Below are 69,387 nucleotides of genomic sequence, written 5' to 3' on the forward strand. Positions count from 1 at the left end.
GAAATATATTAATAATTTTTTATTAAATCTTTTTTTATTTATATAAATCTTAAACATTTTAAACAGATTTTATTTCCATATTAAATTTTAAACAGTTTGTTAATCGAAATTACACCGTCTCTAATTTTATTTATAATCCGTATTTATTTTTATTTATAAAAATTTATATATAAATTTATATAAATTTATTTTAAATTCTGTCTTAATTTTATTTTCAAATATTATATTTTCTTAAAGTGAAACAGATTAATAATTTCATATCAAATTTATTTCTGATTTATATAAATCTGAAAACAGATTTTATATCTGTTAAAAAATATTGTCATTAATCTTAATTTTTTTGTTAAATTTTAAATGAATTTGGAACAGAAATTATATGATTTTAAATTCTATTTATAATTTGTATTTACTTTTATTTATAAAAATTTATTTATAATTTTTTTTGTCTCAAATTCATTTCAAATTACATCTCAATTTTTTAAAAATATTATATTTTATTAAAGTCAAACAAATTAGTAATTATGTAGTAAATCCATCTCTACTTTATCTAAATCTAAAAAACTTTTAATTCGGTTTCAAAAAAAATTTCTGAACCCCTATTTTATTTATTGTAGTGAACATATCAAAACTATGATAAAATAATTTCTAGTCCTTATTTTTTTTTTTTTTGTTGTTTCTGATTATTTAGTTATAGAAATAAATGGTTGTGAATCAAAATGGTATAACGCATTATTTAGAAAAAGTTCTAAACATGATCCTAAAATATCTGAATCCATATGTAGATATGTATCAAGAAAATATAAAGAATATGTAGATATGTATCAAGAAAATACAATGAAAAAAGACATCTCACTTCTTTGGATTATGAAATCTTAGCAGTTATTTATTGTCTTTATTCTTTTATGTTATTTATCTGTTAAGGTAGAAATTACTATAAGAACACATTGTGAAGCAATTGTCCTTTACAATCAGCCGACTAAGGGAACCAAAAAAAGGATTATGTTCAAAAAGATGAATTAAGTTTGCTGATACAATTATCAACAGAGTATTAAAAATAAATTGAAACATATAAAAGACACTAATGATTCTCTAGCTAATAATTTATCTAGACTTTTGTACTAATAATATGATGCTTTGCACACAGGAAGCAGAAATAAAAGTAAGAACTTATGACTATCAAACTATGAAGTTCTTCGAAAAGAAGATACTTTCCAATTTGATCTTAGATCATAGCTGGATCACACATTAAGTGATATCTGATAGACAATGTTTGAAACATCCTTAATTGAGAATTTCTAACTACAAATTATCCATTATAAATGTAGTTTCTAACTGTTTCTTAACCACGGTTCAGAAACCAATTGAAAAGAAGTTTTTGTACCATACTATTTCCTTAGTCTATTCCAACTGGGATGAAATAAAACCGCTATTCTAGACCAAAAAAAAAATCCTTCTTATAGAGGTTTTTACTCATTAGATGAAGCTCTTGAAGTTGTCAGAACAATATTAGACCATAATTTCTTCATCAGCACTTATTTAAAGATAAGAAAATTCATCCAGAAATGACTTATTATATGGTAGCCGATGAATATATGTCTATGGTAACAGTTCTTCCAAAAAGGGTTGTAATCCTTAAAAAAAAACTTTGATGACATATTACTTACTCTAGCTAAAAAGACACCACAAATGCCAATGGATAATCAATCACTTAAAATCCTTCAAGTAAAAGTTGGAAAAATTTTAGGGGGCGTTTGGTTCTTTCTTAGGAATAGAAATCGGAATAGGAATCATAGTATTATAAAATGCGAATGGATATGAGTATGAATATCAGGGAGGGTTTGGTTCTTTCCTAGGTATAGGAATCGGAATGAGAATCATAATATTGTGGAATGAAAATTGATATGAATATGGATATCACTTTTAAAATTAATGTTTGGTTAGTTAAATATTTTCTATCTAAATAAATTAAAATTTCTTTTTTTACCCTTAAAGGAAAATAAGAGAAAAAATTAGATATGAGAGAAAAATATGATGAGAGAGAATGATGAGAAAGAAAATACGATGGGAAATAATGAAGAGAAAGAAAACCTGATTAGAAAAAATGAGGAAAGAGAGTGTGATGGAAGAGAGATTGAGAGAGTGTGTGATGAGAGAGATTGAGGAGAAAGAGTGTGATGAGAAAGATTGAGGAGAGAGTGTGTGATGAGAGAGATAGTGTGATGAGAGAGAAAGTATGATGAGAGAGAGAGTATGATGAGAGATAAAGTGTGATGAGCAAAAAATGAAAGCGAATGTGGCAAAAGGCGAAACCCTCGCCCTCAGGGCCCCCGCCGCACCCTGCCCAGGGTCATCACGAGGGAGGTAAATCACGGTAGCTCGGTGGCAAGTACGCAGTGGGCCGAGACTTTTTTGCACAGGGATAGGGAATAAATCCCCGTTGCCCTGCGGACTCGAACCCATGTTCTCAGTGGCAAACTTCCACGCCTTTACCAGCCGAGATAACCCCGTGGGGCAAAATATGATGAGAGAGAAAGCATGATGAGAGAGAAAGTGTGTTGAGAAAAAAATGAGAGAGTATGATGGGAAAGATTGAAGAGAGAGAAAGTGTGATGAGATAAAAAGCATAATGAGAGAGAAAGTGTGATGAGATAGAAAGCATGATGAGAGAGAAAGTGTGATGAGAAGAAAGAGAAAAAAGTGTGATGTGAGAGATTGAGGAGAGAGAAAGAATAATGAGAGGGAAAGTGTAATGAGAAAAAAAAAAAAAAAAGTGTGATGAAAGATATTAAGGAGAGAGAAAGTGTAATGAAAAAAAGGAAAGAAAGTGTGATGAGAGAGATTAAGGAGAGAGAAAGTGAGTGATAAAATGAGGAGAGAGAAAATATGATGGGAGATAATAAGGAGAGAGAAAATGATATGAAAGAAAAATTAAATAAATATATTTTGATATTTGATATTAAGGGGAAAATTTTAGTTTTGGGTCAAGGGTATTTTTGGAATAAGGGAATATTTTGATTGTTGAAAATAGAGTAATGACTCATTGAAGGGGGAGACACGAGAATTAATTATTACCCAATTATAAGGATTCATGCCCTTATTTGTATTTCCATTCTTATAATCCAAACATCAATAATAACAATCAATGATTGTTATTCTCATTCTTCACTCTTATTCCCTAAACCAAACACCCCTTTAGAAAACATATTTTCTAGACAGAAGAATCTACTAGAGTATATTTTAACTTATATTCGAACTCTTGAAGAAAATTATACTTTTCAAAAATTAGTAGAATAATGTGAAGCTCTTAAATGGTTTCATGATAATCCTACTCCTACTATTCATATTATCTATACAGAAGAATGTAACTATTAATTAAAATTCACAAAGAATTTTTCTCAATATGTTACTTTAGACCCATTATGATTGTAAAAAAAGGTGAATACGTTCATCCCAGCGCCCCCACCAACTCGTCTCAGTACTAACACGGAGAAGGTAAATTACAGACGACTAACTACTCTAGACACATTGGCATCAGGATGCAAAGGCCATTTTGAAGAATTCAAACAAAATAATTACAGAGGAAGATTTATTACATCCGGAACTATACCTCCATGATTTTGATTCAATACAACATTTCCTTATAATTTGGAATAAGAAAATTGATCTACTAGGTGGCTTGCATGCGCACCTATGTTGGGCGCCTAAGTGCATGCGGGACACTAGAAGTCACACGGGTCTCTCGTTACACTCGAGTTCGGATTTTTTGTCTCGAAATATTTTTATTCCCGTGTCTTTTTATCGATCAGACGGATCAAATTATATCTCAAAGATATCTTACAGATCACGAAGATATCACACATATTTTAAGAATGTCATAGACAGAATTACACTAAGACACTCAACTTAGGCACCCACGATGGGCGCGCAACTGATCAAGGTTGTGTGAGTATACACACACATAATATGCACCCTTTTGTTTGTATATCAAAATGTCGAGGTAGATGGGAAAGGCCAACATCCACCCCTTTTTCCTTTCGACGCATTGCTGAGTTTGTTTGCTCCCGATTCCCTTGGAACCCAAGCAGCGTTTGCGTCTGCCGAGGGAAGAGGAGGGAGAGGGCGTAGCGCGCTCCTCGGCAGCCATCGGCTTGCCCCCACGCCGGAGGATTGGGTCTGGAGGCATGGGGAACTCTCTCGGGTGCTCGGCCTCCGGCGAGCGGTTGGTGTCCGCGGCTCGGGACGGCGATCTAATCGAAGCCCGCATGCTGCTGGAGTTCAACCCTGGACTCGCCAAGTACTCCACCTTCCGTGGCCTCAACTCCCCTCTACATTTCGCCGCCGCCAAGGGCCACAACGAGGTCGGCTTTTTTCCCCCTCTTAGGCTCTTACAAGATTCGACCTTTAGATGTTTCTCGCCGTGTTGTGGGTTGTCTTACTGACTCGGCGTGTCTCCTCAGATCGTGACGCTGCTGCTAGAGAATGGGGCCGACGTGAATCTGAGAAACTATTGTGGTCAGGTATTCGATTACTTGTTTTCTCCCTCTTTTGCCTTGCGATTTGAATCTATCCTTTTTTCTGGAACTTCTGTATTCGAAAGGTTTGATCTTTGTGTTTATCATGAACGAAATTGAATATATAGACAGCATTGATGCAAGCTTGTCGTCACGGTCATTGGGAGGTGGTGCAGACTCTGCTCATCTACAGAAGCATTGTATGTGTGGGTTCGTCAAGATTTCCTTTTTATGTTTACAGAAATTGAAATCCTTTCTTTTGGGGGAGTTGAGAGTTAACTGGATCGAAAATCCTGAAGGTGACAAGAACGGACTATTTGAACGGCCGGAGTGCCCTGCACTTTGCAGCGGTCGGGGGACATGTGCGCTGCATTAGGCTGCTGGTGGCGGATTTCATCCCTAGCGCTCCGTATGACATGATTGCTGCAGAAAAGGATGGCACAGGCAGCCCGGGGCGTGCTTTGGACCAAAAATATGATCGGTCGTAGGTTATCAAACTAATCTAAAATTATGAATACCAAATTGGTGGCACTTCTTTTTGTTTATTCTTTTGAACTGAACTAAATGTTGCAGTGCGCTGATGAAGTTTATTAACAAACCTTCCGATGGAGGAATCACAGCATTACACATGACAGCTTTGAATGGTTACTTTGATTGTGTACAACTCCTACTGGATTTGGGTGCTAATATCTCTGTAGCTACATTTAACTATGGCTCATCTTTCAATTTGATAGGTGTGTTCTGGTTTTGCAAGCAAAATCGTGTGATTTGTTAAACATGAATGTTAGAGCACTTTTTCAATTTTTATGAATCAAGCAGGAGCTGGAAGCACTCCTTTACATTATGCAGCTTGTGGAGGGAATCTTAAATGTTGCCAGGCAATGCTCAAGTCCTATGATTAAAGTCATACTTGTTTTCCTCTGTTACCTTTTTGTTTCTCAGGTTGATGTTTTTCAATTTCATTTCTAACTCTTCTTCTTGGCAGATTCTCCTTGCTAGAGGTGCTAGCAGGTTGGCGTTGAACTGTAATGGGTAGATTTCCCTTTTTCTTGTTAAATCTACTTGTTATCTCTTGGAATTTTTCCACGAGAATTTCTTTCCTAGATTAGTGTTTGTTCTCTGAGGCAACTTTTGCTTGTCCCTCAGATGGCTACCGCTGGATGCTGCGAAAGTATGGAGACGACGGTGTCTGGAACCATTTTTGAACCCAAATTCAGAACTGAATCTTCCTGCATTTCCACTATCAAATTACCTTTCCTTGCCCCTCTTGAGTATACTTAACATAGCAAGGTGCGTCACGATTTCCTCAATCCTGCTGTTAGCAATTCACGCTATTGATTATACATTTTGTGTGTTCTAAGTAATCTGTATATTTAACTCTTGGTAGTAGTTCTTTATTAGAACCACATCAAATTTGTTATAAATGTTTCCTTGTAGTTAATATGATGGACACCTTTTAGGAAATCTCATAAATTATTTTGATGTAGTTAATATGTTAGAGATCTCTATGTACATAACATCAATAAAAAGACAAGAACATCTAAATTCTTCCCTCCCATAGGGATATAAATGACTTACAACACTACCACAAAATTTTATGATCATTCATAGCTATTTGTTGGCAAGTTTTTTCTGGTGTATTTTCATCATGTCAATCTTATAGCCTATAGGTTCATGTGTATGGCATATTAGTCTTAATCTTTTTGTTACTTTACTTGCATTGGACTTCCCATTCACATTAATTAAGATCTTCATCTAATTATGGTTATAGTTCCCATACCCCCTTGCACGCACGCACACATTAAAAAAAAACATATTGTACTTCTTAATTTCTTAGACTAGTATCAGTTTTTTTCAGAAATAGAATGAAGAAAGAAATAGTTTGGAATTAGGAGCTCTACAATATTGATATCATATGGATCTTCATGGGAATTAAAATTAGGATTAAGACAAGATAAATTCATAGGGAACCTAATAGTAAAGATGCATCATATAAAGAGATTTAGTGGTATTGTGAAGAAGTACAAAAGACTATTTTAACTTAAATAACATGTTTTCTCTTTTATGTGATGAAGGGGAAGGACAGGCTTATTTTGCTAGTTTAGTTGTTTGTATAATGACTTGTATTTAACAAGGAATTTTCTATGCTATATGATTTTATAATTGTCTTATCGGTAGATACCAATAATTACAATCAGGATTACCGTATGCATCTTGAGATTGGCATCTGGAATGAAAGGCTGATTGTGTTATGTCAAGTCTTTCAGACAAAAGTATTTACTAGTGTTTTGATGATATGAACTGGTGGAGGTTTGTAGGGTACATGTGAATTAGAATTGCTGACTATATTTAGTAGAAAGCTAATATGCTTAGCAATGCATTAAGTGATGAGTGTTTATAAACTAGGGTGGGACATTTCTAAATTTTGAGGGAGCAAATTGGGATTTTCTCATACTTTAATGCCAATATCAAGTTGTTTCACCTAGACCTTTGGACAATCTTTGATGGTCATGTTTGTGTTCATTGATGCAACGAGGCATAATATACAAAGCAAGTGAAACCGCAAAAGATTCATGTGACACATTCTGCTTATTAGTGTATTATGGTTATCTGTCCTGTTGGAATCTACAATGTCTCATACTTCTAATTACATTCTTCTGTAGGGAGTGTGGGTTGCAGCCTTCAGTTTTATCTGATAGTTATGATCTCTGTGCTGTCTGCCTCGAAAGAACTTGCAGTGTTGCTGCAGAAGGTGAAAACTCCTCTTTTTATAAGATTGAGTTGGCTATTTCTAGGCTGCTCAATTAATTGGTTTGCTTATAAAATTGCAAGCATGGAATCATTCCTTTGATAGGATGCTTGCATTGTGGGAAACATAGCAAAGTACTTGATTGGGACCGAAATTTATGTTTTACGGGGCAATGCTGCACTAACCGACTGAGTTTGGATATTGGAAGATAAGCTATAGTCAAGTTTGAGTGTCAACTAATAGTACATTATGATTGGGCTCTTCATTTTGCATAAGGTTGCTCCTTACAACTTTAGTTCTAGAAAACCTCTCTTAAACATTTGGCATTGCATTAGACACTCAACGTCAACTTGTGCTTTTACTTCATCTTGACAGCAATTAGTATCTAATTCTTCAAACCTAATGATGTTTTTTTTGCCTTTTAATTGCCTTTCAGGCTGTGGCCATGAACTATGTGTTCAGTGTGCACTCTATCTTTGTTCAACAAGCAGCACTCTATCTGCAATTGCCGATCCACCTGGCTCAATTCCATGCCCTCTATGCCGAAATGGAATAGTTTCTTTCGTCAAATTACCTGCAACCCCGGCTAAGGGGCTGAAGCCAAACCTAGCACTCACTCTCTGCAGCCCCTGCATTTTAACTCCATGCGCCGTTGATATTCCCATCTCAAATAGAATAGAGGCGCCACACAGGAATCAGGCAGCTTCTTCTGAGCTCGTATGCCCGCTTGTTTGTACCCCGTTCTCGGCTGGTTTCATCTCCCCCAACTATGATGATGAGCCATGTCCATCAAGTGAATCCCAAGTAGAAGTTCAACCACAATCAGCACGCTCGACGCAGACTACTTCCAGCGAGCTGGATAAAATAGACGAGCAGAAAGCCGATCCTAGCTGCTCAGGTATGTTCTGGGGTCGAAGAAGCTGCAATAGGGAGCATCAGTGCAATTCCGAAATAAATGCTTAAGCTATGCTTGTGAACGTTCTGTCGGTATGGAGCTAGATAAGTCTTCATGTTTTAGTTCAAAGGGCACTGGCAAAGGATGTTGTGTATAGAATGTGTTTACTAATTTTCAAAATGGTATCGCGAGAGTTTCTTTGCATAGTAGTTATGTAGAAGATCTTTCAATGCCTTGCGGATTGGCTGCGTCTGTGTGAAATACTGCGAATTGAAAATTTGGATGATGAAATCTTGCTACCGCACTAAAAACTCATGGATGACTTACCGCCGCAATTCATAAGGTAAAGATTATGGTGGAAGCTTACTAAATTGTGGCAAAAAAAAAAACGAATACGTTCGTCCCTAGTGTCTCCGTCAATTCATTCCAAAGTCAACACGGATTAGGTAAATTACGGACGGTTACTAACTTTTGGAATAATAACTAGCACATAAGTGAAGTATTTATCTCGGTTTTGTCGAGATTCGAACCCCAGACTTCATTGTGGCAACACCTCATGCACTAGCCACTAGACCCATCCGAGAGGGCAAATGGTGGAAGCTTACTAAAAAAAGGTAGATCTGCTACCTTAGCGACCCTCCTAGTGTCGGTCCCACGGATATGGAGGGAGGTTCATGCAGGTACACAGGTTATAGGCGCATGGCGGGGTAAACCCCAAGTCCTCAGTTCCTGAGAATCGACCCCTGACCATTACACCAGAGATACCATGCGCTCACCGTCTCCGCTACGCCTTGGGGGCGGGTGGAAGCTTACTAAAGATAATATGGGAGAGTGATGGATCATTTACTATATCTGAGGTGATCGGCCTGGCCAGTACAACGCGCGTGACTCTATGAATAAATGTGTCATAGTTGGGGATCGAATTATGAGTGTCTGGATGACAATCTGAATATCCTATCACTGTACCATAGCCCTAGGGATAATACGAGTTTTTAAAAAAATGATAATCCTAGTTAATTTCATTGATTAACCTTGGGATGATCAATCTGGCCTTATAAAAGTTTTTCATCGATCACTGGGATAAATTGAGACAACGTGATCTTATTTTATTATAATAAAAATAAAAGAGGTTTTTTTAAAAAAAATTATCTAATTAAATATACAATGCAAAGAAAAAAAGACAAAATTTTAAAGTAATGTTTTACTTTTAAAAGAATAAATTGGGAGAGATTTAAAAAATATATATACGTGAAAATTTTAAGAATTATTATTATTATTTATATTGGGGAGGAAAAAATGAACTAAATTTGATATTAAAAAAAAGAGAGTGTATTTTTCGATGAATATGTGGATCTCGAGGGTTTTATGATAAATTACCCTAAATATAGGGCTGGAAATGGAAAACAAGCGACGACAAACCGGAAAGGCCACACAACTTGAGGCCATTCGATCTATTTTCACTCCTTTCTTCTAACTTCGTCCTCGCCCTTTGTCCACTCTTCATTTCGGTCGAGGAGAACGGAGAATTGAAGCAGGAAAAGGTCAGCTGATCGGTTGGAAGATGGTCTGTGTGGATACGCATCTCTTCTCCCTCCCCAAAGTTCTTGTTTTTCTGTGAATTTTTCGCTTCCTAGCGGTGCTTGGGTAAGGCTCGCGAGTCAAAAGTTTGGGTTTTTTTTTGTTGCTTCGTCGGCGGCGCTGACGAGGTGTTTCTTGTCTGCGCAGGGAAGATGGGCGTGGGAGTGTCGAGCGTCATGGGGCCGGATGGTGAGGCTGGCGGCCTCCCGACGGGGCTGGGGGATCTCCCGGAGAACTGCGTCGCGGCGGTTCTTGCCTACCTTGAGCCGCTGGAAATCTGCCGGGCGGCCCGGCTCAGCCGGACATTTCGGGGGGCGTCCTCCTCGGACTCGGTGTGGGAGACGAAGCTCCCGAGGAATTACCGGCATCTGTTGGCGCTGGCCACGGATGAGGAAAACCCTTACAAAAAGAGCCGTCTTTGCAAGAAAGAGATCTATGCGCGGCTGTGTCGTCCGGTTCCCTTGGATGGGGGTACCAAGGTGTGTCTTCTGGGCTCATCCGCTCATCTTTTTCCTGACAATCTTCAAAGTCATTGATGGGTTCCGATTACAATTCCTCGCATTATAACAAAGAATGTACAATCGTTAAAAATCTTCCTTCCGAACGATGAGGATTTTTTATTTTTTATTTTTATGTTTTGGATATGCATATTGTATCGCTATCTTTCCTTTTATCTCTTCAAGATTGACCGTAACTTGAAGTTTATTTCGTGATTTTGGGGTTTCGATTGTTGATTTTCTTGGATTTAGGAACAGATTGGAATTTCGTGATGGCTGGAGAAGAATCAAACAAGTGAAGGTGTTTCTTTTGGGAGTCTTTCTGATCACATGCTTGTTTTAGCTATGATCTTATGGTTTATCTATTTGTCTGTAGGAATTTTGGCTCGAGAGGACCAGTGGTGGAATCTGTATGTCAATTTCCTCGAGGGCTTTGCTGATAACAGGGATTGATGATCGGAGATACTGGAGCTATCTCACTACAGAGGAATCTGGGTATAAGTTCATCTAATCTGAATTGAGATTTTCTTTGAAGTATAAGTATTGCATGCGTAAGTTGATTATACAATAAATAATACAACAATTGTGCATGAGAAGAGGAAATTCAACTCATAGCTCTTTTAGTGGCCTTGAAAATTGATATTCTAGTTCTCAAATCACCAAACACACTCTTCACTTGATGTTTTTTTTTCTTAAACTCTTTGAAGTGTGAATATATTGGAAGCAAGCATGCAGATACATAATGTATTATGATGTTACTATTACTATGCCTTACATTTCACATAAAACTTTTATCTTTTATCAGAAATAGATTATCAGCTTTGAAATGTTAGAACAATATGCAACATAAATAAATTAACAAATATCTTCAACTCGGTGGTTGTCTCTTTCTATGGTTTTTATGGTTTGGTTTGATAAGTTTATTGTGAATCGTTTCCAATTCTTATTGTTGTTGTCACTTAGCCCTTTGATTTGTTAATGGTCATTTGAATAGCAGTTTTCTGCTGTTGATATAGCTACTCCAGATATGAACTCATTTTGATTGTTCCCAATGTGATATCTGGATACACCATTTTATCTAACCTCCTAAACTTGATATCTTCTATTCTGGCCAAACTTTTTCTCCTGGAAATTATTTTGGATCCATCAACTTAAATAGCTTCTGATCAAGAAATGGTTGGGTAACTATATCCTAGTCTGGAATCATTCTCTTTATATATAGTGTGCTCATCTTCCTTTTGTCTAATCCTTTGTTGTTATGAAGAAACCTGTGTCTTTTCTCTCTAATCTTTAGGCTTTGCATTCCATTCCCTTCCTTTATTGGACGATTATAACGAACTGAAACAAAACTAAGATAAGAAAAATTCCTGGTAAAGGTTACATTGCTGTTTGTATTCTGTAGGGATGGAAATCTAGTGTTAGACACATCTTGAACAAGGATTTGAACACTAGGCTTTGTCAAAGGATTGGAAATGTTGCCATAATTGATAAAAATGGACATCTTTTGGTGTCATACTAGGGTTCGTGATACATGCATCATGTCTACAATCGTTTATCAGCATTGTCATCTTCAGTAACTAGCATATTCCTAGAGGACAGTCAGAATGCAATGTTGCCATAACAGATGAAATGGACATCATCTAGTACTAGCACACTAGGGTTGCTTCGTATCAACAATCCTCTATCTGCATTGTCAGCTTCAGTAACTATAATATGCCAAAAAGACAGCCAGAATGCAAAATGTAGAAGAAATACGTGTCTTTAATTGGGGAAATCAACCTATCATTAACAAATACCACATTAGTTGGTGATAGAGAATATTTTTTGCATTTTTTTTTTCAGAATTTTAACAGAGTTAAGCCCATATCGAGTTAATTATATACAAAAGCAACAATAATATGTATGCACTGAATATGCACGCTAGAATAAATGAGAACCAACACCGAAATTTTTGTTGCTTTGCAGATTCCACTCGGTAGCTTACCTTCATCAAACTTGGTGGTTTGAGGTAGATGGAGAAGTTGACTTTTGCTTCCCAGCTGGTTCCTACAGCCTCTTCTTCCGCCTCCACTTAGGGCGTGCCACCAAGCGACTCGGTCGTCGAATATGCATCACTGAACACATACATGGGTGGGACATAAAGCCGGTGCGGTTTCAGCTGTCCACTTCAGATGGTCAACTTGCTCAATCCAAGTGTTACCTAGATAAGATTGGGAGCTGGATCCTATACCATGCAGGTGATTTTGTCGTAGAGAACTCTGATGTGCCGACCAACCTCAAGTTCTCGATGAAGCAGATCGACTGCACACACACAAAAGGTGGCCTTTGTGTTGATTCTGTCTTCATCTATCCCAAAGGTTTTAGACAAGGAAAAATCTTTGCCGCTGACCTGATGACATAGAATAGATCAAGCAGTCTTTACTGAATTAGAAGATACCAGCAGTAGAGCTTAGTGGTTTTGCTCTCTTGTAAGCAATTGAGTGCAAATAATGTACATATTTGTGTCAGGAACTTCATGGACTCTCAGAAGTTCCTGAATGAAGCTTTTGAATGGGTGTGTGTATGATTTCTTGAGATCAAATTTTCGAAAAGTTGGAGAAACTTGAACTTGAACTTATCTTGCCATGTTTGATAGTCATATATTTGTGTCCTGTTTACTGATTAATTGAGAATTCTTTGTAATAATTATGATCAAGTTTCTCACATGATCTCTTACTTTAAAACTATCAGAAAAGAATTTGGCAAAAGGATTCTCTTTTTAAGAGTTGTTTTTAGGATTAAAAATAAGCTAACTTAAATCAAGCTTTATGTTGTTCAATTTTTTTTATAGATAATCGAGTTTAACTAAGCTATTCAAATATTTATTTAAGCCTAGCTTGTTTAATTATTTAAATTTTTTATATTTTTAATTTGTTTAGTTGGTCAGTGAGTTGAGTTTGAGATTTTATTTATTTATTTACCATATTGATAAATTTATTAACTAATTGAGTTGTTGGAATTTATTTATTTAATTGATTTTAAATATTAAACAGATATAAATAAGTATAATGAATTAAATAATGGATGAAATATTGTTTTGATAAATTTTAAAAGAGGTGCACATTTTATTCATAAAGATAAATTTTTTTCTTTATTATTATTATTTTTATATAATTTACAAAATCTCAACCTCGGCTCAACTAATTACATGAGGAGAACCTTCCTCCTAATTTACTCATTTGATAAATTTAAAAGTGCAAATGATTTCCTTAATTATCCATGTGGTAAAAAGTGATTCGTTCGTTCCTAGCGCCTCCGTCAATTCGTCCTAGGCCAACACGGATGAGGTAAATCACGAGTGACTACTAGCCACGCCGAATTTCGACCCCAAGACCTCATATGATAATACCTCATATCTTAATCATCGCACCGCCCGGGACAATAAATAATTATCCATACTCTTTGCAACAGGAAAAATAATTGAAAATTAATTTCATAATCTGCGCCAGCCGTAACAAATAATTATTCTCGGTCAGACAGAGAACTGCAAAATGAATTGAATGGAGGAGTATTTTGCATAATTAACTTAGTGAAATAAGCTCTTTTAGCACGATTTGGGTTCTCCTTTTGTTGCCTCTGCGTTCTTCTCCGCCAGTCTCTCTCCTTCTCTTTCTCTTTGGAATCCATTTCCTCGTCTCTCGCTCTAGGGTTTCGCTTCCCTGTCCTCGATCGCCTCCGCGGCCTCCCTGCGGATAAGATTCTGACTTTCTTCCCATTTCCTCACATATTTTTGGGTTCCTGTTCGTGGAAAGCCCGGCTGCGCAGTTGGTTTCCGAGGATGGGTGACCGCTGGGACTTCTTAGAATGGCTGAGTCCGGACGTCTCCACCTCCGTGCTCACGCGTATCGACGATCCAGCGGACCTCGCACGGGTCAGCGCCGTGTCCTGGTCCTGGCGCATGTTCGGTGAGTTACTGTGGCTTCTGATAGGCGATGGATATTGCCTAGTTTGATTCGTTAGGGAAGGCTGAATTGGGGGTGTTTTCTACTCGAGAAATAGCTCTACGTGGATTGGATAATGTTTGTTGCATGCACTTCGTCTTAGATTATCCTCTTTCATTTTGCGGTGGAAATTTACTGAATTTTCAATTTTTAGACATGGGTCGTTTGTCTAGCCAAAAAAAATACGCATTGATGAAGGATGGGAGGATAACTAGTTTCCACAGGAGACAGCACTTATCTTCACTTGTTGTTTTCATTTCTGACTACCTATATACATGAGGCGTATACAAATTGGGTAGGTATGGGCTATTTGTATCTGGAGAATTCTTTCGGTACAGTTTTTTTGCCTTTATGAATTTATGCCCGTGCCGTTTTTTCTCTAGACTTCGGATTAGTGTGTTGAGGGAGGAAACGATTGTGTGATTCTCTTCTGTCTCAGATCGTGTGTTCGATTCTTTGAAGGAGATAGTGCTGTAAACTAAGCCATAATTTTGGGTTATTGCTCTTCTTCACCTGATTTTACAGTTTATGTTGCTCTGATTTCGCCTGTGGCTACAACAGGAATAGCTTTTTCTTACTTTTCCTCTGGCTGATAAGATGATTTGGTTCACTAAGTTGCCTCTTACCTGCCCATGGATTCAGCAATTGTTCAAAAGATTGACCTAATTCAGAGCAATTGGGAAGTTTTTGATTGGATGTAATATTGTTTAGGTTTCTAGTTTGAAATACAAGACCTTTTTTTTATGATTTCAATTTTTTGTTGAGTTTGTTGTCTCTGTCCAGCTCATTGTAGTGGGCAAAATTGAACATTTGTTTATGTTCATATGAGCCATTGTTACTTAAATATCTGGAAAGGCTAACATACAGAGTGCAGTTGTCAACAGATAGTTCGCATATGGATTCAATCATTTTGTTTTTTTTTCTGCGCCAATTTAAGCTTTATTTAAGATTCTCTAGAAGGGGTATATCAGGAGAAGAAAGCATAGGGAAGAATTTGTATCTATGGAAATGACTTTGATGAGTGGATGGTGATATTATTGGATGTAAAACCTATTTCCGGTTCTGCTTATTATTTTACACCATTAAAGCTTTCTAACTTTCCATTACCTTGAACTTTTTATTGTGATTACAAGAACTTTTCAGATCATACTTGCATACTACTCTTGATGCTCTTTTCTATTTTATTCATCCTCTTACATATTATATTATGTTTATGTCATGTTTAACTGTGTGATATTTATATGGGCTATGCCTCCATCTTTTTTCTCAAAAAAAATTTAATACTGTCATTGTATGACTTAATTATGAGGCAAATTTTGACAAGGAAATATATGCCATATGGTAGTAGTTTTTTTTCATATTGTATTTCATGTTTTGGTTCTGAGGCAGAAGTTTGATATATATTGCAGTTGTTGCAAATGGTTTTGGGAAAAGGCTATGCTTGAGGAATTATCCTGATGTGCCAAGTTTTTCTTGCATCTTTGAAGTAAGTACTGTGAACAAGACTGCACAAGTTGGCTGTAGTGCTGCTGCAGAATGGGAAAGCTTGGAGAGAGAACATCGTGTGTATCTGTACCTGAGTCATTGTCTTGGTTCGTCTAAATGTGAAAGGAATTGTATTTCCCAGGCAATATGTGCTTCCAGCACTGATAACTATCCAGATGAGAGCATTGCAAATACACTAGAACCTAGTGAAATAGTGGACCGTAGACCTTCTTATTGGTCGAGTAGTGGGCAGAGAGATCCTAGTATATCAGAGAGTCTAACTTACAAATTAGTTGCAAACCTCTGCATTGTTGATGAGATAAAGATTAAGCCATTCAGAGGTGTCATTCTAGCTTTTTTCCTTCTGCCATCATAATACTTGAATGCTACTTAGATTCAGTAATTTTATTTTTTTTGTTTATTCAGCATATTTTCAGTATGGTCATCCCATATACTCTGCAAAAGCTGTGCGTATCCGGATGGGGTGTTCCACATCAGGATCTGGTATAAGTTGTAGCCCAGATCAGCAATTGGCTCTCATTGAACAATACCACTGGAGATACACTTCACCAGAGTTTCCAATGGCCCATGTAATATAAGGATATTAATTTTATAATTTCATAGTAGCTTATCACAAATTTTGCCCTCAAAATACTGGTCGTTGGTATCTCAATGACTGATGAATGACATCTTTATTTCATCTAGAATGGTTATAGTGGAAAACAGGACATTTTTATTCTTAATTTATCTATGTTGATAAAGTGACTTTAACGTCAATTTGTTCTAAATGCAGTGTCATTGTGGATTTTAATTGTGTTGCATTTATCTTGGCATCAAATTTGTCTTCATTCTAAACCATTTAGTATCTGAGTGCATGAACTTAAATTTGGATGAATGACATGCCTTCTTGCATATGAATATGAGATAGCATATGTGTGCAGTGTTAAAGAATTAGGTATGAGGCTTGATGTCATTGCTGCTGCTTCTGCTGCCGCCTTTGTATTTACAAATATAGCATGAAAGTAATACCTAATTATTTGTTTGAAAATGGTTTAACAGGAAAATGTTTTGCAATCTTTCAAGCTTCCTAAGCCTGTTATCTGCCTTGGTGGTGTTCTTCAGATTGAGTTGCTGGGTAGGGTTCAGAAACAAGCAATGGATGATCTCTATTATATTTGGTAAGCGCGGGATGATCTTCTACTTTTTATTATTTGTTTGTCTTCTTGTTACTCATTATCTGCACCAGTTCATACATTTTGGACAGAGGTACAAGAAATACAAATTTGAAATATAGATGTTTAGGAATTTAGCATGTAATTAAGTGCGAGATGCTACAAAATAAACAATCCCTTTTACCATTTGCTATACATAGGCATTGGTCGTTTTAAAATGAATTTAAAGGAATGCCATGTTTCATTTATCTCTTCTTTCGAATCACTTCTAACATGCTCTTTTGCATCTTGAAGCGTCTGCCATGTCCAAGTTCTTGGTCGTCCACTATCACCTGTATTAGATCTCAATGTTCATGACAGTGCGGATAATTTAGCTGTGACCTATTTCCCAGATGCAAGAAGCTGCACTTTGCCAGTGAGGGTCACAGAAGACGATGCTAGGGACTCGTCTTCATGGCAATCCCTTGCTTCAAGGTTCTGGCACTTGGGAGCTGTCAGACGGAACCAAGTAATACTTAGTATGCTGCTAGGACCCATTCAGTTTTCTGATGATGATGGTGATGTTGATGGCGACAAGAACAACAATTGATGATCTGGAAGAGGAGCCTTTTGTCTTCTAAGCATCCAAGTTTCTCCTTGCGCCGATCCGTGTAAAGTAACAGGGTTTGTGTCATATTCGAATCAGACCCACCCTCTGATTCTCTCTATGGTATCATATGTTTAATGTTCTTAACTTTTCTTATGGTAGCTATTAAGCTTTGTATACTTCTAGATCAAACAATATGAGCACCTGTTGATCCCTCACCCGATCTACTTGCATATTTTAAACGAGAAATGATGCCACTACTTTCAGAGGCTCAAACTCTTCACTTTGTATGTCGAAACTACTCTTTATTTTCTCAGCTCAAGCCAAGTAACAATAATGTAGCACAATCAATTCAATATCAAGCTTGCAAAGTAACTGGTGTACTTGTTAAACAATAGGCTTTATTCTTGAGCATACTCATGTAGACAAATACTTGTCGCATATTTCATCATCTCATTTGTTCAGGTTTATTGATATCAAGCTGCTACAAGAACTTCTCCAGTCCATAGACTAAGTTCTGCCAGAAAAACCTTTTCAGTTACATGTTTAGAATCTCTTCAATAAGATGTTACAATTCAAATCCAAATACCTGCAAGCGAAGCACCTTTCTGATGGCCAAAATGAGCCCCGGCATGAGGCTCTCAACACTTGTGGTATCATGCCTGACAGAGTAAACCTGCACAAACCCTCTTCAATTCCCTGTACAGCCATGCTCAAATGGATTCAAGCTTGCTTACCTCCCCGAGCCTTGAGAAGTGCACCGTGGTGCTCGAACGGATGCCCGGTAAGACCATGGTATGAACCCTCACTCCATCTTCGCCGAGGACCTGACCCCTTGCCTTGAAGAGCAACCAAAAATATCACAACCTGATTCACTAAACCTTAGAGCAGCAAGAGGTTGTTTGTTACTAACTGGATTCTCTGTGGCGATATCTTCGCGGTTATACATTTGCCCGAGATCAGTGAGATTGTTAGCAATTTGGATTGCCTCTGCTGATGGCAGTTCCTGCAAACACCAAGCAATTGATCAGTACTCTTGATTCCTGATTGGTGAAGTCAAAGTTGCTCACTTTGGGGTTTGGTCTGGATTCAACAATCTCTACACTGTTGTAGTGGAAGGAAGCCTGGATTGCTGCTTGCTGGAGGAGGACAGAGCCTATCGACAGCGTCGGAGCAACAAGGCAGCCCTGATAACAAAGGAGAAGAGTTATAAGAATCAATCAACACCACTAACAAGGTAACCCATTGAATCAACATTCTCACCATGCTTGCTTTCTCACAGAACACGGAGAGTGCAGTGACTGTTTCCAGCTCTATCTCTGGGACATGCACAACACTCCTCAACCCGAAGGCTGCTGCCTGCAAGCAAAATTTTGAGCTGAAAGTTACAAACTTGTCAAAATGAATCTGGTTGATCGCGCATTGCACCTGTTTGACATTGTCATAGACGCTTGCCGGCTCCGTGAAATCGACAACGACTCCAGTTGCCTTAGTCTATCAATCAGCAGCTTGTGATCAAACAGACAAATGCAGGCAGCATGTAAAATAAGATCTCAATACCTGTGATATGGAGCCTGAAATCATGGTCAAGTCATTAAGGACTGGGATCTCCAGAGGCTCTTCCATGCCACAAAGCTGAAAGGAAAAGGAGATCATCCATTACAGCCATGAATTTAAAGAGAGTTTGAGCAGCAGTACTGAAGTGAGGAGAGAATGATTGGATGGACCAGTCCTGCATCTTGTCCCACTGAGTTAGTGTCCACAGCACCTGCAACTTCCATGCCTCTGGCTCGAGTCACTGCCAGGATTGCAGCCTTTCCTATCTCCTTTGTAGCTCCATTGATGACCACCTGCAGTGGCCATTCAGTTCAGGTTGCAAGGTTCGATGGGGCTGGAAAAGAAGAATTGGGAGAGTTGAGAGAGAGAGAGAGGAGCCTTGATGGTGTTTGGGGAGGGCTGCATTGAGCAGGATATTGCTGAAGGAGTGCCGGTGCAGCTCCTTCCATGGAGGTGGAAGAAGGCCTGCTTCAAGGTTGCCATGCTTCGGGCAATGGCGGGATGGAGGGCTTGTAAGGTCTCTCTTGACGTGAGGATTCAAGCCTTATCCCGTCAAAGCAAATGCTTAGCTTTTGGGTTTACGATGTGTGGACTCAAATCTTCCAAGTCAGGGATATAGCCATTCCAACTGATTAATCATGATGGAACGATGGTGACAAGTTGAGTCTGATAGAAATTTTCTATCGAAATAAATTGGCAAGTGTGAGACCCATCCAAACTGATTAAAAAATCTTTATAGTACACCGCAGTTGGAACTCAACTCTTAAATACTTAATTAATTTTTGAAGGATCTAACCTCGTAGTTCCGGAGCATTTAAATCTCCTATAGTATGCTATAACTAAGATTCTAATCTTAAATTTTTTGGTTATCGATTAAAGGTCCTAACCATCACACCATTACCCCGGTTTACCTTCATACCAATTTGATTTATCATGCGATTGCAACCACTTCCAAATTAATTACCGACTGGCACACCCTCGTGAGACTGGAGCTATCTTCTACCATGATATTGACAGCTGCTTAGTTAGGATGGGTACGAGTAGAAGAATGGATAAAACAACCAATAATGACGCACCTTCCTCGTAGCAAAGTGAACACTATCCTGCTCTTTAAATTAATTAATTTTGAAGGTGATTATTTTGATTTTATAAAAAATATTTATCTGTTATCAAAATAAATCAGGAAGTACTCATAAAGACTCATCTAAATAGCTAGCATTTTTTAAATTTTCGTCCCACTAGAGTATGATTAAGTACTTAAAAAATCTAATGGTTGAATTTTCTATGACTTCCATTATATGGTTGGAGTAATGATATACATAAAGAAAAATATGAAAGAAATACTCAAGAATTTATGGATCATCATTTCATTTTTTTTTTTTGATCAATCATTTTATATGTATATTCTTGAGATTCTTTTCTTGAGCATATCATTTTTCTATATGATTGTCTAATAAAATTTTATGTGCTTCCATTATGTGATTGTCTAATAAGCTCGTGATAAAATAATTTAAGATTGTATTAGATTTTAGAAATCCATAATTCTCTATTTAGATTGTAATATACATGTCAAAGTGCACGGTTACACTTATAAAACTATAAGCAATGCAATTAGTTTGGTTTAAAGTATTCCTAAAATATTTAGATGACATTTGGTTAAATGATAGGAATAATTATGGGTATGAATTTGATAGTAAGATGAAATGGGAATGGAAATGAAACTCATCTAATTATATGAGTTTGGTTGATTCTTATAAATCTAGAAATCATTCTCAAATTGTCATTCCTAAATTCACAATCCAAACATTGTCTTTCACTATCATTCCATTCTCTCATTTCCAAATCCATCAACTAAAAATCCCCTTTAAAATATAGTTAGGCTTAGGAGACTCCTAAGAGCATTTTCAAATGGAGGTTTTTCTCAAGTTTTTTCGTTTTATCTTTCCTATATGTCATAAAAATTAAGAAGTTGTGTTTGATATTTCAAACCAAACGTCTAAGTCTCTTTCTTCATTTGTTACGGGGTCACAACAAAAAGTTAAAAACCCACTGACCGTTAGAAATGCCCTAAGAATGAATGGTTATAGTTGAAAATTATTTTAAGATTTCTAAGATCATTGATGAATTTTGATTAAAGTTCATTTATGACATAAAAATACTCCAAACCAAGCTCATTGAACTATTTTCAGCTTCCTAACTATAAGTCTACATATATAGAGAGTTATAAATTTTTAAACTTGACACAACTTTAAAGTATTTTATTACGAGCTCTGTCACACAATAAGAGCATAAGAAATTTAATAATGAATTGGGTAATAATTGTCCATATAATAATATATTAATGAGTCACAGACAAAAAAAAAAAAAAAACTACTAATAAACAAAATATAATAGAGAATAATTATGAGTTTTGATAAATATAAAACTTAGTATGTATTTTGATATCCGTGGCTCAATATGAGGTGGATCCTCTAGATTAATTTTATGATCCAAAGAATTTTTTCTTTACATGTATTAGTAGGGATAGATGATCTTCATCTATTTTATAAATATGAATCATTCATCCTCATCAATACGAGTACACGTAAAGTGTGATCTAAGGATGAATCAACTCATTCATAGATGAGATTTTATAGACCCCCACTTCTTATACAAATAAGATTAATAGAATTAGAGAAGATCTCCTCTCGACCCAATGCCTTCTTCCGCTAAAAAGCAGACGTGTCACTTTCAGCGCAATGGTCCGCGGGGACCGCCGAGTAGTTCCGATGAGTTCCTGTCTCATCCTGGACACCCGATCGTCTGCCCCGACATTACCCGAGGCATTTAACCAGGGCAACAGCCACGGCGCCGCGAAGTAGAGAGACCGAGGCGAGCTCTCCCTCTCCCGCGTCTCCCGCTGCCTCTCGCTGTCCCTCCATTCTTGCCCTTCGCCGTTCTACTCTCCGCCTGTTGACTGCTTCGGAGGCCGATCGCACTTCACCGATCATCCGCCTTCTCGGTGAGCCTGCTTCCTCTATGCTATTGTCTTGGATTTTCCCTTTTTCCGGTCATCTACTTTTGGGGTGGTGATTTGATTTGGTTTGGTTTCGCCTGTCGAAATGCCATCCCTTTCGCCTGTTTGGGCTGATCAGTGACTGGAGGATTGGTTGCTTGTTTCGATTCATCAATGTTGGAATCGGTTAAGCCGCTTGGAGTCAATAAAAGCTCTTTCTTTTTCAACTCTCTCTCTCTCTCTCATTGCTAGGTCTTTGACTTTCGTGACTTTGGTGTGCCAGGAGGAGCGCCGCTTTTCTGGGAATAGAATGGACCAGGTGAGCGCTTCTCGTAAACCAAGGTTTTGATGTTTTATTTTCCGGGTTGTGAAATGAGAGGTTTTGGTAGCAGTATGAGAAGGTGGAAAAGATTGGGGAGGGGACTTACGGGGTGGTGTACAAGGCTCGGGATCGTCTCACTAACGAGACGATAGCTCTGAAGAAGATCCGGCTGGAGAATGAAGACGAGGGGGTTCCAAGTACTGCCATAAGAGAGATCTCTCTGCTGAAAGAAATGCAGCACAGCAACATTGTCAGGTCTTTATTCCTTCTAAGCTTTTCCATTTAGGTCTCGCTAAGTTTTTAATCCTTCGTAATCAAATCTTCCTAGATGGCTTTCTGTATGTATGCTTTGACTAACAATGTTTTTTTTTTAGTTCATTACGGTAGTATCTATAAAAGTTTGCTAGGATTTATTAGTTTATTATTTAACTTTCTTACTAAGTGTGTAAAATTTACCAGTGGTACATGATTCAATGGCCATGCTACCAAAGAGGACTTGCCTGATACTTGAAGTTTAGGGGATCAGATAGAACTAAATTGATCATGCGTTGGATTTTGATCTAGCATGTCAGCCTCGTGCTCAGCATTCAGAAGGGATTGAATTAATGATTAGATGAAGAATGAAGGATTTTCATAGTTTGGATATTCTAGATCAGCTAAATGCGGATTTTTCTACTATCTCTTCAAAGCTGCATTAGAAATTTGAAGCTAAAACAACTTTCTTAATCTACTTGTATTTTTTTTATCACGCTTGTTCATATGCAACCAGAAATTATAATTGTTTGTGACACTCTATTTAGAAACCTCTGTGTTTTGGTGATTTTGATCATTCTATTGAACCAGCAGATTGCAGGATGTAGTCCACAGCGACAAACGAATTTATTTAGTTTTTGAGTATCTTGACTTAGACTTGAAGAAGCACATGGACTCTTGCCCAGAACTTGCTAAAGATCCACGATTAGTTAAAGTGAGTTGTTTTCCTTGTTTAGTCTGTCTTGGTTTATGTTACATGATGCTTGGATTACTTGCTTTCAATGTTTTTTAGCATGAATATTTTCCAAAACATCTTGGTGAAGAATAACTGGAAAAAGCTACGTCGAGGCAGTTCAAGGTTTTGTTGAAGGACATGTGAACATCTGAATTTAGCAGTTATTTGGAATGCATTCTAACATAACTATCTTTTACGGTCAACATATAAGATCTTCAGTGGGCTGTGGTCAATATATTTCTGTCTGCGAGTACAAATATTTCTCAAATCTAGAAATAAATTACTTTCTGCTAGAACATGCAATGCCAATGAGTGAATAAGGGGAGAAGATTATTCAAAATTCGCAGTTCTAACCACAAATATAAGTTAATTATTTGTTTATATGATGTAAAAGTTTCAGATTGTTGGAGATATGGTTTCTGCAGCTATATGTATGATATTTGTCTTTGATTTCTTATGCATGTGCAGACTTATTTGTATCAAATGCTTCGTGGTATTGCCTACTGTCATTCTCATAGGGTTCTTCATCGAGATCTGAAGCCTCAAAATCTTTTGATTGATCGAAGAACTAATGCATTGAAGCTTGCAGACTTTGGGCTTTCTAGAGCTTTTGGCATTCCAGTTCGGACATTCACACATGAGGTGCTACTTTTCATCATAGTACTTTTACTTTTCCCTTTGGATATATACTCAAATATTCTATAAAGCTAAGTGTGCATTGTTTCTAAGGAAATGAAGCTCATTCTGATCAAAATTTACTTTTAGAACACTGAGCTTAATATTAAACCCATTCTGCAATTTTTATGTTATTAAGGGGCTAGGACAGATTTGATACATGGAATATGAAACCCCCACACAGAATCACATTATCAGAAAATTCCAATTGATTGGGCTAGGCATATGCGATTGTTACATTGGTTAACATTGATAGTCTGCTATTAACTTCCTATCATTTAAAAGTGCATTGGGTTCAACAAAGTTCATTGTCCAGAATGTTCTTTAATATGCTTAAACTTTTAATTATTTATGCTTAAAATAGAATTGGTATTTTGATCCAAAAAATTAGAAATAAAAATAAAAATTATTGACAATATAGTAGTTATATATAGTTTATGCATAAAATCATAAAATGGCTATTTTGGTCATAAATAAAAAAATATGATACAACAACAATGAAACAAATGCTAGAGTCAATATGCTAATTTTTGTCTTCTCTATTATTTTTTTCATAAAATAATAAAAGTTGTATTTTGGTCAAAACACTTGCCTGAAGCTTTCCACTTGTTGAGAAACTAAGATAATCTTTTTCCAGTCATTTAAAATGAGATTTAGTTCAACAAAGCAAATTGAAGAATATGTGGCTTTAATCATTTTATTTTATACTACCGTTGCATATTATGTAACATATATTTTGTACATTAAGGTTCTAGTAAAATTGTCATTTTAAGTTTTTTGCATGGTTTCTACTTAATATTTTTACCCATGCACCGAGTGTTATATTTCCCTTGCATTGTGTGTGGGTGGGGGAATCCTAGAAGCTTGATAAAGGTACCAAGTGCTCTAGTGATTTGGAGCTTCTCAAGGCAACGTGAGACACAGTACAGAACGGCTGATCATAACGAGGCACAATCACTTCAAATTTCAATGTCTTCAAGCCTTAAACTGCAACATTTTCATAGCAGAAAAGCTGAACCAGTTTTTATTTCAAAGGCATTTTTTGAGCCAGCTTGGGCAGGTTCAGACCTAGGGTTATATTTAGTTTAGTTCCTCCCTAGCCCATCATACGGGCTGAGAGCCTCTCTACATCCAAGTGGTTTCAGTCTACATTCTCACCCACTATTGAGATTTAAACATTCTCAATGAAAGACTTTCAAAGTCTCATGTGTCTGCTGTGATTTTGTTTTCATACTTTAGGTAGTAACGCTTTGGTATAGAGCTCCAGAAATCCTCCTTGGATCCAGACAATATTCTACACCTGTTGATGTGTGGTCAGTGGGCTGTATTTTTGCTGAAATGGTGAATCAGCAACCATTGTTCCCTGGTGACTCAGAGATTGATGAATTGTTTAAGATATTCAGGTTTTGTATTATTCTAGTGCTGAAAATTTTTCGATTCTAAAGTCAATTACTGTGTGCCTAACAAGCTTTGTGCCTTTTTATTATTTTTTTTACAGAATCTTGGGTACCCCAAATGAAGAAACTTGGCCTGGAGTTACTTCCTTACCTGACTTCAAGTCTGCTTTTCCCAAGTGGCAATCTAAGGTATGTAACAAGGATTCCTTTCCACATCTTGGCCTTAGAAATCGTCAATCATTAAAATTACTAGAAAGTGTCTGCTTAATGCTATGTCACTTCTCCATGCCTATAATTAGGATTGGATAGAGAAGTCCTCTCGGTATAGACATACAGTTGGCTAGCGCATGGTGGTGTTGCCACCATGAGATCTGGGGTCAAATCTTGTCTAGTAGCCGAGTGTCTGCCCGCCCCCATGCGATATTCAATTGCCTGGGCTAGTAGTCATTCGTGATTTATCTCTTCTGTGTTGCCTGGAACGGGCTAGCGGAGGTGTTGGGGTGAGCGAATTACCTTTTTGCCATCGGGATTGGATAGAGAAAAGAAAGTGGTTTATCACTACTTGTTAATGCAGGATATTTTGCAGCTGAAACATTAAGGAAAACTCAACTATTTAGCTTAGGATTAAAGATAAGAGTGGTCTTGGCTTTAAGGAAGGAGAGGAAGAGGGGCAATAGAGGATCTAGGCAACCACTCCTAGGCTTCCCCTAGCAATCACACTTTAAGGGTCAGTTTATTTGGGAGAGCGGAAAGTAAAATTAAGGAAAAGTTTCGGTAGAAAAGTTTCTGTCGTTTACTTCATTAAAATTTTCAGAGGGAAGAGAAACGCAATCCATTAGCGGATATTTTTGGAGCCAAAATCGATCACCTCAAAATCGGACGGAAAGCAACAGATGGAAACAAAATGATGCATGTGCCTCTTTTCATTCACAAAATTACACCATGTACATAAAAATGACGCATGTTTCCTTTTTTATTGACAAAATTATATCGCATGTATCCACCTTCCTCTATCAAGATAAATAATCATGCAAAGGAAGGGTTTTCTTCATCCTTTCTATTTTCTTCGTCCGAGGATAATTTTCCACCATAGATTGCTTTCTCTTCCTCATCCGCACTTTAGAGTAAACAGAGCATAAGAGGTTGGCGACCACACCATAAAATAAAATTTTAAATCATCTTTCATTATCCCAAAAGATTTATACAAGTCTCTTTATACAGACCTCTGAGTAGCCAAATTGATTTAGGGGCTAAACAAAATAACTATGGAATGACAAGAATAACTCCAACACTACTAACTAAAGATCGTCTCTTTCACAAGTATGACTCCTAGGCTTCTATTTTCTTCCTGTTATATAGTCACTAGCAAAAGATATGGAAAAGAATCATATCTACTGGAAATAAGTTTCATAACTGGGAATTTCCTTTTCTCATGATATTTTCCTTATCATCTGGCCACAGTTGTCGTGCATGTTAATTAATATGAGCATCATGAGTTTACAACATTGAGATGCACACAATCTTATCTCCATTTCTGTCTTCCATATGGCCAAGACATGGCATTTATCAGCTAATCATTCATTGTAAGCAACCGCAAAGCAAACTGAATCAGTCTTTATCTTGCCTTTGTAGCACAGTTGTTATGACATGGATTATCCTCCGATTTGCTCTTAATGAGATTTAATCTGCTGTGCAGGATCTGGCAACAGTGGTTCCTAATCTTGGAGCTCCAGGGATTGATCTTCTCTCTGTAAGTCCTACTTCTTTGTGTGCAACATGTCTAAGAAATGTAATTCCACTTAAATCATAGTAAGTGCTGGAATTGGCATTGTCTGATTAGATTCTACGAGTTCAAGCTTGTCTTCAATTATGAAATTCCAGAAATAGGTTGCTGATCTTCCTAGTTGTTGGGACGATATCTATTTAAATAAAGGCATAAATCTCCGAGACCTCTGGCCTATGTACATAAGATACCTTGTATTTGCAGAAATGATATGCATCTCTTGTTACTAATCCCCTATTAATGCCTTGGTTACCAGAGAATGCTCATTTTAGACCCCAGTAAGAGAATCTCAGCTCGTCAGGCTTTGGAGCACGAGTACTTCAATGATCTTGGACTGGTGCCATGAGCAATATTGGTTAATACATCGAAATTTTGCAGCCGTTTTTACCTCTCTGCCATGGTTTCTGTTATAATCATCAATAGTTTCTCTACTTGAAGCTTGCTAGCATTCTTCGCCGGACAGGATCTGTGTCTCGAACTAAAAGATCTCCATTGGCACAAAGATGTGGCTCACTCCACCTGTTCTTCAGCCAAGAGAAAAGTTTGACTCCACTTCTGTATCTCTGTGTGAGACTAATATATTTCTTTGAACCTATACTTGACCTTTTCATATAAGCATATTCACTGTGTGGTTGAAGTATTTGTATGTTTAGCTTGCAAGAAGTTTGTTTCAGGTACAATCTCTGGTTTCTCATTCTGTTGGTGATGAGATTAGCATTTCCATGACACTTCACATTTGGGTGTGGAAGATTATGAATTTTAAATATTTCAGTTAAATTATATGAAATTATAATATATATATATATATATATATATATATATATATATATATATATATATATATATATATATATATATATACATTAAATGAGGAAGAGTAAATTTTAAAATAAATAATTAATAATAATAAAATAAAGATAAAATTTATTTCAATATGTATAACTTGTCTAATTAAAATTCCATGTATGTATTAGTATTAGCTTAAAACAATTTAATTCAATTCAATAGTATCTTATGTGCACAGTGTTTAGGACTTTAATAAAATCGGCCAACATGAAAATGGCATCCCATTTTTTTCAAATTATTAAAAAGGCATCCCACTTTGATGATTTTTTTAATCAAAGATATTTCATCCCATAAACAATTCATTTATAATTATCTTTCTAAGCAGGTCAAATATATGTTGTAGTAATTATGAGAAGGTCAAATATATGTTGTAGTAATTATGAGAATCGTAGTTGTTACAATGTGAATAGTATACTAATAATGTTGAACATGTATTATAGCAACTATGGTTTTATAGTTTATACAATATAAATATTTTTGAATATGTTAAATATGTATTGTAGCAGTTACGAAACCGTAACAGCTATAACTGTTTTACAATTACTATGATTTCGTAATTACTACAATGTGTCCCAGTTTTATATTTATACAGAAAATATAAGTAGAAGATAATAACAATGATAGCAAAAGGTAGAATCTGTCACATGGTCATCCTCACATAGCCGATCCCACAATTATATGTGAAGAGGTAAATTAAAAAGTTATAGTTAACCAATACGGAAGGGTTTTTTTTCTCAGCTTTATCGAAATTCGAACTCTTACCGTATGATAACAACTCTGTTGAATATAAAATAATAACGAGAACAATATACTGGATGATAATTGAATAATTATACATGAGTTATTGGTGGAGTATGATATCCCTTTGATAAAAATCAAAGTGAGTCATCTTTTGATGATTTCAAAAAATAGGGGTGCTCTTCTAACTTTTGCTCATAAAATTTGAAATAAAAAAAACTATTGTTTACAATATTACAAATATTAAGGTATCTAAATGGAAAAAAATGAGAGGAAAGGTGCCCTTTAGGAAATTTGGAATTAGACACGCCCAATGGAAAATTCTTAATTTTGGGGGTGCAATTTGATAATTTACCATTTTCTTATCGGGTCGGATCCTTTCTCTAATAAATCGGCCGTCCCCGCTTCTACCCTCTGCGTTCCTCTCTCATTCATTCCTCCCTTTTGAATCGTAGACCAGGCGATTCTGTCGGCGGCCGCCGCTTCCGGTTCCTGTTCCAGAGCCGCCGCCAGCGTGATTAATTTCGAATCACCCAGATCCGCTTTCGCTCTCTCCCGTAGCAATGAAAAGGGGAGCCAAGCGCGTCGCCTTTGCCTCCGATTTCGCTGCCGATGCTGCCGTACGTTTATCTTCGTCCCTCATCCTCGCAGCCTCTTGAGCTCGAGTTTGGCGTTCAGCTACCGATGTTCTATTTATTCCTCATCAAGGACTGTAAGATTTGATTGGCGCAACTTTGTTGCAGTTCTAGCCGGTTGCCTGGTTAGGGTTCCTCGCAGTGGGAACTGAACTAATGGGATGTGGCACCTAGGAATTATTGGACATGTTTCTAGGGAGGAGCGTAGATTTCAAAAATAAAAAAGAAAAACTTTGGTGAGAGAGATGTAGTAAGGAATTAAGTTAGAAAGGAATGAGAGATTCGTATGAGAAGAGAGAAATGTAAGTTCACGAAACTCGACTTGAGATAAAACTCGTTAGTTTGAGTATGAAGGCAAGTGACTCTTGAGGGATGCCCTTATATCAACTATTTTCCATCAGATGCCATCTTCTGTTGCATGGACTTTTCTAAGAGAAAAAATTCTGCAAAACCTGTTAGAACACCATTTGGAACTTCATCTGAATCCTAAGCCAAGTAGCACAATGTGCAAAAGTAGATGAGAACTATTTGGACTTCATCTTAATCATAAGCCACGTAGAAATATGTCAGTCAAGACAAATTGAACAAAACAACTTGGCTTTGAGTTCCTTGAAGACCGTATGAAGTTAGAAATTTGAGTATCTAGTGTAACTAAAATATCATATTTGCATTTGCATTTGTCTTGTATTGTTTTCTGATTTTTTGTTGCTTTGTTCAGTTTGCGTGGCTAACAATGAGGTTTTATTGTTCTTTAATATTTTAGTTTAAGTTTTACAAGTGTGGTCACGTATTTTTTCTATAGCAAATGTGATGTGGTTTCTTACTATGTTTGCATATTTTACTATAGTAAATACGATGTGTTTCCTGATTGTTTATTAATTGAACTAAAAGGAAAGGGATGTACAACTTGATGGGAAACATCAAGTGAGTTAAACATTATTGACCACATGGAGTGTAGCAACTTCGTTTTGATAGCCGTGCAAGGTTTCCACCTAGCAGGTATATTCACATCATGCCCCACTTGATATTACAACTTGCAAGGAACTTTAGCCCAACATAGATTTATTGGTAGCCGGCAAGGAACATTTGAATTTTCCAAATAATTTGCCATCTGAGTATTCTTGAGACAAACATCAAAACACTCTGATAGGTAGCCACTTTGACAGGGGGCTCACTGATCTCAATTTGCATGATTGCTAGAACTTTTCTTAGCCTGATAATATGTGGTTACTTTTAAGTCATTTTTATGCTAGATTATCCTAATTTCTAAGTTAATTTGTGAGTAGCTGATATTACTTTGAGCATAGTTATCCCACAAAATATTCAGACTGAAGTGGGGATATCATATGCATTCCCATACCGAAGATCCTCTTCACAGTAAGGTTTCTTATATCACTATTTGATGTGTTTGATTCTTCACTACTTTTGTCTGGAGTGGACACAAGCAATGTGAGAGATTCAGGGTACATGTTAAATTTTTGTTAACATGTCAATTTGTCATTCATATTTTTATAGGTAGGTTGTGAACTGCTCAAAACTATTCTAATTGCTTGGAAATGCTAATTTGTTTCTTGTATGCCTTGACTTTCAATATTCTTTGTAAAACAATAAGTTGGCACATGAAAATTAGAATTGATCTCAAATCTTCTGTGATTTCCCTTTAGACATTGTTCCTTTGTGTTTAACAAGAATTATCATGTAGTCACAAAATTTTGGAGATTGCATCTCTTGGATGGGTTGCATATTACATATAGTTTCCTTATTAAATTACGTAGTTTGTCAATTTTCCATAGTGTTCAATAATACATTAAGCAAATATTATTGCCAAGAGGCAAATATACTACTGTGCCACCTGATATTGCGCAACAAGAGTTTGCAATGCAAAAAAGAGAATTTCAAAGAGAAAATCAATCTAGCTTACTTATTTATTCTTTCTGACTTATTAGACCATATTTTTGGCTTATCAGAAGAGGTCTCTATTTCATTGCTTTTGTTATTCAGTCAATGTTTTTTTTGGCTCTCCAAATATTCTATTATGTATGACTAGATTGCTAATTGAGGCATGCAATCCCGTGAGATTGTTGGCTGAGACACTATTTATCTTGATCATGTATCTGAAATCTATGATGAGTTGTATATGCAACAAGAATAGGACAGAAGAGGAATATTGTGCTTCTGTTATTCTAATTTGCACTGTTCAGGCCTGTGTAATGTTTTCCCCCATTTTCAAATTGATGCAGCCAGAGAGTAAAAGAGTAATGGATGGACCCTCTTTTCATGTTGACAGGGTGGAGTCTTCCCATCAGCCTTTGATGGCGGGCCCACCATTACATCCACAGCGTGCGGAATCAGCTCAACGGCAAGTGAGGGCTCTTAATTCCCAGTTTGTAAGGTTGTTTTCTTTAGTCTTCATTTTAGTTTGCTTATTCACTTTTAAAGCATGTGTATCTCTGATTACAGATGCTCCATGTTGTATCTAGCATGACTATGAGTATAAATTTCATGGATGTATTTCTTTTGACACAGGTTTGTGAATCATTGTACACAAAAGAACTATGTTTTGTTTTTGCCTTAGTTTGGTATACTAGGGTTATCAATTTTTTCATGGCATATTAGGGGTTTCCAGTTATCTCCTTTTCTATATTGTTCCTTTTGGTCATCAAAACCAATGGTATGTCGAGTTAGCTGATAATTTCTGACTTGCTGATCATGCCAAACAAGAGATAGAGAATCTCACACTCCTGGTAATTATAATGCTTAATGTGGTTCTACATAGTGACACCTAAAAGTATTTGTTCTGAAGCCGCTGAACATTTATTTGTTGTCTACTTTTATGGCTAGTCACTCAAAGATGTGATTTCTAGTTTCACAGGAATTTGGTCATAGATTAATAGATGATCATCTTGATTCTTTAACTCATTATGATCTTACCTTAGTTTTTTAGGTTGTTCATTACTTCTATGTTGACTCTTATTTTTGTAGCTTTCTTGTTGAATCTAGTTGATTTTGTATGTTTACTTAAACAGCTGGGTGCAGTCACAATTAGAAAAGCATCCAGATGAGCTTTGGGAAGATGGTGTTAACGACTATCTCTCTCATGCGTCTTCTATAAAGGTAGGTCAAATATCGTCTTGCTTTTGAGTTCTCTGTAACTTGCAGATTTAGAATTATCCACATTTTCTTTAGCACACATATACCATTATGACTTTTTTTCTGTTCTGTGATGCTATGTTATTGGGCAGCAAATTTTTCTGTATTATCAACATCATGCATAGACTCCATTGGCACTTGTGTATTCTCATCATTATACCATGTGTGCTACTTGTGGCTCATATAATGTTAGTTGAGCAAATGAATCTATTGAGGCTATTCTAGGAAATTATATTTACATTGTTCGTTATCTGATTGATAACCATATTGGAAATCAGGAATCTTTCGCTATTTCATTATTATTTATTGCTGTTTTTCCATCATGCTTTAACTTACTATGATACTATCACTTGAGAAAGAAGCATGTGGAGTGATACAATGTTCAATATGAAATTAAGTTACGGTTTGTTGTTATGAGATGACAGTAATATCTAAATGTTCTGATATTTCTATTATTTAAAATTTAATAATGCATATTGTGTAAAAATCATGATGTCATGCCATGTGCAATGATGAGGTTCATCATGAATTTCAATCTTACCAATTGACACTTTTCAGTTTTCACTTCACAGATGTTAACTGCACTGTTTCTCAATTAAATAACGTGGATAAAACTTATTCATATGATGAGGTTGCTCACATAACTGTATTAGGTGGGTTAATAATTTCATCATTGAATTACATTATTCATGCTGGCATTGTAGGGCCTGTGGACATTGGACAAGAATTTCTTTAGATCTGTTAGTATAGGCTCTTTCAATATGCATTCTATTCCCACTGTCAATATTGTTTTTTTATTATTTTAAGGATAGACATAGTTTCAGAAGATTGTTGGTTTCTATTTTTGCATGTGATAAGTGATCTCTCGTTTGAGTGACAAGTGATCAAACTTTAAGTATGTTTCAAATCCAAGATTAGGTATAAAATTCCCACTGGAACTTGGTATAAGTATATAAAATCATCTTCAGCTTGAGCTCAGTTTCAAGGTGACTATTTGCTAAGTTGTTACACCACCTTGGATGCGCAGATGAAAAATCTTACAGGACCCTGTATTTACCCATGGAGTTTGGAATGCCAACACTTTTCTGTTTCCCATGCAATCTTCTCCATAAATATCTTATTGCTGCGGCAATTTGTCCTCAGTTTGACAGATGGGATGAACTCCTAGATCCAAAAATCTCGTTGTTAATAATTGATAGCATGCTTAACGATGCTGTAATGTAATGCTGCAGTGTTATTTTATGGAATCAACTCCCAATCAAGTACTTTTAACTTCTGTACTCTTTTACAGGGGGAATTCAAGGATGTTGTGGATTGGCTTAGGGCAAAATCTGCAATGGAAAGAAATTTGCGAATTGCAAGATCAACAACTGATCAGAAAAACTTGGTGACCACATCTGGCTATAGTAATACAGAGATGATACAATCAGAAACAAGTAATGGGTTTACAAAGCAGCAACTCATAAATCCCATAACTAGCTTCTCCACTTTGCAGAAGCCCACTCAGAATTCTGGTTTATTTTCTTTCACCCAAATGCCAAGTTTTTCTGGTTGGTTTTTGTTATGGTTATGAAGGGATTTTGTCATAATTCAAGCTGTCCAATCACACAATCTCAATGGATTCACAGGTTCTAGCAATAACCAGAAGAACACCTTGGCCAATCTGTCGGAAAACAAGACAACAGCATTTCCATTGCTAACGACCAATGGGGTTGAAAAGCCTGCGACACTGCCTACCTTTCCAAGCTTTCAAAATCCCAGCTTGCAGAGCACTGGTCTTTTCTCTTTCAGTCAAACACCAGTTTTCTCTGGTAATGGTTAATTCTGTTAACTTCTAGAATATTGTTACTCAAATCACCAAATTGGTTGAGCATTTATGTCTGATATTTATAAAACATCATAATTATGCATAAATTCATTGTAAAGATAACAATCAGCCAAATCAAACGCATCAAAGGAAATTGTCAGAAGTCAAGTGTATGTTTAGGTGTTATAGTCACAGAGATGTTTCCTTTCTCTTGATAGTTGAGACTAGCAAATACTTTTACTGAAGTTACTGTAAATGTTTTTTTCTAATTTTTATGATCAATCCTTGTGTTTTCCTTGTTTTATTTAGGAGCTCAAAGTGAGAATGCTACGAAAGCTGAAGTTTCAGGTGATGCAGATGAAGGTAGGGTGGGAAGGTCTCTAGTTTATAATGATTCTGATAGCACTCAAGTTATCTTTTCTAAATGTATTGTTGTAGTTTGACTACAAAATTAGACTTGGTCAGTAGGGATGGTAGGTAGCATGGGTGGTCGGTTATTAATTTGTGATTAAGAATTTATGTGACTGCATCATAATCTTCAATATTCAAGCCACTCTTCTAGAATGCTACCTTGTGACTGTACATTACCAAACAAATCTCTTTCAATTGCTATTTGAATATAAGTCAAGTTCATGGTTCCAGCATTTGTCAGGATTCTGTTCTAACAATAAAGTGCAAGGCTCAATTATTAGCATATGTGGCTTTATGCAGCAAATACACATAAAATATTCAGGATTCTATATATATATATATTTTCTGTAAACAACAGAAGATGATCTGGAGAAGCCAAGTAGCCCGTCTTTGGAGAGAACTGAAGAGAAAGGAATAGTTGTTGTCCATGAAGTCAAATGCAAGCTGTACGTGAAGGTATCTGCTTATGAAGCAACTTCTTTTGTTATGACTTTTCATATTGTTTTGCTCCATTAGCTAAAATGCTACAGTTACTGTCATCTAAGTTTCTTTAGCATAGTAGTTAATGTTATAAACTTGTATTTCATGTAGTTTGTATCCATGTGCATTATTATATAGTTTGTCTGATTGCCACCACTGAATTTTCAGAAAATAGAAATATTTGTATTACTGCATTACCTTCCAACATAATTTGCCTCTAAAACCTTTTGTCTATGGTTGTTGTGCTATATTTATCATTAGATGTCAAGCAAAACAAAAAAGAGTATAATGAATGGAGACAGAGTGATCATCACCAATTTGTTGAAATATAAACCTTAAAGTAGTTGGTGAATTAAACAATTTGACTATTTGCAAGTGTGGTTTATCTGATCAGTTCCAGCAATATTGGTTAAAAACATCTAAGGATCAATAAAAAAGTAAATACATCATATTGAGTATTGTCTATGTTTGACTATCTTGTATCATATTGTGTGATCCACAAACATCATAATTGATTTCAAGGTCGAAGCAGACTTCACTCAAGGTCAATTTTTGGTTAAACCCGCTATTCAGTAGATCGAAAACATGAGGAAAGAGAATTTCCAACTAGCCACCTAATAAGTAACCAAATAAACATCATGTACTTGTTCATTGCTTATTTTGTTCGTAGCTCATTGCAATTATCACTATGACTGGAAACAGTTTTTATGCATCCCATGTGTTGGGGGTAAATTACATCCATCTTTCCTACCATTGAGTTGTTTGTAAGGCCATATAATTAGAATTAGACAGGCGATTTAGATATTTCATGTTGAGTATACATTGTATAATTACTGCCCATCATTCTTGAACTATAAAGTTACTATGATTTTATGATCATAACCCCACACTGGAATGGCAGGAGCTGTGTTGATGGAGCTTGCATGTATATCAAACTACACTTTGATTTTCATCTAATCTTGTTTTCTGATTCTGTAGGGATATGCTTAATACTATTGTTTTGATTTCTGCATTCAATTTTTAAGTATCTCTATATGAAAAAAAATACAGCCGGATAATCCTGATGACAAAGGATGGAAAGATATGGGTCTGGGTCATCTTTCCATTAAGTGCAAAGAAGGCGAAAAGAAAGCTACAAAAGATTCCAAGCCAACCATTATCATCCGAAATGATGTATGACATTGCATTGTTAATGCTTTTGTAGGGAGACATATTTTTGGTTGGTATGCTCTTGTATGTCAATGAATATGCATTGCAGCTTTTGCAAGTGAAGAATGATGGTTCAATTTGTCATCTGAAATGAGCATGAAGAGTCAGAAATGAAATGTTCTATTTTTTATGTTGCCAAGAAAAACTAGATATTAGGAAAGAGACATCAACTTTAGTAGTGATTAGAAGGTTTGAACCTAGTTGCACTATGTATAACGAAAAGGTGAAAACCAAAAGGGTAGGCAGTTTGAAAAATGGACTCTTCCTGTTGTATGTGTATGGAGGAGCCCAGTCGAGAGACTCATCTCTTGTGTGGTCATCTCATCCTTTCAGTAATCTTTAAGCCTCACTGAGTGATTTTCTTCGCTAAGTTCTTCAGTTTGTCACATGTTGCATGCACCAAGGAGAAGCCAATTGAGACACTTGTTCCTGAAATCTCTCTGTACTACTGTCTTTGTCAAAGATAGCATCCATATTTCTACTTAGAGTGTCTAATAGGTATTATGTCATACATAGTTGGTTTAATCCCACATTGAATGTGTAGGTCTAAGGTTTTAGGTTTAGTTATATCTATGGTATAGTATGCACATTCGCTGAAGTAGCATCAATATAATCTATCCCTCCTACAAGAATTCAGTTTTTCAAAGCAGTAGTTATATAAAATGGACCTTGCCTTTAATTCTTTTTTTCTGTTTCCAGGAAACAAATGGATTTCTTTTTTCCATTTTGTTCTTCCTACTAGAGAGAAACTCCTTGCCTGCGCAGAAAAGTATGTTAATTTGATGAAATAGTGAGGAATTACTAGCCCTTTCATCTAGGCAAACTTAATGATTAAAAAATTGATGGGAATCGTCCACCTCATCCATGCTCATTAGGTATTTTCAATAAATATCGGCTTTTGTAGTATTATGCTGAAAGGTGTCCAATGACCTTTAGAAGCTTGGCATCAAAATATGTATGGAGTTTTTATTATTTGAATCACTCCTTATCCTAACCTCCAGTGAAGATCAAAGAGACCACAACAGTTCCTGCAAAATGCTTTCTTCAAATTAATTGCTTCTTTAGTATATTCTACCCTTAGAATTGTCATTGTTACTCAACCAACTCCTAGATAATAAATTTTTGATGCCACAGTCTAGTGGACCTGAATGTCTCCACATTAATTTAACCTTTTACGATAATGGTTGAGTTAGGTTGTTTCCATATCATTCACTGTGAGAAAATATTGCAGTTGTAGCAACCATGACTTGTTCATCTTTCTGTTTGTTTTATTGAATAGATAGGCATGCAGTACATTATGGTTTGTCTTATTGGTTGCATTCTGAATTTCTTTCTATCACATTAACTTTGTCTCACATAGATTGAGATGCTAGATTACATGAATGCATTTTAATGCATAAAAGAAAACAAATTAAAGAATAATTTGAGTCCAATTAAATTCTAAATCTGAAATTGTTGACTTTTTTGGTAAATTTTTTCTTTTGGCAATTAATTAGTGGATAATTATATTTCTAATTTTGGTCTAGTGCATTTGCCAATTTGATTATTTATTTTCTAGTTTTCATTAGGATTGGCTCTACAATAGAAGTTCAGATCTATTTTTCATCTTCAATCAAGAATTTCTATTTGTTTCTCTTTGTGAGAGTTTTCCCCCTAGTGAGGTTTGTTTGTTTGTCCAGCCAATGTGCTACATCACAATTGGATTGCTTCCATATATAAATAGATTGTAGCGTATTGAGTCATAACTTATTTCCATGTTGGATTGAACTAGGAAGATAACTACCTGAAGGTTTTAATGTGTTCTAGGAGAGGTTATATAGTAATGCTTTTGATGAATCATTACTGGCTTACTGCAGAACCTATGAGAAAAATACAATTTGATAATTGATATGTTGTTATAACTTTTATATGGAACAGTATGCTGAGTTTTATGTTTATTCATTATGATCGTTTAGACTGCATTTTTTTGTTGTTTTGTTGATCGATGACTTTCTTTTATAGGTTTTCTTTTTAGAGCTTAAATTGGGCTTTCCTCTATTTTTCATTGCAGGTGGGAAAAATTTTACTCAATGCGTTGATATATTCTGGGATAAAGATGAACATTCAAAAGAATACCATTGCTTCAGTTTTTCATACAACGGTAAACTCACAAAACTGACTTCATAATTTATTCTAGTCCTTGCCTTAGCTGGCTGGAGCTTGCTGATTCGTTTGCTATGAACAAATGTTATGTCCTTAAATAATATTTTAAAAATTACAGTTTATTGAACAACTAACTTCGGTGGACAAACATTTTAGATTTTAAAATCTCTATCAAAAACTAATGTGGGAATTGCTCACGAATGGTTGAGAAAGCTAAAAAAAAAGGAGATAATTTTGCCTATTGGAGGTGGTTGTTTGTGCTTATTGGATTTAAACCAGATTAGGCAATGTATATTTGTTTTCCTATTTTCTTTGTATCTTATTTTTCAAGACACTGAGCTTAGTGCACTGAACTCCCTAGCCTTAAGAATGACCATTGGGAGAGCTGTCCACGAACTCAAAAACAGCTGAGTCTGATCAATTCCAACTCCACAGCAAATGGATTAACCTATACATTATTGGCTTCCTAGTGGTTTCATCTCAACCTACCCAACCCAACAGTCGCTAAAATACTCTTTCCTACTCGGTTGACATGATAAGAACTAAGGAACCATCAATTCATTTAAGGTGTGAGAGGCAACTGTATTGTAGTCCTCAGTAAATGTGAGCTTCCTTTCCAAGCATAGCGTTTGAACATGTTTCATGAACTGACTTTGTTACATGGTACTAAGAATAGGAGCATATTCAATTTGTCTAACTTGAAATATTAATGGTATGAAAGTATGCATGTTCAACAGATTGGCCTAGGCAATATTCCTGGAGAATTGTCCCATTATCTAGAAAGTCAGTTTCGTTAGTTCTTTGCACATCAAGGTATATTGTGACTAATCACTGATGTTCGTTATGTTTATCCAGGGTGGTGCAAAGGGCGTTGTTGCTCGTACGTATCTTCTCCGGTTGAAAAATGAAGTGGAAACCTCAAATTTGGCATCTGTTATCAAAGACCATACTCCATCAGAATGAAGTTTTATGAGGTTGAGCACACTTCTGTTTCACTTTCTTTTGTAACAGCCTGAGCTAGTATTAAATTATGCAAGATAATTTTAAAATGAATCGCTGTATTACTAAGTTTCTGGTGTCAAAACCAACAATAAGTTTTTCGCTAGAGCATTTGTTGGTTCTTGAAAGATAAAGCAGTCAAGTTAGATAATTATCTTGATGGATATGATCTCCCTGAATTTTCTTCCTTTCCAAAGTTTTTGATAATTAGATAGATCTTATTATTGGAACATCCTCATTATAATGCCTGTAGCAGTGAAAGTGGTTTATGTTGGTATAATGATTTCTTTGCTTCTTGTTAGGTTTGATCATGGTGGTTTGATAACGTTATTTAGCTTGCTGATGTTTATCAAGTTTGGAGATGGGACACAAAGATTAATGGATCAATTTTAATCTTGGCTTTGTTAATTTAAGAGTTTTATCTTAGGTCTTGAAAGCTTTTGAAAGATTATCTTTAGGATTAGTGTGGGACTAAAGCTTTTGGATGATGAACTAAATTGAGAAAAGCATCTACCTTCATTGAAGGTGGGTGGACCCAATTTTAATTATTGGTTGACCAACATTATGTTATGCAAAAATGGGTCGACCCAAAATTATGGTTAGTTAATTAACATTATTGCTTTTTTAATACTGAGTCTCCAAAAGTCATAAATATTGATGGACTATTAGAGTTTTGTTTAGGGTTTTGGAAGTTAAATCGAATTAATTTATCAAAATTAAAAATTTAGTTTGATTTAAAATTTTGATTTTTTTATTAAAATATTAATTATTTTGATTAAATCTAGGTCTTAATTTTAAAAATTTGAGTTTAGTTAATTCAATTAGATTGAAAATAACAATAGTACTATTGTGTTATTTACTTTTTTTTTTAAGATTTTATGTTGACCTTGTCTCAATGGTCCTACAAATCTAGGACATGTTATCAACTCGATTTTATTTTAGGAGCCATTATTGTATTATATACTGTCGATTACTATAGCAATCAATTCGATTAATGATTTTCATCATTCGATTGAAATCATCAATGACAGTTAAACTTAACATATAATAATTTTTTTTAATCTAGGTATCTAGCTCTTTAAATTGATTAATTTAAAAATGATTGATTAATTTAAAAATGATTGATCTGATTTCACGAAAATTTTTGACCGACAACTAAGATACATTAGGAATTACTAATGTAGATCCATCTAGATAATTAAGTTTTTGACTGACAATTAAGATAAATTAAGAAGTGTTAATGTAGACCTATTTAGATAGTCAATATTCTTACGCCTATTTTTTACTGGAGGAAAAATTTCTTGTAATATACCATAATTGAGTTTCAAATCTTAGATCTTTTGATTATTTGTAGTATACCATAGTTGAGTTTCGAATCAAAAATCTTTTGATTATTTATCGAAAGATTTAACCATTACACTATTATCTCGAGGGCAATAGATTATTTTTTGAATGTTCGATTTAACTTTCAATTGAAAGTTTGATTTATTTGATTTTTTTATTGAAAAGTTTGTTTGATTAGATTTTAAAAAAATAATTTTTGATTTCACCTCTACACGTAGGTTATGTTTATGTATTAGGCTGTAATTGAATTGATCTGAGATTGAGTTGGAATTTGATTAAGCTTTAGTTCTTAAATTTGAACTTAGTTCATAATAAAATAAAATAGCTTAAGTTTAACTTGAACTCAATTCTAAAAAAGTTTGTTTAAAAATCAAATGAGCTTAGTTCGAAGAGAGCAGATCCTCTTGTCTGTAAATTACGGATCAGAGGATGGTCCATTACATGAGGACCCTTGATTTGGATGGATCACATCTTTAAATAGGTAGGGTCTATCTAAATCAGGGGTCCACATCAGTGGACCATCATCTGGTCCGTAATTTGGGGAGCAAAGGATCCCTACTGTAGTTCGAACTCGTTTAAGATAATTAGATATAATAATTAATAATAATATTATATATATATATATATATATATATATATAAAAGATAAATCAATTGCTTAATGAATAAGTTCGTGGGTATCTTAATAATTATATTCATGAACCTCTAAATGAATATGTTCATGAGTTCACAAATTAAATACTGTTAAATTCATGCTCGGCTTGATAATATTTTCGTGTTTGAAATTAGACTCGACCTCTGTTGGTTAACTTAATCGAAAGAATTTAAATAATTTTTTTTTAATCGAGCCCTAAATAGTTTGAGGGGGGCTTCATTCGTTTACCCCGTAACAAGATTATCAATTTACTAATTAAATAGATTGGACACGCGTTAACTTTCTACTTGTCCGAATTCTGAGCACTTTGATTTTTTATTGAGAAGTTGGTTTAATTATATTTTAAAAAATTAATTTTTGATTTCACTTCTACACCTAGATTATGCTCATGTATCGGGGTGTAATTGAATCAGTCTGAATTAAACAGTAAAAAGCTCGAACTCAGATCGAGCTTAATTCGAATTTGATTCAAGTTTTAGTTTTTAAGTTGAGCTTAGTTCATAATAAAATAAAATGACTTATGATTGGCTGGTACTCGATTCCAAAAAAAAAAAATTGTTTAAAAATCAAATGAGCTTAGTTGAAGCTCATGTAACATAATTAGATATAATAATTAATAATATTATATATATATATAAAGATAAATTAATTATTTAATGAATAAGTCCGTGAGCTTCTTACTAATTATGCTCATAAATCTCTAAATAATATTATTTATTATTAAGCTGTGCTCGACTTAATAATATTTTCGAGTTTAAAATTAATCTATTAGTTATTGATCAACTTAATCGAATAAATTCAAACGAATTTTTTTTGTTTTAATCGAGGCCTCAACAGTTTGCAAGCGGTTGATTCGTTTACCCCGTAACAGGATGCTCATTTACTAATTAAATCGATTGGACACGCGTTAACTTTCTACCCGTCAGAATTCTGAACAATTGGATCGATATGGGTGTGTGCCCTGGGCGGCCAAATAAATTCCCTACTTAATGAGCTTCAATTCGCCACATCGACCGTCACCAACTGTCTTCATTACGCCCTGCCATATCCAACCCCACCCACGACGACTCTGCTCCTTTACTTAAACACCACACTCACCACCACTCTTCACTCCACTCCCTTCTCATGGCAGCTGCTGCTGGACTTGCCTGCCTCCTCTCCTTCCTCCTCGCCCTCTCTCCCTGCTCCTCCTCCCCGCCGCCTCGCAGCACCTACATCGTCCACGTCGCCGGATCCCACAAGCCCCGCGCCTTTGCCACCCACTTCGAATGGTACGCCTCCGCCATCAACTCCGTCACTGCCTCCACGCTGGATGAACCCGACGGTAATAGGATCGTCTACAGCTACGACACCGCCTTCCACGGCTTCGCCGCCACGCTGGGCGAGTCCGAAGCGGAGCTGCTGGGTCGCGTCCCCGGCGTGCTCGCCGTCCTCCCTGAGACGGTCTACGATCTCCACACCACACGGAGTCCGGAGTTCCTCGGAATTGGCCCGGAGGTCATCAGTAATGGAGTTTGGTCGTCGGGCCTCGCCGACCACGACGTCGTCGTCGGGGTGCTCGACACCGGGATTTGGCCCGAGAACCCCAGCTTCGCCGACGCGGCGCTGCCGCCCGTGCCGGCGAGGTGGAAGGGCGCGTGCGAGGTGGGCGGCAACTTCACGCGGAGCCACTGCAACAAGAAGATCGTCGGCGCGCGGGTGTTCTACCAGGGATACGAGGCCTCCGCCGGCTCCATCGATGAGAAGGCCGAGTTCAAGTCGCCGCGGGACCAAGACGGGCACGGGACCCACACCGCCGCCACCGTCGCTGGATCCTCCGTGCCGGGAGCCAGCCTGTTCGGCTACGCCCAGGGCACCGCGCGAGGCATGGCGCCGCGCGCGCGCGTGGCGGTCTACAAGGTCTGCTGGAGCGGCGGGTGCTTCAGCTCCGACATCTTGGCCGCCGTCGACCGAGCGGTGGCCGACGGGGTGGACGTGCTCTCCATCTCCCTCGGCGGCGGTGTCTCCGGGTACCAACGCGACAGCCTCTCTATCGCCGCCTTCGGCGCGATGGAGAAGGGCGTGTTCGTCGCCTGCTCCGCCGGCAATGCCGGCCCGGAACCCATCAGCCTCACCAACGTCTCGCCCTGGATCGCCACCGTCGGGGCCAGCACCATGGATCGGGACTTCCCGGCGAGCGTCAAGCTTGGCAGTGGAGTCGAATTCTCCGGCGTATCCCTCTACGGCCGTCGGCAAAATCTTTCGCCGTCACTAACGTATCCGCTCGTTTTCTTGGGCGGCGGCAACTCGAGCAGTCTCGACTCGAGATCGCTCTGCATCGAGGGCTCATTAGATCCCCTCGTCGTCGCCGGCAAGATCGTACTCTGCCACAGAGGCGTCAGTCCCCGAGTGCAGAAGGGACAGGTGGTTAAGGACGCCGGCGGCGTCGGCATGATCCTGGCCAACACCGTCGTCAATGGCGAGGAGCTCATCGCCGACAGCCATCTCCTGCCCGCCGTCGCCGTGGGACAGAAAACAGGGGAAGCGATCAAGAACTACATCAGGACTGCCGCTCGTCCCACTGCCTCCCTCACCTTCCAGGGGACCAAGGTAGGCATCCGGCCGTCTCCGGTGGTGGCGGCCTTCTCGTCCCGCGGACCCAACATCCTCACCCTCGAGGTGCTGAAGCCGGACATGGTGGCTCCCGGCGTGAACATCCTCGCCGCCTGGAGCGGCGTCGCCAGCCCCACAAGCCTGGCCGTCGACCGCCGCCGCGTCGGGTTTAACATCCTGTCGGGGACCTCGATGTCTTGCCCGCACGTGGGCGGCGTCGCGGCGTTGCTCAAGGCCAAGCACCCCGAGTGGAGCCCCGCCGCCATCAAGTCCGCCCTCATGACCACCGCCTACCTCCACGACAACACCTACGCCCCTCTGAAGGACTCCTCCACCGGCGAACCGTCCACCTCCTACGACCACGGCGCCGGCCATATACAGCCGGCCAAAGCCGTGGACCCTGGCCTCGTCTACGACATCACCGCCGACGACTACTTCGAGTTCCTCTGCACTCAGAATCTGACCCCCCTTCAGCTCAGGGTCTTCAACAAGCACCGGCCCGACAGAAGATGCAGACATGCTCTCTCCTCCGCCGGAGATCTGAACTACCCAGCGATCTCCGGGGTGTTCCGGCGACGGCCGGCCGGCACGCTCACGCTCCGCAGAGTGGTGACCAACGTCGGCCCTGCGACTTCAACTTACAACGCGAAGGTGACCGCCTTCAAAGGAGCCGACGTGAATGTCGAGCCGGAGACACTGCGTTTCCAGCGCCGCAACCAGAAGCTTTCATTCAAGATCAGCTTCCGAACCACTTCTCCTCAGCCGTCGCCGGAGTTTGGAGCCTTGACGTGGAGCGACGGCGTCCATAAGGTTCGAAGTCCCATTGCGCTGATTTGGCTGCAGTGATCTTGATAGCTGATTTCTATCCACTGCAAAAGAAGCCATGATCGAGCAAAGGAATCCATTTCCAGCGGCAGAGGGAACAGGAGAATGATTGGAATCTGTATCAATCAGAACCTTTTTTTAGCATAATAAACGCATTAGCATTTGCTTTTAACAGTATGGGAGCTCAATCTTGCCTTATTTTTAGAAAAATATTTTGAAAAAAAATGGAAAAAAAAGGTGGTCAGGATTTATTAAATCATTAGATTAGATGGACACTATCTTTGAAAAAGGACACTCTATTTCGAGAATACCTTTAGCTCCTACGAACTGTAGGACATAGAACAGCTATAATTAGCAATTATATCGTGTAATACTAACAGAATTGTTGTAGTATTGTATCAGTTATTTAAGTAATTATTTATAATTATTTTAAAATAATTTGGATGAAATTTAAATAATTTTAAACAAGTTAATAAATAGTGTTTTGATATAATAGTATTAAAATTTTAAAATTTAAGATTAAAATAGAACTATGTAATATCTTTTATAACTGTTTTAAAATAATTTATCAATTAAATAATTTTAATCAAATTTGATACGGTGAAATAATGGGGGGCCTGGAAGTTTGGTCAAAGTCAAGGAAGATAGGTGATACCATGAGGGAAGGGAAGGGAAGGGAAAAGAAAATTAAGGAGAAGGAAGAGAAATGAATCCTTAGGGAAAGAAGAGAGGAAAGGGAACACTTTGGAGAGGAAGAGAAGACGGAGGGATCGCTGGCATGGGTCGGGCAGAGAGAGAAAGGGAGAGTGAATGGGTGTACGGAATGGACAGCACGAAGCCGACTACGACGACGAGGAAGAAGAAAAAGGGAAGCCACTGCAAGTCTGCAACGCACTACACTCCTCCACCGGCAACGACGGACAGCACCACTATGATGACGAGCTCTAACAATGATCATCTTCCAAGATTCCTCCATTTCTTTGTCGACCTGAAGAGCTGAAGCTCTTCTACCACTACTTGATCTCCAATACCTTGCACTTGATCTTGATTCTTGGGGCACAGTCGACACCTGCCTCAGCGGCGACGAGCTCCTCCATATTAGGGATGCCCTCCACCTCCACTTCCACCTTGTGGTCGTCTTTGTCTGCTCCCACACCGCAACCTCCGGCGTCGCCTGAAGATCTCCACGGCAAGTCTGTCTGAGGTTACTATTGCTAAACTAGTAGTGTCTCAACCTCTGCATCCAACAGTAGCAATAGCACTGCGATCTTAGCCCCGATGACAATCCCTGCCGAGCTGTCGATAATGACCACGAGTTCAACCAGGGGAGAAAAGGAGGAAGCGAGCCTAAATGTAGAAAATGAGAACGATAGACATACAATACCCATGTTGCTCACTTCTTTTGGAACAAAATGTCCGTTTTACCTCTTGGATAATTCCCATTACAAAGATGGTTCACATGGTGAAAAAAATTGAGAAGTGTGTGAGATTCATTTTCACCGAGGGAGAAGAACATTCAAAGCTACGAGATTTGATTCGTAGAATTATGGAAAGCTTTCTAATTTTGTGATCGTTCTTCTGACAATATGCAAGTAAGAAGTTCGTTCTGTTAGAAAAAGAATTATTGGAGAAGAAATAAAAGAAAATATGGGAGAAAATAATATGGAAGAGGAGGAGAATCTCTACGTGGAAGAGAATGAGAATAAAACAAAACTCAACTTGTTTCATTTATGAAAAAAAATACATATTTATACATTTATTGGATAAACATCAAACTTAGATAATCATGACATTATTATTATTATTTTATCTTCGTGAAATTCTTGTTCCTATCATGATTATCACCTTATATCTATTCTATCTCCACAAAATTTTATCAACAACTTTTATATCTAAAAAACAAATTTAATTTCCAATACGTTCTTCGTCTTCAAGAGACCTCTTCACTTCAAGAGATCATTGTCAGTTTTTTCAATTAAGAATTAATTAGTAACCAACACTAAAGTCGAGTGTCTCGAGCTTCGTCTCAGACCAATTCAACAAGGCCAACAAGGTGGAGAAGGTGCAGATATAGAAGTTCTTCAATTGATTTTTCTTCTTCGTTAGCATCGAATCACTGCTTGTTGTCACTGTCTTGGTCTACATCTAGGATCACATCGAGCAACAGTGGAGGTATGGGATCTATGTTACATCAATCCTGCTGGACAGATGATCTTCCTCGTCGGCACACAGTAGTATAGATTCAAGCGGTTGGTAGGGAGCCTGCTAACACATATCTCGACAGCGAAAGCGGGGGAAGAGATTTGCCGTCGGACCTGACGGTGTTGTACATCGGCACAGTAGAGGAGGAGAAGAGGCCACAACACACCAAGTAGTCATCAATGGCGAGGCAAGCGCCACACCCTCACATAGCAAGCAAAGGCAGAAGGACTTTTCATCTAACTTTTAGCTGAAAAAAAAAAATCGTGGATGTATTCACAAATCTAACTGTCTATTATTTTACTATAAGTAAATAACAAAACAGAAGGATAAAATTATCCTTACGAAATAAACAGGATAGAACTTTTTAACAAATAGCTTTCTTTAATTTTTTTCAATCTGTCCCTCCGATAAATAGTAAACTTAAACCTACTCTTTTATCTCAACCATTAAAAAAAGTTTTAATAAATTTTCATTAAAAAAATCATTTAGTGCTATAGCTTCTATAATTGACTTAATAGCTTCTATATTTGTTTTAAAATTAATTTTAATCAATTTAAAATAATTTAAATAAAGTTTTAAGTTATTTTGATAAAATTGATAAATAATATTTTAATATAATAATATTTATGTATAATAATTTTGATTAAAATAAAATAATCAAATTTTAATATTTTAGCAGCTATATTGTAATAAAAAAAGATTAATTGCCACCCAACCCTACACGATCGACCTCTGACAGCTATTCATATACATGAATTCTGATAATTATAGTATAACAGTATTGAAAATAAGGATATTATCCGTAAAGAAGCGTTTACTTTATTTAGACTCACTATTATCTTTTATCCTCCAAGTAAACACAAAACATAAACGGAAGCGCCCTAACTAAGCAAAGCTAAATTGCCTTGTCGCCTGCGCTCAACCGCTTCCCTGCGCGGCAGCCCGATCAAGCAAAGCAAAGCAGGAAGAGAGCGAGGTAGATCAACGCCGATCGCTTCGCCGTTCTTGTTTTTGTAGATCTTTCCAATCTCGCATTCTTACCCCTCTCTCTCATCTTGATTGTCTTCTCATGGATCTCTAGGGTTTTTCGGCGAATCTCACTGCCCCGCCGCCTTGTTCATCGTCTTCCAAGGGGCGCCATCTGTGGCTTGAGGCGTTCCTCGCCGACTTCGACCGCTCTTTGGGATCATCCTGTTTGTGGCATCTTCCTGGATCTCCGATTGCATCTGAGTTATTTGTTTGGGTCGTTTGATGGATTTCGAGCAACCGGATCGGTACGGAAACAGGAGGGCCTACCAGCGGGCGGGGCCGTCTCAGGTTCCAGACAGAAGCAACAAGGTATGCTTCCACTGGCAGGCGGGGCGATGCAGCCGTCACCCGTGTCCCTTTCTCCATAGCGACCCGCCGCAGACTGTGCTCGCCGATGGCGCTGCCAAGCGGGGGCACTTGCAAGGCCACGTGTCTAGAAATCCTGCCTCCGCAGGTGCGCCGCCGCCCTCCAAGTGGGGCAAGGGTCGAGCGGGTGGCAAGGCTCCAGGCAAAATCTGCAATTACTTCCTCGCTGGAAATTGTAGTTTCGGAGATAGGTGCAGGTTCCTGCATTCGTGGTTCATGAGCGATAGCTTCTCTCTCTTGACCCAACTCCAGGGGCATCAAAAGGTGGCTCTTTTGGTTTCTTTTGCTTCACTTGCTTTTGGTGGCTGATAGTCTGAATATTCTGATAGGTAGTGACTGGTATCGCTCTGCCTTCAGAGTCTGATAAACTCTACTCTTGTAGCAAGGATGAGTCTGTTCGTGTTTGGGATACTCAAACTGGGAAGGTATTGATGCTCTTCAAACTCCTTTACTACATCGGTAAAGGAATCACATAGTGCCTGACTCTTGCAATTTTGTGGAAGTGCGTTGGAGCCATCAATATGGGAGGTGAGGTTGGATGTATGATCAGTGAAGGTCCTTGGTTATTTATTGGAGTTACGAATGCTGTCAAGGTTAGAGCTCTTAGAATATGTTACCATCATGTCATATAAGGAAATGGAGAAATGGATTTGTTTGTATGCTGGTTCAGGCATGGAACACACAAACAACAACAGAACAAAGCCTTGATGGCCCTGTCGGACAAGTTTACGCTTTGACCGTTGGTAATGGTATGCTATTTGCTGGAACACAGGTGCTTCTTTTCTGTATAACGTTATTTATTATACCTTTATTTTAGTGTGTGTTGTTCATTTCATGATCTCCATATATCATGTGATGTACATTTTAAATGTTTTCAACTATGCCTTAACTTTGTGCAGGATGCACGAATATTGGTGTGGAAATTTAGTGCTGCTGGGAATGTCTTTGAACCAGCTACTTCTCTTTCTGATCATCGGCATGCAGTAGTTTCTCTAGTTGCAGGGGCCATGAAGCTTTACTCAGGTTCTATGGATAATACAATAAAAGTATGAACCCTTGAACAATTACACTTTGATTGTCAGATTAGATCAACCCAAGCTTGTGTTCTAATTGTAAGTCATGTTAAATTGTCAGGTCCATACTTGAATCTATACTTAGGTAACTTTTTCAAGGTTCTCACAACTGTCAACTTGGCATGCTTTTTGTTATGTGCAATATAAAAGTTTGAGATCTTATTAGAAGTATAGTGTTTTATGTGTCTTGAACATGACCTATTAGTTCAGTCTAAGCATACTGAAACTATGGTTTGACATGTCATATTGTGCAAACGCTATGTTTTAAATGTGGCTTTTTGTGAAATTATCAAAACCCAAGCTGTGCCAATTGTGCCTATATTTAGAATGCTTTGGTGCGCTTAAAAATGTGCCATGATGACTTCAAGTAATATTAGTTATCTTTTTGAGCTTGTTTATTCAAAATTTTAATTCAATTATTTATCTAATTATTAATCTTATTTCTAGAAGGAACCAAATTAAGTGAAAGAAGATTACAAAAGAAAAGGTTATATAAATTCATTTTGACATGCATTGAAGTAAAAAATGAGTAGATATCGTTTTAAATCAACTATCTAAGTTAATATAGTCTTATTAAGAGTAAAGAATCAAAGTGGAAGATGATTAATTGAGGTAACAACTATTTGAATTCATCTTAGCATGCATTAACACATGGCAAAAGGCTTTTGAGTATTGATAAGTTTTTCTAGTCTAATTTATTGTATTTGTTAGTCTTCTTTTAGAAGTAAATAAACTAAGTGAAATAATATTAGTTTCAAATTTATTTTGGCATGCATCTGTGTGTGATGAGTGTTGGCACAACACGACACAACCATTGTGGTGTTGTGGCAGGAGAATGAAACTCCTGAATGGAAGGATATTTTCAAACTTGGTTGAAACTACTAAAACATTGTCAATGATCCTAACACTTTAGATTGATTCTCCCTTGATATCCTTTTCAAACTAACCTGCCTGAAATACTGCAATAATTTGATTGGAATTACCTTGTTATCAAGCTTGTATTTGTCTCAATGATTAACTTTTAAAGCATGTTGCAATTAACACTATAGCTTTAGCTATTTCCTCAAGAGAAAAGCAGTAGCACATTGTGTATAATAGGACATGTTTTACTATCTCATGTGACTAGTTACACAGATTAATCCCTCCACTCTGACCCTCCGTTTGGGAGGGGGTGAGGGAAGGGGAACTTTTAACCTTGTTTGGGAAGGAGTGAGTTAAGGAGGTGAAGGGGAAGGAAGAGTAAGCTTTAACTTTGCGAGGAAGCAAAGAGACCGAATTCCTTACACTCCGATTTGGGGGTGTAAGGAAGGGTAAGTGGAACCTCAAAAAAGTTTATTCCAAATTTATCCCTATTTCTAAGCCGGACCTCATTTCGTTATTCATATTTACCTCCAAGAGCTTGATGAACTCCGCAAAGAGGACGAATCCTCCTCGTAGTGTCCATGGCTGCTATCCACAACCTCTTGACCTCCGTTTCCTATCGATTCTTCTCCTGACGGATGGCTACGTCTCGCCCGCTATCCACCCCCTAGAATTAAGTGGTGGAAGCTAAGGATGAGAAGCAAAACATATTTAAGGAGAAGGTAGGACTATAAACATTAGGTGAAATATACAGTGACTCTAATACAACATGAGATAAGATGGTATCAAAATGAAAATAGTAGCTAAAAGTGTAGTCGGGGAGTTAAAGGAGCATGCACCACCAAGTAAGGAATCTTGGTGGTGGAATGAGCTCTTCCATGTTGACCTGGGGACAAACTGGTGGAGGCACTAGAGGCGAGTGAATCACCTTTTGCTACCATTGGTGGTGGAATGAGAGTACAGGAGAAAGTGAAAGAAAAACGAACAGCTTATAAAGAATTATATATTTGTAAGAACGAGGAAAACTTAAAAAAATATACAATAGTAAGGAAAGAGGCTAAAAAAGCAGTGAATGAAGCAAAGAATGAAACTTTTGAACGGTTATATTGAAAATTGGATATAAAAGAAAGAGGAGATATTTATATAATAGCTAAAGTGAGAGAGAGGAAGACAAAAGATTTTATATAAATAAGATGTATTAAAGATGATTGTAATATGGTAATAGTAAATGATGGAGAAATAAAAGAGCAGTAGAATTGATATTTTCATCAACTTTTTAATGAACATTTATGTGATTAGCTTAACTTAGGTAATTTAAGTAGGTCAAATGAGTATAAAAATTTAAATTTTTATCGTAAAATTTAAATTTCAGAAATAGTACAAGCTTTAAATGAGATGTAAAATGAAAAAGTTTTTGGCTATTCCGATAGAGGTATGAAAGTGTCTTGGGAAACAAGATATTGAATGACTTACAAAATTATTTAACAAGATATTGAAAACGAAAAAAATATTTGATAATGGAGGGTAAATACTCTAATTCCTTTATATAAGAAAAAGGGAGATATATAAAATTGTGTAAACTATAGGGGTATTAAACTAATGAGTCATATCATTAACTTTAGGAAAGAGTAATAAAAAAAATTAAGGAGGTCACGGTGACAAAAATCAATTTGGGTTCATGCGATAATAAAAGTCATGCATCTTCTTAGACAACTAATTGATATGTTTCATGAGCAAAAGCAAAATCTACACATGGTTTTTATTCACTTAGAAAAAATTTATGATAAAGTCCCAAGAAAAATTATATGAAGAATTCTAGAAAAGAGAGGTGTTAGCATATCATATATTGAATTAATTAAGGGTATGCACGAAAATGTAACAAATCGAGTGAAAACTTTAGGCGGATTAACTGAAGTATTTCCAATAAAGATAGAATTACATTAAGGATCAGTTCTAAGTCCCTATCTTTTTACACTAGCCATGGATGAACTATTGGACACATTCAGGATACAATATCGTAGTGTATGTTGTTTGCAGATGAAATTGTTTTGGTAGATGAGACACATGGAGTGAATGTTAAATTAGAATCTTAATAGGAAACACTAGAATTGAAAGGTTTTAAGCGTAGTAGAGTAAAAACATGATATATGAAATTTAAGTTTAGCAATATTAGACGTAATGAGGCAAATATTAAAATAGGAGATGACTAGATATTTAAGTATTTAAGATCATTTTTGCAAAACGATAGAGGAATTGAGAGAGATGCCTTATGATCTCGTTTGGAAGCGGTGGGATGGAATGTCGACGAGCCTGCGAAGAGTAAGAGAGTTAAGGAAGGGTTAGAATGGAGACCGGATTGCCCCAATCTTCTACTCTGACGCTCAAGTCAATCTCCGATAATGTCCAAAATGGAAAAGATAAACAATATAGGAGAATAATGAAATGCGAGTGTAAGGAGTAATCCAACATACCTTGGCTTGCGGGGGCAGGGCTTTTTATAGCACAAATGAGTGATGTGCCACATCCGTGATTGTTAGAGGAGGTGGTGCATTTTTTGACAAGATGTCATGTTCACATTAAAGACAGTCAATTAATGCTCTAGTTAGACAATGTGAAATTATGACAAATATGTACATCAAACGAGGAAGATGAACACAAAAAAAAAAAAAGATTTTGTTAGCAACAATACAACAAGATAAATTTTATTTAAGTACAGATGATATTATAATAGGGGATAGAACCCATGACATAGAAGAATCTATATAACCGACCCCAACTAGTCGGATAAGGCTTGGTTGTTGTTTTTAATAGAAGCTATGCTTCAATATCTAACAAAGAAATTCAGAAAATTTTGGTAAATATTAGATCTAAAATATATACGATCTGTTTATGAAAGACTCCATCTATGTACAGTTAGTACACAAAATACAAAGCCCTTCTTATTGAGACATCCAACTCCCAGATCCACTGGCCTTAGTATTTTACACGATTAAAAAAAAAATCTCTTTTAGTCACTCTGAGAAGAAAAAGGATGATGGTTTTCTCTGATAAGAATAGTTGGAATTCATACTATGGATCAAGTTTACTCTTGACAGAATTGTCAAAGCCCTTCATGTAATGTATGCGCTTCCAGTTCCAACTGTAAATCCATGTAACAATATCTCCTACATTAAGTTGGCGCAAGTTAAAATTTAGTCCCACCTTCATGGAATACCAACAAAATGGTCTCTTAATTTTAGTTATGGGTGATCGAGTTTGAATAGATGTATACAAACTACAGCAATTATGCAACCCAATCTAGGCTGACATAATTTGTTTTTTTTTTTTAAATTAAAGCAAATAGGCAGATTCTCTGTTCTCCAAGTTCACTATGAAATCATCAAAGTTGAAATTCTTTACTAAAATGTAAATGTAAAAAAAGATGTTATCCTTCAAAATTTCAAGCCGCTGTCTTTTTGTTTTACATGATCTTTTTGTTTTGTGATTAATATTCTTCATGAGGTAAATAAGTGTTCTGAATAGCAGCATCTCCTATTCTTCAGGTGTGGGATCTGGCAACATTCCAATGCCTTCAGACCCTCAGTGGCCACACATCTGTTGTTATGTCAGTGCTTTGTTGGGATAAATTTTTACTATCTTCTTCTTTGGACAATACAATCAAGGTTATCTTCTTGTTCCGTTTTGTAGTTTATTCTTGTGATTGTCTTATTTCTTTTATTTCATTCGTAGATTCTTAGAACACCTGATCTAGTACACTTAATAGCATCCTGTTGTACTTCCAGGTTTGGGTTTCGACAGACGCTGGGAATCTGGAAGTAGCATACACTCACGAGGAGGAACATGTACCCACCCACCTGTGCTTTAGTAAACTTTGGTTATTTTTTTGCATGGCATAGTTGCTTGCATGTTTTTTTTTGTGAATTCTTTCAACTTCCAAGCACCGATGTCTTCGATTCACTCTATGATGATCAGCTGCGAAGATATAGCAGCTAATTTTATAATTTTTTCCTAGTGTTTATTATTCATAACTGCCATTTAAATCATTGTTAATCATGTGCGAAAAATACCATCATAAATATGTGATAAAGTCAAGCAATGTTGATTTGACCACTACAAATGCTGTTGGATGTATCATAACTTGATTAGAGGAAGAACCAACTTAGCATCTTGCTTTGGTATATTTATATCACTTCAACTGCACTTCTGAATCTTTGTATAGCTTTAGCTTTTTTCGCATTTTAGCTTCTTCTAAAACTGTGGAAGGGGAGCCTTGGCGCAACGGTAAAGTTGTTGCCATGTGACCAAAAGGTCACAGGTTCGAATCCTGGAAACAAGTCTCTTGCAAAAAGCAGGGTAAGACTGCATACAATGGATCCTTCCCAGGGACCCCGCATGGCGGGAGATTCGTGCACCGGGCTGCCCTTTAGCTTCTTCTAAGACTGTAATGTTTTCTTGAATGTAATGATACCGTGTTAAATAAATAATAGGGGATTGAGTTCATGGAATGTAAGGCATAATAATTTATTCACGCAATTGACCACTAGCAAATGCAAGCTTCTCTGCATTTATCTTGGCTGAAATGTTTTTATAGAAGAGGAAGTCAGCGAGAACAAGCCCAATCCAAGGCATCTCAAGAGATCGGGCCTAGATATTCCATATGTCAGCATTTTTTGGATAACCCAATCTTGAATGTAGAGATTGATTTTTTTTTTAAATGTTTAAATCAATGAATGCATCAGATTATGATGTGCTTCATCTTTTATCTTCATTCAAACCCCCCTTATTGAATTATGGCTCTCTTTTATATATTATGATGCTCTTAGATGCTTCCTCATCACCTGGTTTCAAAACTAAATATCCACTGACTTCGATGCTGATAATTGCCATCGTCTCTCAGGGTGTACTTGCCCTATGTGGCATGCTTGATGCTGAAGCCAAACCTGTCATATTATGTTCTTGCAACGACAATAGCATACGGGTTTATGACCTCCCTTCGTAAGTATAAGACATTATATAACATTAAAGCTGAAGTACAGTTTTTCAGCACCATACTGGGAATTTATCTTCTGTCCATTTTAGGTTCAGCGAACGGGGTAGGATATTTTCAAAACAAGAGATGAGAGCGATACAAGTTGGACCTGGTGGTTTGTTTTTCACTGGAGATGGAACGGGCGAGCTGAAGGTATGGCAATGGTCATCAAAACAAAATAACTGATTGCTGTTCTAGGTCATAGTTCCTTTGTAATATGTAAACCATTTATCGAGTCTAAGAAGTCAGCTGCCAATTTTGATGTTGTTGTCATTTATTTGGTTTGAAAGAGGATGTGAATGTGGGTCATTCGTTTGCTGATTATTGATCATCACCAGCCGGTTATAGAATCATAATCGTGCAAGTTGCACCTGATTTAGTCTTTATAATAAAATTGTGCATCTGGATTTAGCTGAGGAAGTTAGTTAATGTTTCAAACATATGTGAATGCCTTGTAGACTAATGCGTACATGGATCTGTGGTGTGCAATTTTGTTTCATGGCTCATTTTCGCTTAATGACGGCCAAGCTACAGGTTCTAGTGTCTTATTTGGGTAAATTTTGTGGTATATTGAGGTTGCAAGGCAACTAGATTTAGGATAGAAGTTGATGGCATATTTCCATTTTTTCCCTCACTTTATGGATTATTTTTTAGCATTAATTCTGATCCGATTGAAACTTTGATGATCTTAGGATTTGTTTGAAAGATTTATAGGACTTACAAAGTATAGATATTGATATATTCTGTTTTTGCATTGGATATTATAAATTTAGATTTATAATATTTTTTAATGATAAAAAAATATGATTAACCAGGTTGGGTAACATCAAACTTGAGTAACTAATTCGGTTTCACGAAAATTTTCTACCGATCACTAAAGTAAATCGAGAAATGCTCATAACGGACAATCCAAGAATCGAGCATCCTCTAGTTGCGTGTCTCATTTAGAGGAAATATTTTTACAAATTTATCTAACTGGAATTCGAATCGTGAATATTTGGATAACAATTAGGATGTTTTGTTGTTGCACCATAATCCCGGGAGCATCGGCATTTTTTTAATGATAAAGCACTTAGAAAAGAATCCCAATTAAGATATATGCACTAATCAAATTAGATCGGCGAATTTGAACGCTTGAATTATCTTCTTTTTCTGTTCATATTGAATCAATTTTTAGAAAACGTTAATCGGATTTTGCTCGACTTAGGTTCTAAAAATATCCTCATATCCTGACTTATATCTAAATAAATTAGTGGAAAAATGAACCTAATTTTTTTAAAATCTGTTTGGTCCATATTTTGGAACTTTAGATCTTTGAAGATTTTGAGGAATTCAAATTTTTAATATTAGTTTAATTATAAATTCCCAAAAGTAAAATATAAAATGTAATAATCAAACCATAGAAAAACTTTAGCAATAGAATTATTAAAATATAAAGAAAGCCTATAATTCATAGAAACTACACAAAGATTGAGCAATTGAATGCCACGGTTGCAATTTAAAATCCAAGAACATAACACAAGCCCAAAATATAAAAAAATTTACCCAAAACTTGAGCTAACGCCCAAGAAAACCTAAATCTTTTAGGTCAATTTGATTCAATCCTTTGGTTTGAACCAAATATATCAAATGAACTTGTGATCCAATGCATCTAGGGCTCATAGTGAGCATATTTAAAATCGAATGACGTTACAATATATTCCATTGCATATTTCGGATGAGATCAAATACAATATGATTGCCTTTAGAATGTCGATAAAATCAACCCTCATCAGATAAAATAAAAAAAATTTGGCATCCCTGGAACTAAGGCAAGAGAATACAATAAATGAATAAAAGAAGAAAAGTCCTGGAAAAAAAGTCATGCAGCCCTCGTTGATCTTAGATACAACAAATTCCACAAGAAGAAAAACACCGACAAGTTATATTATCTACAAAAGAATAAACGATTCAGAAAATGCATCATAGTTAACAAGTGACTCCGAAAATCTTCCCCAAAAGAAGAGTAGCGAGCATGTTAAAGATTTGCTGTCATTAGTACTGCATGGTTGAGAGTCAAGAAACCAGGAGATTTAGAAAGTTCACCTATCAGCCTACATGCTCCTCAATTTTGAATTTCTTGTGATCAACTGTGATTATTTTCTGTTTGAAGAGTTTGAAGGGTTCTGTTTGCGTATATGGTAATAGCGGCAGTGGCTGCAGCAGTGATCGAGAAGCCGATTATATCATAGATAATCTGTTCCAATGAAAGGAAACCACCAGCGTTGGTTGCATATGCTAAGCTTTGAAGAAGCCTCCCACTGCTCATTTAGAACACTAGTACAGGAAATTGAAAGGAATAATGTTATAATCTAATTGGAGAAACAAAATTGACAACAAAATTTGGGAATTCAAGAATATTAGTCGTCATCACAGACAAACAACTTCGACCGCTGAAAGCACATTTAACAAAATAAACAGAGGCAATAACAGGAAAACATGGAATTCTAGTGCCTGAAGCTTATGTGAATGTTTGGGAATAAACAACCTTTACCACAGCATATAAAAGTAAAATTCACATATGACAGTTTGAAACCAGAAAACCTCGTTGCTTAGATAAACTGTGACATACGTGGAGTAAATAATGTGACACTATTTGCAGCAAATAAATCTAAGAAGTCCTTTCACACAATGATAATCAGGTCCAACTGGCTCGTTAAGACCAAACATGTGAATAGTGAATCTATCAGACTCTGAAAAATAGTTGGCAAGGGGAAAAACTAGACAAACAAAAACTCATAATATAGAAAAGATTTGTGCAATAAGAAATCGAAGTTTGAGAGTTTACCAACCTGTAAATTGTAATATATATCTCATGCAGGGTTCCTACTATTGAACCTGAGATATATGGACCATAATCGACATTGGTAGCAACAGCAGCATAATTGAAAATTATATATGGAAATGGTGAAATCCTGATCAAAATGACAGATCGGAATTGGTGAAGCCAATCTCCTTCACCAGCAAATCTTACAAAAGTTGCTCTATCAGGCCATTTTTCTAACCATCTCTGCAATATTAATGATTGCATAAGCATCTTAACTATTAGTATGTGATCAACTAGAAACAAAAGCAGAGACTAACATGTATTTTGTGACGAAAGAATGAACCGACAATAAAAGGCAATGACATGCCAATGCTCATCCCTGTCAGAATTAACAGAAATCCATAACCATAACCAAAGGTCATCCCAACTATCCACATAGAGGGTGATGAAGGCAACAGCAGAGTTGGAAATATTGCAATTGAAGCAAAAAGTAACAGCCCAAGTACTGGTTTGGTAAATGATGTCATTGCCCACTCCAACACTGGTATAACCACCTGCTAAAAGCATCAAATCTATCAGTAAGCCAAGAAGAGAGGAGAAATCAGCTAAATTAGTATTTTTTGAAGACCAATGGAGCAATCTCCCCACTGATTTATTTTGAACAACTAATAGCATGCATTTAGATGGAAGTCAATCTAAAATGTGGTCAATTGGTTTTCATTTATTAGCACCATATATTTATATTGAAGCTTGATCCATATAACTAGAACCGGTAAATTTTCCACAAGTCGCAAAAACCAAATTCAAGTAGAAAAACAGTCAACCCCAAGTTACTAGAATCATGATGAAAAACACAGATACTAGGTTCACCAGTTAGATTCATTTTGATAGCATAGCACATAACAAGATCCATCTAAAAATTAAGTTCAAAATGTAGTAGGAGTTAGATTACAAGATTTCTTACATCCAAATATTTGATTTATCTTTAAGGGTGCACGTAAGTTTAGGTGATGAGACCTTGAGCATTTTGGTATACATTCTGTTGCCCAAACTGAATGACATATAAGAAAAGCATCAGCGCGTCTTATTGAATCCTAATGCTAAGACAAAGATAACATAATTTTACCCACAATCACTCTTGCAGATTATATAACCAGCCTCTGCAACATCATCAAGGCATATCATTTTGTTTAGATGCTTGAAGAAATATTGTAATAAGACAATGGAAAATATTCATTGTAAGAACCAAGATTTCTCAATCAACTTGGAATTTTCATTCTGATTTCAATTGAAAACAAAATTTACAGATGCAAGAAGAACAATCACTTTATATTCAACAGCTGTCAATCATGATCACCATGAGATGTTCTCGACCAATCTTTAAAAATGCTAACACATAGGAGAATAAATATTGCATTTTTAGCTCAATCAACAATCCATAAGATATCGACACCAGTAGAGAAAATCAAATGCAAAACAATCCAAACAAACGGAAATCTCAAGCGAAAGAAGGGACCTTTTTGACCATCCAAGGACCGCCGAAGACGATGAGGAGCACGGCCACAGCCAACAAGAAAGCGCCCAGGAGAACTGCCTTCACCCACCAACAAAGCGAACTCCATATTCTACCGCCGCAGTAGGACAGCTCTGCCGCAAGCCTCACGGGGTCGCCATTATCCAACCTCACATAATCTCCATTCGCCTCCTTGATCTCCAAGACCGCGCTGCTCTCGACATCGTGAGCCGGGCTGCACGCCATGGATCCGAGATCTGCTCAACCAATCCTTGAGATCCCGTAGCAGCAATCATCAACCACCAGGTTTGCTTTCAAAAAAGAGGGGAAGAAACAGAGAGAGCATTGGAGAAGCTTGAGAGGAAGGGAAGCTCCGATGGCCGTCCCGGATTCCGGATCGCTGAAGCGTGAAGGCTTCAAACTTGGATTCGAAAACAAAAACAAAGAGATTTGGGAGCGGAGTGTCGAAAATCTACCTCGCTCTCCAATTCCTCGTCGATGGCTACGCAACATACCTAAAACAAAGCAACGTTCGAACGGAATCAAGAACGACTCGTACGGCATCGCGTCGTATGTGGGACCTAGGGTTTCGGTCGAATTGTATACGTGGTGTTGTTTGTGGGTGAGAATAGTGCGTCGGAAAATAATAAGCCAAACAAGCTTATTCTTGAAAACAAAACAAAAACTCTCTTGAATTTTTTAAAATATTTTTTGGAGTAAATTCCTTTTATGGTAAAAGTAAAATAATTATACAAATTCGTAAAAGAAAAATGTAGTTATTATGTAAATTTTTTATAATTTTTAAAGATCTATTTAAAGATACTTAGAAAAATATATTTGCTAAGAGTGGATGATTTACCTAACTCACTTTTATAAATTTTTTCTGATGTAGTCGAGTTGATACTTGGATAGGACTTATCATTAGAAAAGTATGATTCAATTCTCAGTGGAGCAAATATTGTTTCCGATTATCTCGTGCTTCTATCTAGGAAGGCTCCTCGGCTAAAGCTGAATAAGTTCTTGTGATTTATCTCCTTTCAGAATGTGCGAGGCTATTTTGAAAGGGTTACTAAGATGATAACTTCACTTTTGTATAACTAGATAAACATAAACATTGTTTCCTCTAGTTGAATGGTTGATGATGCGGTGATAAGGAGGGGAGGGGCCCCGCCCTGTTGCCACGGTGGAGGTCAACGAAGGTCAGAGTCAAGACGGTCGACAGACGAAGGTCTTGGCTGGTCGGGTGGGAAATAGCCCGACCGAAGGTTAAACACCGACCCCCCGTCCCTGGCATAAAGTAGTCAAACTGACGCTCAATGGACACGCAGAAGCCTAGTCGAGCGGCTCCCTCGCTTGGCCTAGCAAGAGACTCAAGACCAGCCGAGCACGTGGATAGTGAACTGCCTACCGAGCGACTATCCCGCTCGACCAAGCAAAAGAGCAAGTGGACAATGGGCTTCTGGCCGAGCGACCATCTCGCTCGGCCCAGCAATAGACGACACTTCAGCAGGGGACTTTCAGCTGAGCGACTATTCCGCCCGATGCGACAGCAGATGCAGGGATATCATAGTCCTGGCTAAGCGGCCATTCCGCTCGGCCAAATAACAAATACAGCAGGATGTCATTCGACATCCTTTTGGGAGCTAGTGCCGCTGACAGGCGGCATGGTCAGGCAGAGGATCGTACAGTGGAAGCCTCCGTAAGGTACTATGTCAGAGACACTTTACTGACATGTCTCTTCAAGAAAAGTTTGGGATTGTGTGCCCGTTTTAAGAAGCGTGCACACACGTTATAGGAGCCCTATATAAAGGGGGGGGGGTCCGGGGATTGACGAATGTATGCTTTTCTCGCGATCTCTACTGTTGCGCTATAGTCCTTTGCTTCTTACCTCACCAAAGACTGACTTGAGTGTCGAAGGGCCATCGCCGGGGACCCCTTCCCTGCCTCGACACTGACGCTTCTTGTGTTGCAGGCGGGAGCGAAGTCCATCGGAGGTCAGCAAGAGCGCCATGTCTCCAATATCCACCTCATTGATTTTCGGACAGGATCAGTTGATATTACCAACTCATGGTGCATATGGGGTTATAGTTGTGTCCCTTCATCTTTGTTTGGTATGATCAAACTAAAGTCACAAATATATGATATATGCAACTAAAGATTAAGGGGAAGAAGGTTATTCATCTTCAGAATTATTTGAGGTCTTGACTGGATTATAAATGAGGCTAAATATATCATGACAAGTAGATAAAAAACGATTGTCCACACTTCATACAAATGTGCAATAGGTAAAGAAAACAATCGGAAAGCTCACCTCTAACCTTCCCATACATTAAAAGTGATTTTCAAGGAGAAATCCTCTCTACAACATTGTTGCACATAAGGTCATTGATGGTCTCCTTTTTCATCCACTTAGGTACCTCCTCTCTCTTCACCTTCAAAGTGGAAATTTCAATCGTCCTCCTGTGTGATCCGCTCCCGATGCTTGTGACTCAAAGCACGTCAGTAGGGGGTCGTTGATGTTGCTAGCACAGTTCCTCCAACGATCAAGTCAGCACTGGGTTGAAAAATAAAATTCACAGAACTCGAGCGAGAAAGTAATGCTCAAGAGGGAGAGAAAGATTGTTGGTGGAGAATAGTTGTCTCTACGTGTTATAAAAAAACCCATCATACCTTTACTTACCTTTGCCAAACCTTATATAGCCAAAGGTGAAAGGTCCACGTAAGCGGCCACGTGAGCCATATAGGTGATCACGCAAGCGAGACACCGCCCACCAAATGGCTGCTTAAAGGGTCGTTAGGCCGACCTCTGACACTCTCGTGCTATTGGCCAAGTGTAACCTTCTACATGAGTTGTTGGAGGTTGTCGAGTTGTTTGTTAGGTGTGTGGAAGTTGTCGGTGGTTGAGACCGAGAAGTAGACAGCTGCTAATAGTCGGCTAGGCTTCCTGATTCAAAATGGGAAATCACTAAATGAATGTTGAGTGCTTGGTAGCGCAAATTCCTAATGGCCTTCCCGAGTCCAAGTTTGAAGCATAGGATAAAGGTTGAGCGCTTCAGGAGAGGATTCCTGCTAGTCCGGAAGTGAAGCCAAACGCTTGGTTTGCAGAGTGCTTGGGAGCGAAGACCCTGAGTGGCCTTCCCAAGTCCGAGTGAGACATTATTGGATGAACGCCGAGTGCTTGGGAAAGGAGACTGGTGAGTTGGGAAGAGAGGCCAAGTGCTCGAGAGTAACTCCTGAGTCTTAAATCTCAAAACATCATCTATGCTTTGAAAAACAATTGTTCATATACAACTAAATTAAAAAATCTCACTGGATCATGCACCAAAACAAGTTTGAATTTTTGTGTCCTTAAATTGAAAAACAAAATTCATAAAGATCTTCCATGAATATTGATACGGCGGAGTTCTGCAATTCTAGGTGTCCCGTATGATAGAAAGTCATGTTGGGCTATCAATTAAAGTCAATATGTAATAGATGCTACTTATGGAAGGTTAAACTCATCATTAAACTTGATTGGAAGCGGAAATCTCTTGCGAAAATGAACACAACACTAACTCTTTGATTTTACTTGGTATCCATCTCCTTGAGGCGACTAATCTAAGAGTCCACTCCTCACACTCTTTTTTCACTATAAACTTCTCCTTCTCGGACCACAACCGAAGATGGAGAAACCTTCTACAACAATTTTACAATGTAATACAAGATTGACATGAAGCAAAGAGATTACAATGATTTCTTGAGTGGATGTTGGTTTCTTCTTCTTCAAATCTTGCTCCAAAGATGGAAATTAAGCTCAACCACTTCTCGGCAATTAGATGGCACAAAAACCTTGGCTCAGAATTAGAGTTCAAAATATCCTCTTTTCTTTTTATATGAATGTTTGAATGAAAGCCTTTATTTCAGAAACTAGTCGACTGTTACATAACATCAGTCGACTGATATGGTCTTCTAACAACTGTTAATGTTGTTGAATGGCTACTAATGCTTCTGAAACCTGTTTGATTTTGTCTCAACTTGAATATCAGTTGACTGATGTCCCACATCAGGCGACTGATATCTATCAGTCAAATGGAGCGAGTCCCACTCACTTCTGTGCACTCTAATTCGACATTAGTCGACTGATGTCCCACATCAGTTGATTGATACCCATCAATCGAGTAAGACAAGCGAGTCCCACTCGCCTATGCTCTCTGCTACTTGACATCAATCGACTGATGTCCCACATCAATCATTAGTCGAGTGAAACAAGCGAGTCCCACTCACCTCTATTCTCACTCAAATCGACATCAGTCAACTAATGTAATTAACAGTTGACTGATTGTATGATCCATATGTATTTTATGAGTATCAGTTGATTGATTACTAGATCAATCGACTAATTCTCTTGTTCTCAATTTTTCTAGACTTATACCTTATGTCATGCCTGAAGTCTCCTTGTCTCCCAAATTTTGTCCTCGATCTGCTTTGGACTTTCCTTAACTTGCTTCCGGTCTCCAACAATAAGGACTTTTCCCTACATGTACTCTTATTTGCACAAGTAGGATCTCCTTTCATTAGTCTAATCTTAAATATTATCAAACACTAAAACTATATTTCTTAGGTCTAATTGCATCAATAATCTTTTCCTTTTTGATATTTGACAACCTAGTTAAGATTAGACTATCGTTTGATAATAATAGATTATTCATATAGTTTTACAATAAATTTGAATTTATGACACTACATGAATATCATATATAATACTCGTGTCGTAGACTTTGTCGTATTGTCATATGGTACAAGATTTCTCTCTCTTTGTCAACCATCAAAAAAATCTCAACAAGTAGTATAGGACATGAGTGTACAGAAAAGTCTCCCCCTTAACACATGCACCATAAAAATATAGGGCACACCCCTATAAATCAACTATACAAGGGGTACCCTCCCTGCCAAATTAACGATCCACCAAACAACAGTAAAAAACGCAAGGTACACCCCCAAAACCTAAACACAAGTAAGCAAAAACATGTAATATAGCTAATAAAGTCATACAAAATGTGCCTACAGTGAGGTAGAATAAATCAAGTTAGATACATACCAAAAGAAATAACTAAATACATCAAAACACACAAATCCTAATCAGGGTCCAATAGGTTTGTATACTCAACATTGACGACAGGAGGCCATGGTAGATGTGGGTGTGTCAACATCTATGTTTGAAGCATCTGTGTCAGAGAGGTGATAGAAGCCTAGAGCAATGCAACATCAAATTGAGTCTCAAGCTAATGGCCAATAACAATGGCTATCTCCTCATGGACTGTCTGGCGCAACTTCGCAACACTCAAAGCCACCTCCTCTACAAGGGTATCCAAAGCCTCAAGCTCCTCCTCTAAATAATCACGCTGATTTTCATCGTCCTCAACATCAGGGTTGGAAGTTGAGGTGCCTCCTCCTCACCCTCAACCTGAGTCACAACATCACCATGACCATGCATCCAAACCATGACTCCTCCTGATTGCATATGAGCAAGGGAGAAAGTATGGAGACCAATCTGAGAGTAGGAATCAGATAACAAGTAGACGACACCTTTAGTGACATTGACACCTAAGGATGCTAACCATGATATAATGATGTGACAGAAAGGCATGTGGATTTTCTTCTGAATAGGAGTGGTAAAATGCACAATACAGTGAAACACATTGAGAGAAATATTGACATTTAACCTATGCCCAAATGCATATAGTTTGAAAAGATGACTAAGCCTCACTTTGGCCAAACCATGGGTAACAATGGGAAGTATGCACCTAACAATCACCTTATAAAGGATGTTTCAGGAGTAGACAAACCATTGATAGAGAAAATTTGCACTAACCAAGAGGTCTAGGATGATGATAAATGGCTTCATACATGGAGGTAATGGAGAGTTGGTCAAAGGGCTTGGGAAGAGACTTGGTACAGGAAGGATAACATATAAAGGGGCTCTCTGAATGTCGACACTCAAGAAACATCTCAAGTATCACAAGGAAAAAGTCGAGATCATGTTTGTCCACGTGAGTCCTATAAATGTCGTCATTCCTGACCGGACGTAGATTGACATAAAATTTAGATATTAGGCTAGTGTTAATGAAATGATAGCAAGACACTAAACTAAATAGCCAATAATGTGCAATAATGGCAATCACATCTGGATAATATGAACGATAGGTCCTATCATGAAAATAATGTGCCAAAATGATATGAAACTTAGGCCCATTAGTGGAGTGATCCCTAGAGGCATCTACCCTAGGTGTATCTACCCTGGGGGCATCCACCCAAGGCACAATATCTCTAGAGGTACCCTCGCCCTCTTGAAGCCTACGCTTTTGCTTAGGTCTAAATGAATGTATGCATGAATGTAGGAGGCATCAACACTTCTCTCGGCCCAACGGTACTCTGCAGAATTCAGGATTCTTCTAAAGGCTTTCTACCAGTCGACTGGTGTCATTACCAGTCAACTAGTCTTCACAACCGTCAGGCTCAAAATCATTTTGTGTTCTAGTGAATTTAGACTAGTCGACTGGTCTTCAATACCAGCTGACTGATCCCTTACATTAATTCACACTCATCCTCTTCAGAGTCACATTTGAAACCCTCTACCTCAGCCTTCGTCCTTCAGATGGACTTGAACCCATGACTACTCTTCGTGTCATCCTTCACGTTGCCTTGAAGTCTGCTTCTCTTGTCTCCACCCGTTGCTCCTTGTCTGACAGTCCCTCGGATGTACCATCCTTTACCGACCTCAAGGACCCAAGCCATAGGATGAGATTTTGCTCATGTATTTTACCAAGTCCTGCATGACTCAAACACATATTAAAATAATATAAAAGTCTAACTTAAACTCTTTGACACATATATCAAAGTCATCATCGTACCCGATCAAACCTAGGTCAATTGTACTGATAATCTTTCCCTTTTTATGTGTGGCAATATATTTAAGTTAGGCATAAAACAATAATTGAAAATAACAAGCATGAAGCATAAAATGCAAGCTCCCCCTTAACATATGCTCTTTCACTTAATTTTCAAGTTTGCACAAGTATGGAGAAATAAAAGTTTCTAACTTAAATCTTCTCATTTCTCTCCCTTTGACACAATTACAAAGATTGTAACAAACAATCATGCATACCATGAGATCAAATTTTTTACTCAAAATGATAATACCCCAATTTCTGAAAATAGTTCAGAATTGTTGAAAATAGACACTAGTTGACTGCCCTCTAATGTAGTCGACTGGCATAAGCAAAAATCATAATTTTTTATTCAGAAATGCATAAAATTTTTTAGAAAATTTAAAAAATCATGAAAATTTGCAAACATATTTCTTTTAATATCCTCTAATAAGGAAAAATATATTTTCATGAAACATGAATAGATTTTTAATGTTTTGATAAAAACTCAAAGACCTTTGAAATCATTCGATTTCTATCAATTTGAAATCTAGTTTTGAATTCATATGTTTTAAAATAACTATATCATAGTAAATAAAACATAGAATTATTTTTAAAATTTTTGAAATGTCCAACTATAATCTATGGACAAGATGCCCATTAATTAAATATTTGCTTTTCTCATAATTGGTCAATGATTACTAAAATTTGATACAATTCATAACTCATCAAGATGTCATAAGCATAAGTAATTAGAAGTATCATTCTATCATCTCACATTCATTGTAAGTGCAATCGACCTAGATTGGATCGAGTATAATCATGATTTTGATGTGTGTGTCAAAGAGTTTAAGTTAAGCTTTTATATTATTTTGATATGTGTTTGAGTCATGCAGGACTTGGTGAAATACATGAGAAAAATCTCATCCTATGGCTTAGGTCCTTGAGATCGATAAAGGATGGTGCATCCGAGGCACCATCGAACAAGGAGCAATGGAGTGGAGCTAAGGGAAGCAAACTTGAAGGCAACGTGAAGGATGGCACGGAGAGGAGTCGCAGGCTCAAGTGCATCTGAGAAACAAAGGTTGAGGAAGAGTGATTCAAGGGAGACTCTGGAGTGGATGGGTGTGAATGAATGTAAGAAATCAGCCGATTGGTATTGAAGACCAATCGATTGGTCCAAATTCATGAGAGCACAGAATGGCTTTGTACCCAATGGTTGTGAAGACCAATCGACTAGTGTCATCGCCAGTCGACTGGTAGAAAGCCATTAGCAGAATCTCAGATTTTGCAGAGTACCGTTGGTTGTTTCCACTGGCTACACCAGTTGATTGGTGTATGAACCAGTCAACTGGTGCATGAAATGAGTTGTCTTATGATCAATTCTTTCCACTCTATTTAAAGGAGCTTTGAGGGATAAAGGAAGTTACTCACTTTGTTAAAAAAAACCCTAAGTCACCTCTCTTGCTTCCAAGCCTTCCTCTTCCTCCTAAACCTAAGTTTCATCTTGTAAAGAGGAAGAGAGCTTTGTGAGAGGTTGTACTCCATCAAGAAGGAGTAAGCTCTAGCTGAGGATTGCATGGAAACTAATCCACCATGGATTGAGGGGTCGTCCACCTCAAGGACAAGTCATGGAGTAGAGCAAGCAATCTCCGAACCACATAAAAGGAAACATGTTAGAATTTAATTATTTTCATTCTTATTACTTTCATTGTTTTAGTTTTATTCTGCTACACAACTAACGATTTGTAGATAAGCAAACGATTCAGGGCTACGAGTTATTCAACCCCCCTATTAACCAACCATATGATCTTGAATAGTTACTATTGTTATTCCTTGTAAATATTCACATTTTATCTAGAAGAATCATTGCCTTTAATTTGTCTGTCTCCTCTTGCACAACCGACTTGGGAAACCTAACATCATGCTAGTAACTAAGACACAGAAACTCAAAGCCATCTTAGCTTCATTTGCTAATGGCTCAGCCTTCTGACGGTCTCGTTATCTCAACAAATTCAAAATCTAAGTCTTCTAGCAATCTTGTTATCTCAGCATATTCAGAATCTTAGCCTTCTAACAGTCTCATTATCTCAGTAGACTCAGAATCTCAACCTTCTAACAGACTCATAATTTTAGCTTTCTGATAGTTTCATTATCTCAGCAGACTTAGAATCTTAGCCTTCTGACGGTCTCGTTATCTCTGCAGATTCAAAAGTTTAATAGTCTTATTAGCCTCACGTGCTAATGGTTTAGCTCTCTAATAGTCTTGTTATCTCAACAGATTTAGGATCTTAGCCTTTTAACAGTCATTATCTCTGTATATTCATAAGCTTAATAGCTCTTTTAACCCCACACACTAATAACTCAGCATTTTGATAGTCTCATTCTCTTAGCAGACTCAGAATATCAACTTCTTGATAGTCTCAGCACTTTGGCTGAACTCTGGTAGACATAGAACTCCATGGTCTGCCCGCCTTGTTATCCCTATTCGCCAATGGCTTTATCTTATAACAGGTTAGAAGAATCTAGCATCACACTAGCGATAGAGAATACCTGCTCTCTTGGCTCCACCTTACGATAAGCCAAGAGGACCTAGCATCA

General features: G+C 37.4%; 8 protein-coding genes across 16 annotated transcripts; 6 read left to right on the top strand and 2 right to left on the bottom strand.

Annotated features, from left to right (window-relative positions):
* The first annotated feature begins 3,985 nt into the window (after positions 1-3,985).
* On the top strand, positions 3,986-12,847 carry LOC122014106 (probable E3 ubiquitin-protein ligase XBOS33). Its single transcript, XM_042570290.1, has 14 exons — positions 3,986-4,358; positions 4,458-4,517; positions 4,640-4,711; positions 4,811-4,995; positions 5,085-5,245; positions 5,331-5,389; positions 5,497-5,543; positions 5,658-5,801; positions 7,175-7,263; positions 7,697-8,220; positions 9,544-9,696; positions 9,790-10,212; positions 10,607-10,725; positions 12,196-12,847. The coding sequence occupies exons 1-14, from the start codon at positions 4,182-4,184 to the stop codon at positions 12,629-12,631; spliced, it is 2,649 nt and encodes an 882-aa protein (XP_042426224.1). The 5' UTR covers positions 3,986-4,181; the 3' UTR covers positions 12,632-12,847.
* Positions 12,848-13,836: 989 nt separating this feature from the next.
* Positions 13,837-17,671, top strand: LOC122016063 (F-box protein At4g00755-like). The gene is made up of 5 exons (XM_042573219.1): positions 13,837-14,174; positions 15,620-16,036; positions 16,122-16,285; positions 16,755-16,873; positions 17,162-17,671. Exons 1-5 carry the CDS (start codon positions 14,048-14,050, stop codon positions 17,454-17,456), a joined length of 1,122 nt encoding a protein of 373 aa, XP_042429153.1. The 5' UTR covers positions 13,837-14,047; the 3' UTR covers positions 17,457-17,671.
* Positions 17,672-17,781: 110 nt separating this feature from the next.
* On the bottom strand, positions 17,782-19,657 carry LOC122016064 (dihydrodipicolinate reductase-like protein CRR1, chloroplastic). Of its 2 annotated transcripts, none has more exons than XM_042573220.1 (10): positions 19,389-19,657; positions 19,181-19,303; positions 19,014-19,088; positions 18,882-18,947; positions 18,717-18,812; positions 18,524-18,640; positions 18,367-18,459; positions 18,191-18,292; positions 18,043-18,129; positions 17,782-17,983 (listed from the first exon to the last, which is right to left on the bottom strand). In XM_042573220.1, exons 1-10 carry the CDS (start codon positions 19,491-19,493, stop codon positions 17,930-17,932), a joined length of 918 nt encoding a protein of 305 aa, XP_042429154.1. In that variant the 5' UTR covers positions 19,494-19,657; the 3' UTR covers positions 17,782-17,929. The 2 variants fall into 2 exon arrangements, with proteins under 2 accessions (XP_042429154.1, XP_042429156.1); XM_042573222.1 differs by having other exon boundaries at positions 17,782-17,970; positions 19,389-19,650.
* A 2,174-nt stretch (positions 19,658-21,831) lies between these two features.
* LOC122016065 (cell division control protein 2 homolog A) lies at positions 21,832-27,810 on the top strand. 3 transcript variants are annotated; one of them, XR_006121037.1, is made up of 10 exons: positions 21,832-22,011; positions 22,289-22,324; positions 22,398-22,582; positions 23,174-23,294; positions 23,784-23,957; positions 25,230-25,393; positions 25,489-25,576; positions 27,084-27,137; positions 27,228-27,320; positions 27,427-27,810. XR_006121037.1 is itself a non-coding variant. In XM_042573224.1 (9 exons), exons 2-9 carry the CDS (start codon positions 22,316-22,318, stop codon positions 27,514-27,516), a joined length of 885 nt encoding a protein of 294 aa, XP_042429158.1. In that variant the 5' UTR covers positions 21,832-22,011; positions 22,258-22,315; the 3' UTR covers positions 27,517-27,810. The 3 variants fall into 3 exon arrangements, 2 of the variants coding, with proteins under 2 accessions (XP_042429158.1, XP_042429157.1); XM_042573224.1 differs by lacking the exon at positions 27,228-27,320 and having other exon boundaries at positions 22,258-22,324; XM_042573223.1 differs by lacking the exon at positions 27,228-27,320.
* A 1,364-nt stretch (positions 27,811-29,174) lies between these two features.
* LOC122016066 lies at positions 29,175-39,753 on the top strand. Of its 5 annotated transcripts, none has more exons than XM_042573228.1 (10): positions 29,175-29,374; positions 31,630-31,781; positions 32,416-32,503; positions 33,831-34,089; positions 34,168-34,350; positions 34,656-34,709; positions 35,116-35,213; positions 36,288-36,410; positions 38,497-38,586; positions 39,444-39,753. In XM_042573228.1, the coding sequence occupies exons 1-10, from the start codon at positions 29,318-29,320 to the stop codon at positions 39,549-39,551; spliced, it is 1,212 nt and encodes a 403-aa protein (XP_042429162.1). In that variant the 5' UTR covers positions 29,175-29,317; the 3' UTR covers positions 39,552-39,753. The 5 variants fall into 5 exon arrangements, with proteins under 5 accessions (XP_042429162.1, XP_042429163.1, XP_042429164.1 ...); XM_042573229.1 differs by having other exon boundaries at positions 31,677-31,781; XM_042573230.1 differs by having other exon boundaries at positions 31,677-31,781; positions 33,831-34,053.
* Positions 39,754-42,700: 2,947 nt separating this feature from the next.
* Positions 42,701-45,174, top strand: LOC122017766 (subtilisin-like protease SBT1.3). Its single transcript, XM_042575456.1, has one exon. The coding sequence runs from the start codon at positions 42,711-42,713 to the stop codon at positions 45,021-45,023; it is 2,313 nt and encodes a 770-aa protein (XP_042431390.1). The 5' UTR covers positions 42,701-42,710; the 3' UTR covers positions 45,024-45,174.
* A 2,869-nt stretch (positions 45,175-48,043) lies between these two features.
* LOC122016069 (zinc finger CCCH domain-containing protein 17-like) lies at positions 48,044-55,982 on the top strand. Its single transcript, XM_042573232.1, has 10 exons — positions 48,044-48,180; positions 48,286-48,863; positions 48,929-49,024; positions 49,103-49,192; positions 49,270-49,371; positions 49,499-49,645; positions 54,076-54,195; positions 54,316-54,375; positions 55,431-55,528; positions 55,613-55,982. Exons 2-10 carry the CDS (start codon positions 48,456-48,458, stop codon positions 55,746-55,748), a joined length of 1,257 nt encoding a protein of 418 aa, XP_042429166.1. The 5' UTR covers positions 48,044-48,180; positions 48,286-48,455; the 3' UTR covers positions 55,749-55,982.
* A 1,430-nt stretch (positions 55,983-57,412) lies between these two features.
* LOC122014239 lies at positions 57,413-60,439 on the bottom strand. 2 transcript variants are annotated; one of them, XM_042570411.1, is made up of 5 exons: positions 60,358-60,439; positions 59,885-60,281; positions 58,686-58,922; positions 58,394-58,611; positions 57,413-57,862 (listed from the first exon to the last, which is right to left on the bottom strand). In XM_042570411.1, exons 2-5 carry the CDS (start codon positions 60,125-60,127, stop codon positions 57,688-57,690), a joined length of 873 nt encoding a protein of 290 aa, XP_042426345.1. In that variant the 5' UTR covers positions 60,128-60,281; positions 60,358-60,439; the 3' UTR covers positions 57,413-57,687. The 2 variants fall into 2 exon arrangements, with proteins under 2 accessions (XP_042426345.1, XP_042426346.1); XM_042570412.1 differs by having other exon boundaries at positions 57,413-57,878; positions 59,885-60,381.
* Between the last annotated feature and the right edge of the window lie 8,948 nt (positions 60,440-69,387).

Source organism: Zingiber officinale, chromosome 8B (assembly GCF_018446385.1).
Source record: "Zingiber officinale cultivar Zhangliang chromosome 8B, Zo_v1.1, whole genome shotgun sequence".
Lineage (NCBI taxonomy): Eukaryota > Viridiplantae > Streptophyta > Magnoliopsida > Zingiberales > Zingiberaceae > Zingiber > Zingiber officinale.

Bases quoted from the DNA above. Each gene is read 5' to 3' on its own strand.
- LOC122016066 (XM_042573226.1), top strand. From the start codon at position 31,429: ATGACTAGATTGCTAATTGAGGCATGCAATCCCGTGAGATTGTTGGCT. The intron at 31,782-32,415 runs GTTGTTTTCTTT...TTACTTAAACAG, and splicing joins CTTAATTCCCAGTTTGTAAG to CTGGGTGCAGTCACAATTAG. The intron at 34,710-35,115 runs GTAGGGTGGGAA...TGTAAACAACAG, and splicing joins TTCAGGTGATGCAGATGAAG to AAGATGATCTGGAGAAGCCA.
- LOC122016065 (XM_042573224.1), top strand. The intron at 25,394-25,488 runs GTTTTGTATTAT...TTTTTTTTACAG, and splicing joins GAATTGTTTAAGATATTCAG to AATCTTGGGTACCCCAAATG. The intron at 27,138-27,426 runs GTAAGTCCTACT...CTTGGTTACCAG, and splicing joins CAGGGATTGATCTTCTCTCT to AGAATGCTCATTTTAGACCC.
- LOC122016063 (XM_042573219.1), top strand. From the start codon at position 14,048: ATGGGTGACCGCTGGGACTTCTTAGAATGGCTGAGTCCGGACGTCTCC. The intron at 14,175-15,619 runs GTGAGTTACTGT...TATATATTGCAG, and splicing joins CTGGTCCTGGCGCATGTTCG to TTGTTGCAAATGGTTTTGGG. The intron at 16,286-16,754 runs GTAATATAAGGA...ATGGTTTAACAG, and splicing joins CAGAGTTTCCAATGGCCCAT to GAAAATGTTTTGCAATCTTT.
- LOC122017766 (XM_042575456.1), top strand. From the start codon at position 42,711: ATGGCAGCTGCTGCTGGACTTGCCTGCCTCCTCTCCTTCCTCCTCGCC.
- LOC122014106 (XM_042570290.1), top strand. From the start codon at position 4,182: ATGGGGAACTCTCTCGGGTGCTCGGCCTCCGGCGAGCGGTTGGTGTCC. The intron at 8,221-9,543 runs TAAGCTATGCTT...CCCTAAATATAG, and splicing joins GCAATTCCGAAATAAATGCT to GGCTGGAAATGGAAAACAAG. The intron at 9,697-9,789 runs GTCAGCTGATCG...TTCGCTTCCTAG, and splicing joins GAGAATTGAAGCAGGAAAAG to CGGTGCTTGGGTAAGGCTCG.
- LOC122016064 (XM_042573220.1), bottom strand. From the start codon at position 19,493: ATGGCAACCTTGAAGCAGGCCTTCTTCCACCTCCATGGAAGGAGCTGC. The intron at 19,089-19,180 runs GTCCATCCAATC...TTTTCCTTTCAG, and splicing joins TGGGACAAGATGCAGGACTG to CTTTGTGGCATGGAAGAGCC. The intron at 18,641-18,716 runs GTGAGAATGTTG...CTTTGTTATCAG, and splicing joins TCTGTGAGAAAGCAAGCATG to GGCTGCCTTGTTGCTCCGAC.
- LOC122016069 (XM_042573232.1), top strand. From the start codon at position 48,456: ATGGATTTCGAGCAACCGGATCGGTACGGAAACAGGAGGGCCTACCAG. The intron at 49,025-49,102 runs GTATTGATGCTC...ATTTTGTGGAAG, and splicing joins GGGATACTCAAACTGGGAAG to TGCGTTGGAGCCATCAATAT. The intron at 49,193-49,269 runs GTTAGAGCTCTT...ATGCTGGTTCAG, and splicing joins GAGTTACGAATGCTGTCAAG to GCATGGAACACACAAACAAC.
- LOC122014239 (XM_042570411.1), bottom strand. From the start codon at position 60,127: ATGGCGTGCAGCCCGGCTCACGATGTCGAGAGCAGCGCGGTCTTGGAG. The intron at 58,612-58,685 runs GTTAGTCTCTGC...TTAATATTGCAG, and splicing joins TCTTTCGTCACAAAATACAT to AGATGGTTAGAAAAATGGCC. The intron at 57,863-58,393 runs GTTGGTAAACTC...CTAAATGAGCAG, and splicing joins ATATATATTACAATTTACAG to TGGGAGGCTTCTTCAAAGCT.